The sequence below is a fragment of the Dipteris shenzhenensis genome, chromosome 21, assembly GCF_047967505.1.
Source record: "Dipteris shenzhenensis isolate YYH24624 ecotype China chromosome 21, Dip_SZ_1.0, whole genome shotgun sequence".
In the NCBI taxonomy this organism is placed as follows: Eukaryota; Viridiplantae; Streptophyta; class Polypodiopsida; order Gleicheniales; family Dipteridaceae; genus Dipteris; species Dipteris shenzhenensis.
Genome location: NC_141616.1, coordinates 15,194,639 through 15,266,727, shown reverse-complemented (window position 1 = coordinate 15,266,727; position 72,089 = coordinate 15,194,639). Strand labels below are relative to the sequence as shown.

General features: G+C 41.1%; 1 protein-coding gene, 1 long non-coding RNA gene and 2 pseudogenes across 3 annotated transcripts; 3 read left to right on the top strand and 1 right to left on the bottom strand.

Moving 5' to 3' along the window:
• Positions 1-35,627: 35,627 nt before the first annotated feature.
• LOC147888539 (uncharacterized) lies at positions 35,628-36,484 on the top strand (annotated as a pseudogene).
• A 7,587-nt stretch (positions 36,485-44,071) lies between these two features.
• On the bottom strand, positions 44,072-47,195 carry LOC147888538 (uncharacterized; annotated as a pseudogene).
• Positions 47,196-48,853: 1,658 nt separating this feature from the next.
• LOC147888537 (putative pentatricopeptide repeat-containing protein At5g52630) lies at positions 48,854-50,269 on the top strand. The gene has a single exon (XM_087392310.1). The coding sequence runs from the start codon at positions 48,854-48,856 to the stop codon at positions 50,267-50,269; it is 1,416 nt and encodes a 471-aa protein (XP_087248436.1).
• Positions 50,270-51,093: 824 nt separating this feature from the next.
• Positions 51,094-53,144, top strand: LOC147888536 (uncharacterized). Of its 2 annotated transcripts, none has more exons than XR_015543049.1 (3): positions 51,094-51,560; positions 51,727-51,899; positions 52,007-53,144. It is a non-coding gene; the product is annotated as an uncharacterized LOC147888536 (long non-coding RNA). The 2 variants fall into 2 exon arrangements; XR_015543048.1 differs by having other exon boundaries at positions 51,094-51,619.
• The last annotated feature ends 18,945 nt before the right edge of the window (positions 53,145-72,089 follow it).

Below are 72,089 nucleotides of genomic sequence, written 5' to 3'. Positions count from 1 at the left end.
TGGCGAATACTGTCTTTTAGCCATCTGCTCCATGCGCCCTGCCTCTTCACACTCCTTTGCTCGATTGGACTACCAAACAGCCGACAGTCACTCTTTTCCTATGCTTTGGGACTGCTGAGAGAAGTCACCTCTCTAATCTATAGAGCAATCAAGTGGTAGCAGCACTTGCTATAGACGCTTCAACAAGGTGCTCTAGCTGTGATAGTCGCCTTATTCTCAGGGACTGTTAGCTACAACATTAAGGCCTTAGTCCACTTTTCTTGTTGCACTAGAAGAGCAGGAGTCTCCGGTTATGTATCACCTGGAACTCTTACGGACGAAGGACGTCTCTTGGATTTCTATGGAGGCTGTAAGGATTGGTTGCAGTAATAATACTCCTTTGTATGAAGTTGAGTATGATCTAACTCCATGATGTCCTGATGAGCTAATTACGGACTTGGAGAGTTTTTTGTGGTGGTCTGGTAGTGCATGAATGCATCCATGATTAGAGTTCCTAATGGAAACTTGTGATAGGTATTTCCACCTTGTTCCTTATAGTAACTCTCCCTTGAAACATCTCGGCCCCTTTGCAAATTTACCTCATGCTGGATGAATCAGCAGCAGTGAGAAAGACTCTGACGAGGAGAAGTTGAAATGAAAAGCTTATATTATGAGGTCTTGAATAATCATCCACCATCTTTGATTTAAACCTCAGGTGGACTATATTGTTGGGTAAACCACCACTCTATTGTTGAGATATCGAGCTCCACTTGAGATATGCCAGGGTGACCGTTGGGTACTTATGTCACCGACTTGTTAGCTGGAGATGCGGTTGGTACACCGCCCACGAATAATAGCTGGATGACAGCTATCCTTATCTACACTAGTTCCTGGCTCAGTTAGTATGCCACCTTAGTTAGTTGAGTTTGGTTTGAGACCCACATATAGGGTTCTTCTATTTCTTTGTACTTGAGTTCTTTTGGCTTTCACAACTAAGAAGAGGAAAACTGTTTTCAGCCTCCACCTTTGTGTGTATTCCCCCATTTGTGATTGTGAGAAAGCCGCAAGTGAGACTCCTTCCCTCTCTCCCACTATCTTCACATGGTATCAGAGCCTTGTTCATGGTAAGGAGCTCAAGAAAGCAAGCCAAGTTCGTGGTGTCCTGGTAAGAGGACCATTGTTGCTTTCCTATTTCGAGTTTGGGAGCAAATCTCTGCAGGTAGCACAGCCAGAAGTGCAGGAGTGCACTGTTTCAGATTGAGACGCCCTTCGCGGTGTGGCGAGAGCGCAGTATCGGGGCCGTTTTGAAGGCGGAAGTTCTTCGCAGGCACTCAGAAAAGGGCCTTGTTTTTTGCGGTGCGACGACTGCGCGGCTAGTTGGTGGAAAGGTGCCACACAAATGGCATCGTATGCCTGTGTGCAGAGATATTGGGAGTTGCAGATTCATGCCTGTTGCCTGTTGATGCAAAATCGTCACTAGGAAGTGACTATGTGGTGAAATACCACTTTCGTCAGTTTTGCAGATCTGCCCGTGTGAGGCAAAAAGCTGTGTTTTTTGCAGTGATAGAATATTTTGCAGTGTTCTGTAATGGCATCTGATTCTCTTTCACAGATTGTCACTGAAAAGCTTGACAAGAACAACTTCCAGGCATGGAAGTTTAGAATGACGAATTTCTTGATGGGAAAAGGCTATTGGGAATTCATTACAGGAAATGAAGAAGAACCTGTTCTTCCTAATGTTCCCAGTCAACAGGAGATGTAGGCATTCAAAGGATGGCATGAGAGAGCCAGGAAAGTTATGTACTGGCTGTCTATCAGTATTTCGGACTCCATGATTGTGCATATTCAAGATGCAAATACGCCAAAGGAGGCATGGGATACTTTGGCAAAAATGTATAGCACAAATACGCAAGCCAGGAAAATGCAACTCAAACAGGAGTTGCACAATGTGCAGAGAGAAAATTTGAGCATAAATGACTACCACATGAAAGTGAAGAAAATTGCAGATGCACTTGCTTCCATTGGGTCGCCAATGGATGATGACGATTTGGTTTCTGTGACCTTGAATGGTCTAGGAGAGGATTATGCACAGTTCCGGACATCCATTGCCGTCCGTGAAAACTTTCCTGATTTTGAGGAGTTGATTGCTCTTCTAATTTCTGAAGAGCAGAGAAATGGGAATGCATCTTCTTCAGCAGGAACTTCAAAAGAAACTATCTTCTACTCAAATGCTGGCAGAGGTAGAGGCAGAGGTAGAGGAGGCCGATCTGTAGGCCGTGGTAGAAATCAGAATATGTAGCAAATGCAAGAAAACCAGTCCTATGCAGGAGGACGTGAGAACTCTAGAGGCAGGGGGAGCCAAAGAGGCCGTGGTGGATGGCAGAGAGGCCAAAATGCAAACAGCAATATTGAATGCTACTATTGTGGCAAAATGGGTCATATGGCTAAGGACTGCTATAAAAAGCAGAATGACATTATGAATGGAAAATTGCAGCAAGGCAATTATGCATCCTCTAGTAGACAAGGTGATGACAGAAATGAGCATTTGTTTATGGTGCAGCATATGACAAATTCTGTAACAAGTGTAGAAGAAAGCAATGATGTGTGGTATGTTGACTCGAGTGCGTCAAACCACATGACAGGTCACGCTGAATGGATGCAGGATGCAAGAAAAATGGAAAAACCAGGATTTGTGGAGACTGGTGATGATACTACACATCCTATTGTGCAGATTGGCAAAATTCCTTTGTCTATGCAGGATGGGAAAAAGAAATACTTGTCTGATGTTTTTCATGTCCCAAACATCACCAAGAACCTGGTTTCTGTTGGTCAGATGGTTGAGCAGGGCTTGCAGGTCAGATTTAATCCTCATGGATGCTTTGTTGAGGATATGAAAAATAATGGTCGCCTGATAGCAAAAGGAAAGAAGAAGGGCAGGATGTTTACATTGGATGCAGACATGCCTGAATTGAGTGCAGCAATGTTTGCACATGGGACCGGTGTAGTTGCAGATATTGATATCTGGCACAAACGCATTGGTCATGTTAATATACAGCGACTTAAATCAATGCAAGCCCAAAATATTGTTGCAGGATTGCCAAAATTCAAGGTTGTAGAAATGCACAAGATTTGTGAAGCCTGTCAATTTGGGAAACAGGCAAGGAAACCTTTTCCTAGGCATGTTCAAGAGAGTAAAAAGCCATTGGAATGAATCCACTCTGATGTGTGGACTACAAAAGCTGCATCTATTGGAGGCTGTCACTATTTTATCACATTTATTGATGACTTCAATAGAAAACTGTGGGTGTATTTTATGAAAAAGAAAAGTGAAGTGTTTGGGCACTTCAAAGCTTTCAAAGCTATGGTTGAAAAAGAAACAGGCCTGCAAATAAAATGCCTAAGGTCAGATGGAGGGGGAGAGTACCTCTCAAATGAGTTTGCAAGGTTCTTGCAGGAGCATGGTATAAAGCAGCAATATTCATGCAGTCATACCCCACAGCAAAATGGAATTGCAGAAAGAAAAAACAGGCATATTGGAGAGGTATCTCGGGCTATGCTAAATGAAAAAGATCTACTAGATTGGGCTGAAGGAGTTGCTACAGCAATCTATATAATGAACAGGACTCCCACTGCAGCAATACATGGCATGACCCCAGAGGAGATGTATACTGGTAGGAAACCAGATATTTCTCATTTGAAGATTTTTGGTTGCATTGCTTATGTTCATGTGCCAGATGAGTTGAGGTCCAAGTTGGATCCAAAAGCTGAGAAGTGCATCTTTATTGGTTATTCTCTACAGCAGAAAGGGTATAGATGCTATAACCCTTCTACACGTAAGTTCACAGTGAGCAGAGATGTTGTTTTTGATGAGATGAGCAGCTGGTATAAACCAGTAAATGTGATGATTGATGTAGATGCACAAAATGGTAATGCTGCACAAAATGCACAGCAGCAATCACAAAATATCAGTGGACCTGGAGTGTCCTCTACCAGTGGTTCACATACTTCGCCATGGACAGGCAGATTGAGATCAGGAGAATCCCCTCAAAACAATGTAGATAGTGGTACACAGGTATCACGAAAAGGAAAAGAGAAGGTAGATCAGCCCATGTTTGATGTGAATGCAGGTCACTCTTATGTGGATGCTGAATCCAGTGGCTCAGAGCAGAGCATTGATGATGAGTTGGGTATTCCTTCTGTTGTTACACCTGGAGTAAGGAAGACCAGGGATGTTTTGAGAGCACCTGGAAGTGAGCCTATTTTGCGCAGGTCTACCAGGGTTAGGTATCCTGTGGATAGGCTAAAATATGATGGATTTACAGCCATTCACTATGCCTATATGGTCAAAGTGATACAGGAACCAGAACCCACTTCTTTTGAGCAAGCCATGGGAAATGAAAAATGGGAGAAAGCCATGGATGAAGAAATGGATGCCTTGGATGCTAATGCTATATGGGAATTGGTGCCTTTGCCTAAAGGCAAGAATGCAATTGGCTGTAAGTGGGTTTATAAGATCAAGCACAATGCAGATGGTTCTATGAATAGATACAAGGCAAGATTAGTTGTCAAGGGGTATGCACAGACATATGGCATTGATTATAAAGAAACTTTCAGCCCAGTTGCAAGGATGGCAATCGTAAGAGCAGTCATTGCTATGGCTGCATCAAAGGGATGGTCTTTACATCAGATGGATGTAAAGAATGCCTTCTTGCATGGTGATTTGCAAGAAGAGGTCTTTATGGAGCAGCCAGCAGGTTATGTTCATGCTATTCATCCTGAGTTTGTTTCCAGGTTGAAGAAAGCCTTGTATGGCTTGAAGCAAGCACCTAGAGCATGGTCTGACAAGATAGGACAGTATCTTGTCACTATTGGCTTTCAGATTTCCAAGGCAGATTTCTCACTCTATGTGAGAAAAACAAAGAAAGGGATTATGCTGCTTGTCATTTATGTTGATGATTTGATCATCACAGGTGATAGTGATGAAGATATCCTTCATGTGAAAATGCTATTGAAGCAGAAGTTTGAGATGAAGGATTTGGGAGAGCTGCGTTATTTCTTGGGCATTGAGGTGATTAGATCACCAAGTGGGATACAGCTCTTACAGAGGCAGTATGGATTGGACATGCTGTCCAAATATGGGATGACAGGCTGTAAGCCTATTTCAGTTCCTTTGGAGCAGAATGTGAAGCTGAGCACAGATGCAGGTGAGCTTCTGGAAGACCCTACTATGTACAGACGCATAGTAGGAAGTTTGATTTACATGACTATTACCAGGCCAGATTTGAGCTATGCTGTTGGGTTGGTAAGTCAGTTTATGCAGGCTCCAAGGAAACCAGATTTGGATGCGGCTAGACGCATACTCAGGTATGTGAAGTCCACATTCCCGTATGGACTATTTTATGAGGCTGGGGTTCAGATACAGTTGCATGGATACACTGATGCTGATTGGGCTGGTAGTATTTCTGATAGACGATCCACCAGTGGATATGTGTTCTCTTTTGGGAGTGCTGCAGTCTTTTGGAGCAGCAAGAAACAGCCTACAGTTGCCTTGTCGAGCACAGAGGCTGAGTACAGGGGTGCAGCAATGGCTGCATGTGAGGTAGCTTGGTTGCATAAGCTACTCTATGATATGCATCAGTCTACAGATGGGCCGGTTGTCATTTATTGTGACAACATGAGCAGTATACACTTGGCAAAGAACCCAGTTTTTCATGGTAGAACAAAGCACATTGAGGTGCATTATCACTATGTGCGGGAGAAGGTTTTACTAGGTCTTATTGATCTAGTTTATGTCAGCACAGAGGATCAGGTAGCTGACATATTCACGAAAGCATTGGGCGCAGAGAAGCTGCGCAAGTTTAGAGACCTGCTTGGTGTGCAGGATTTGGGATTGAGCTCGAGGGGGAGTGTTGAGATATCGAGCTCCACTCGAGATATGCCAGGGTGACCGTTGGGTACTTATGTCACTGACTTGTTAGTTGGAGATGCGGTTGGTACACCGCCCACGAATAATAGTTGGATGACAGCTATCCTTATCTACACTAGGTGGCTCAGTTAGTATGCCACCTTAGTTAGTTGAGTTTGGTTTGAGACCCACATATAGGGTTCTTCTATTTCTTTGTACTTGAGTTCTTTTGGCTTTCACAACTAAGAAGAGAAAAACTGTTTTCAGCCTCCACCTTTGTGTGTATTCCCCCATTTGTGATTGTGAGAAAGCCGCAAGTGAGACTCCTTCCCTCTCTCCCACTATCTTCACATCTATAGGGTGGAGAAAGGAGTCGGATCTCTTTTTTTGGAAAGCATGTAATTATCTTTTTGCCACTTAAATTTTAATTACTGCTTTCTCTTTTGCTGTCATAAAATATTTCTCTGTATGTTTGCTACTTTGAGATATTTTTCTAAAAGAATTCTTGTTCTTATTTCTAAGTAATGAAATATTGTCTGGTGCCCTGCAATTATCTTGAGTTTTTACGAAGTCCAGATTCTCAACTATTCAACAAGTCCTTGGTATCGAATATCTTGATTGTGAGTTGTCCAAGTATGTGTCTTCCTAACGACATTTGTGTGCAGATGGGGCTGCGTGGTATGGGACATGTAGTCTTACCTGGGATAGACTATGGCCGAAAGTCTGGTTGGTCTTCAGATACATCACTTAGGTGATTCGATTACTGTTGGAGACTTGGACCTTTACGGGTGGACAGAGTCATGTCTTCCGGGTAATACTTTCATAGGCTATGTTGTTCTAGAGTGTGGACTCACTCGAACAATAGCAGAATTGGAAAGGTAACTTCTCAAACTCATTTCATCCAGAGTATAGGAAGGAATGTGAGTACCAGAGAACTATGAATTCCTGTATCTGTTGCCTGGATTTGGTGACAGGGGATGTGTGCAATCCTTGCTACTCTATGGGTTAAGAATATTACTGTTCTTTCCTATTGAAGAAACAGGAAAAGGATTGGATCCTTGGGATAGGATCATAGGCAACTCTTGAACAGAGTGAGCCTTATGAGGATTCTCAGTGGTATGGGACACTGTAGATACTATTATGGGGACATCAGAACTCCTATAGTGGCATTCAGAACCTATACCGATGGGCCCGTATCTGGTAAGAAAAGATTCACTTTTGGTGATGTGTTTCACCTCAGGGGTTCAAGGATGGAAATTATTTTTTGCTAGATACCATGGAGTATCCTGCATGCAGCTATTGGTGAGTGTGTATGGCCAAACATACCCAATAGGCTATTTTTTTTTATCCCAGGGCAGCTAGGTAATCAGCGACTGGAAGCTTGCTTTTCAGCAAGAGAGTCACTTTTAACTTTCTATTCAGAAAGTTAGGGCTATGGTTAATAAGAGCTTAGCCAGTGGTCTCCTATCCTGACTTATACTAGTATAAGTCTTGTTTTTAGAGAAGGAGAATATTATGTCCAGGATTGGACATAATTAGGCTATGGGGTTCACTAACCAAGCTGATTTGGATCTAGGAATATATCTACAGTCAGTGCCTGGTCCAACCAGGGTTAAGAATAACCTAAGGCTAGGATCTAAGGTAGCAAACGTGGGGTCGAGATCACTAGAGATAAGCTAGCCTGCTGTAAGTGGGGCATCAGCCTGATTTGTCGAGCTGTGTCCTCTAAGCAAGGTCAAGCCTAAACTTGGCAAGTGTAACCTAGAAGCATGCGCTAGGATTAGCATGCTAAGTATAGGACTTGAGCTATAGATGGCCAGGTGCCTAGCCTATGAATATAGGTCAGTGGCTCAGTATAGCCTATAAGTATAGACCAGTGGCTCAGTGACAAACGTCCTAAGGAGTGTGCTCCTCAGTGACCAAGACCTGCTGGCATGAGAAAGGGCTTGTGGTATGAGACGCAAGTCTGGACTATGAGGTTGACTAGTTCTATCCGATAGTTTAGACCTCTAGCTTGGGGGTGGCTCGACGTACTGACTATGGCTAGGAGGTGAGCTGCTAGCTTGAACCCTTATGGGTTGGTTGCGGGCTTGGCCCGTAGTTTGTTTGTTGTTTTTGAGTTCATCTATTTTAGAGCACGATCCTAGATACCTCACCAGGGTCTAGACTTGGTTGAGGGATGTTTCAATCAACAAATTCAAGTGCCTAGCAATCTTTGTCTTCCCTCCTGCCTGAACAATCTCATTCATTTCCTCCTACAAAGAAATATAGAAACATGTCCCCAAGCCGACGTCCCATCTCTGTCTTCTGGAATAAAGTACAAAAGTATGATATACAAATTAATGTATCCAATAACAAAAAAATGCTTGGCTTCATCCATGTGCCTACTGATCCTACACCCCTTCCCTGACTTATGACCGAAAGCAAAGAGCCAATAGCAATCCTTGGGGACACTGTCATGTCTTCCAAAGGAAGTGTGAAAACCTGAGCCACAGCTTTAACATCCAAGGGCATAGTCTTCCCTTGCACCTATGAACCAAAGGAAGTGTGAAAACCTAAGCCACAATTTTAACATCCAAGGGCATAGTCTTCCCTTACACCAAAGGAAAAACCTGAGCCACGGTTTTAACATCCAAGACCATAGTCTTCCCTTACACCTAGGAACCTACTTAGTGTGATACAAATGCAAGAGCTGTTATTTTTCTTTAGGATTCTTCAAAACACGGTTCCATGCGAGAGAAGCAAACTTAAAGAGACGAGTTTGTTTCAACCAGTTGTTGTGTGGCTACTAATGGGCTAGGACTAAAACACTGGGAGAATCAAACTCCGACAGATTGGCATGGTCACGAACTCAATGGAAGAACTCGCTAAGGTAAGAAACTCTAGCCCTATGTGAGACTACAAGAAGACGATCTCAAGGAATAGAATGACTCTCCTCCATAGCTAGCCCTTGCGAGAAAACGCTTGACACGAATCATCACACCAGATTGTGAATGGCCATCTGCTGCAAAGTTGGTGTGTGAGCCCCAAATGTCTCCCACCACTTCACCCCTTGGTGCATCCTCTTATCATCCTTTGCAATTGCTGGAGTAAATGTGCCAGACATGGACTTGTAAGTATCTAACTCATCAATTAAGATGCCATGCCTATCAACTTCAAACTTCCTCTATGACATCCATCCACCCATCATGCACCTCCTTATCACCATCTAGATTTTTCTCTCTCCAAATAGGATGGAGAACAAAAGCTGTTGCATGCAAAGGAGAGTGCATCATATCCCACCTATTCAACACAAGGCTTTCACATCAGTCAACTTTGAGGAGTCTATTCCAGCCATAGTCTAAATCTTCCTCACCATTCGATCTATGAGCTCATATACAAGTCTCATGGTAGCCCCTTCCCTATCAGCCAAACGAAGGATCTTCAGAATAGGTGCACATATCTTCACTATGACTCTTGCTTCCTACCAGAATGATGCACCCGATACAATGGAAGACACCTGTTGTGCTTTCACCGTGTGTGATCCTTTCTTCCTACAGTACTCATCACTCACAACCATACGATGCAATCCATTGTAGACTCTCTCATCTAACAAGTTTGCTAACACGATAAACATGTAAGCAAACCGAGTCTGTGTAGGTTTCACCAATTCCTTCTTGTTGAAAGATCTATACAATGCCAACACAGTGTGCTTCCGAGTAACAAATGTTACAATCATGTTGGCATGTGCTAACACTGGCTTCACCCAAGCAAGCTGCCCAATGTCCTCAAACAAGAGGTCAAGGCAATGACATGTGCATCCAGTGTAAAATATATGGGGCCACTCCTCCTCTATCAAATTTCCTACTCGCACATAGTTAAACGCATTGTCCATGCACACCTGCACCACATTATCTGGCCTAACATCAAGAATGGCATCTTTTAATATCTCAAAAATGTACTCTCCTGATTTGTACTACCCGCTAGTGTCCACAGACTTCAAAAAGAAAGGAAGCTCAACTCAAAGAAAATTAGAATTGGAGGACTACTAGACAATTGGCTTGTAGCTGAAGCTACTGACAGTGAGACTTTTGAAAAAATCAATAAAGCTCTACCAGGAATTGATTGGGGACATGCAGATTTTGGGGTTATTCAGAAGCTCGCGGAATTCTTACTTTTAGCACAAGAGAAGAAAGAACATGGATTCTTCGACAATCCAACAAGTTGAAAGGACTTCTAGTGTGAATTGCAGAGGAGCTCGCAAAGTTCAAGCTAAAGGGTAAAGCCTTAGAGCTTGCAAAGGTGAAGGCGGCTAGAAAAGAAGGCAAATGGGCTGTCTATAGAGATGGCAAGGCATTGATCAAAGACTTCAAAGCTAAACTTAAAGACTCTCAGTCTATAACTAATGTATGATCTTCATTTGCTTTATCTTTTTCATTCTTTTGGTTTCAGTGAACCAGATGTAATCGGAACTTCAAGTTATACCTATGTCATTTATGACATATGACATAATATAAAAACATTCTTTCTTTGCTCCAAAAAAAAAAAAAACAACACTGACTACAAATGCACCTGCAAAGAAAATGAAGCTGAAAGGAAAGTGCCTTTGACTACTCTGTGCACTAACTGCAAGTAGGCATCAACTGATTGCTCAAAGTGAACTGACTGCTCTACAGCATTATCCACTGAAATCAAACTGAAAATGCACTTTGAGTTTGATGTTCCTGTTCCTATAGAAAGCAAATTGACAATCGTCTTAATGTGGCGATGTTCTTCAAATAGAAATGGCAAACAATAAGAGGCTAGTAACACCTCCACAAATGGTGAAGGCCAATTTTCAACTAGAGCAACTGTATACAACAATAAATGCTGTCTTAAATCCCCAACAGAAGCAACAAATGAATGCAGTGAGGCAAACATCCTCCCGAAGGTCGCGGGCTGGTCATGCAGGCCTCCAAAGCCAATATCTGAGTTGTATAGGGATGGCAACCTTGATAAAGATAGGCTTTCCCTGCCTGTGCGTCGATGACCAACTATCAATTTACTTCTCTCAAGGTGGCGGCACAACTGTTATGGCAATTCAGTTGTTGATGTTCCTTGATAAGGATAGGCTTTCCCTGCCTATGCATCGATGACCAGCTATCAGTTTACTTCTCTCAAGGTGGCAGCACAACTGTTATGGCAATTCAGCAAAGAAAGCGGCAGCTTTAAGCTAAATAGTACAAGCTCACACACAAAGGCGTCGCCTTGAAGAAGCCCTCAACAGGGCAAGCTGAAAACTGACGACCAGTAAATGAGCAACATCCTGAATAGGTGGTGGCTTGTTGAAAGGAACAGAACAGATCTGAATCGATGGCCAAAGAGGATTTTCGGAGCAGGGCAGAATCAAGCACACGGGCTCCACATGAAGGAACAAGGTGAATGATATTTAATCATTCATAAGGCCTACCCAAGATAAAAAAAGTAACCAAAAAGGAATCCACTAGAAATGGTATGGAGGAAGACTTGACGAGATAAAGGGGGGAGAGAGAGAGAGAGAGAGAGAACGGAGGGTGTGGGAGAAAAGGTGGAGATCCTATGTAAGAAGACTTGAGGAGATAAAGAAGGGAAGAGAGAGAGAGAGAGAGAGAGAGAGAGAGAGAGAGAGAGAGTCAACCACTTTAAAGTCTGCATTCAAGTCCAATGAAGAAGAGTCAATAGGAAAAATGCACTTCCAAAAAATTCAAGAAATGCCTAATTTCTGCTTTCCCGAAATTGCATCGTTGCTAAGGCTACCCAAAGGGCAAGCCAACAAAAGGAGATGGTTGTGAACACAAGTGAGTAAGAATGTGGTCACACACAAACTCCAATAGAATGTTCAATAGAATGAAAGTACAAGTACTTGGTATTTATCATACCCAAGTACAACACTAGAAAATAGACTAACTATCGTAGACCACCATATCATTGTATGTGTCTACATGGATCCAATAGATTCATGTTTCTTGTCAACCAAATCTTGTGAATTGATGAATCCAATACACCATAACCAATCAATTGGCTTACAAACCCATATCTTCATGACAGATGCCGTAGATCACCTAAGCCACCTTGAACTTGTCTTCATAGCATGATCAATTGCTAAACTTGCTAGAATGTTAGTTCACTTGAGCTTTGCAAGTGATTGAATCGTGGATTGGTTGCTTTGCTCATTCGGGTAAGAATATTGCAGAGAATTTTGTTGGTAGTCTTCACCTTGGCCATTGGCTTGAGGGTAGCACGATGTACACTTTCGATGGGCAACAAGGAACTCAGCCAACAAGATTCTAATGACATTGTTTATAAAGTGTGAGCCTCGATCGCTAACTAATTCGAGTGGGTAAAACATTACTAGTTCGTAAAGGAATTTGGCTATGCACTTGGCATCATCCTTCCTTGTGACCTTGACTTTGGCTCACCTTGTGAAATAATCTATGGCAATGACGATGTATCGGGCTTGCATGTGCTTAGCCACCGGACTTATGGGCCCAATAAAATAGATGCCACATTTTTTAAAAGGTTGGGTAGCAATGACAGGTGTTAGGGGCATTTGGTCTTTCTGCTGAGGGAGAGTTGACCATTAACACTTGTCACATTGCTTTACAAATTGGATAGCATCCCAAATGAGGGTTGGCCACCATAGGCCTAATTGTAGGACTTTTCTTCCAATGGTTTCTTCCATGAAGAGCCCACCACCTAGCAATGCCCAAATGCATTAACAAACTCATCCTCCACGCATCTTCAGATTGACCCACAATCAATTCATATGGAGTTGCATCTCTTATCAATTTTCATGCCCTATCCTTGTTGCTAGGTGATGACTAATTTCCTCTTTCCATTCAGGAAATAAGTCTACGTGGAACACAACGGCATCCGCAAGATCATTATAAACTCCAATGATGGCTCTCCATCGGGCACACATGAGAGATGATCCCTTGTGAACAGCCACTATAAATTTTGATAGGATCAACAACCTTCTAGTTTTTTGGCCGATAGTGCATGGCTTGTCTACAAGATACAACTAGGTCTGGTGCTTCACAAAAATACAAATTTGTTAGCCAATAATAATGGTGAAACTTGCATACTGCATACACTATTGCTAGGCCTTCTCTTTCAGTCATGGTATAATTCATTTCAGCCTCATTTAGCTTGCAACTTGCAAAGGCAAGTGGGTAGTCTAGCCTAAATTCACTTGGCTGCGCCAATACGCACCCAATTGTAAAGTTGGAGACATCAATATGAACATGGAAAATAATGTTATAGTTCAAGGTCTCGAGTATAGGTGCGGTTGCTAGAGACTGTTTTAGCATGTTGTAGGAGGCCTAGCACTCCTCTATCCACTTAAAGTCGACCAAAATGCAATACAATGGATGTGCCAGACCGGCATAATTCATGATGAATCTTTCGTCATAGCCCACATGTCCCATAAAATGCTGGACTCTCTTATAGTTGGTGGGCAAAGGTAGCTCAAGAATGAGCTTGACTTTGTCCTTACCTATTGATAATCCATTTTTGCATAGGATTTTGTCCAAGAATTACCCATGCTTGACCAAAAATTGGCACTTTAGAGGGTTCAAGGAGATACGATAAAGTATACACTCTTCAAAGACCTTTCTCAAACACTCAAGATAAGTCTCCTAGCCAGATAGAGTTTACACAAAGATTTTCTAGAAAGACTTCTAAGAAGTCCCTCAGATACTCTTTAATGGCCATACTCTTGAGTCTTTGGAAAGTGTCTGAGGCATTTATTAACCCAAATTCCATGACCTTATATGCATATATATGCCACTCAGCGGCAAACGATGTCTTGTGCTAGCCCTCTAGGTCAATGAATACCTGGTTGTATCCTGAAAAGCCATCAAGGAAGTTATAGGCTTCCGTAAGTGCCACTCTTTCTAGGATCCATTCTATGTAAGGCAGGGGATAGTGATCTCAACTTGTGGCTATGTTAAGTTTTTGAGATCTACATAGACTCAAATTTTCAGATTCTTCTTGCTCATTATTAGTCTAAGGGACATCCATGGTGTCTATTCATCTTGTATATAAATCCAATGTTAATCAATTTTTGAATTCTTCCTTCACCATTAATACATATTTAGGATTCTCAGTATAAGGTCTCTGACGGATCAGCTTGGCATCTTCTTCTAGGGATGGTGTTCATCACCAGCTGTGGTGACACTCCATTCATGTCAATATATTTTCAAACAAAATAATCTTTAAACTCACAAACGAGGCAAACAAGTTCCCTTTCCTGTTCAAAAGTGAGATCCTTTGTGATGTAAATAGGTTTGAGATCTTCTCTATCATTAACCAGGTTCATTTCCTTCATTTTGGTTGGGCCATCAAAAGAGGTTACACGTTCTTCTCCAGTAGATTGTTTAGCCTTCTCAAAGATTAGTTTCTTATCTTCGACTGTGTAAGGTTTATAATGAGGTGGTACTTGGCTTATATATAACTTTTTCTTGACAAGCAACTTTTTTGACTTCTTTCCGCAACATTATTTTGTTTGCACGCACTTATCAAAATAATCGGAGTCACTAGCTTACCCTAGTTGAGAGTTCCAAACTAGATGGAATTTGTGAGAAACCGGTGAGGCCTCAACTAGGTTTAACCACGGATTTGACATATCAATCCATTGCACTTAGTTCAGACCCTCCTATCACTTGATGGCATGTAATCTGGACATTCCTATCATGTTCAAGGGAGTAACAAAATTATTAGCTCATCAAGATTGATGATCTAATTCTCCTAGTGATGATTGGCAAGGCTAAGGTAGCCAAATCATGCATCCAATATTTCAAGTATTCTCATTCTTGAAGTGGTCCATAAGTGTGATCCTTAAGTGTCTGTGAAGGATCAACCTTGCCAAGAGTTTGTAATACATTGATTGAAGTCGTGTGATCTGTAGTTTTTGACTCTTCTATGAAAATTCCTATGCTAACACGTCTAGCCTTCCAAGTCTCTAGATACACTTTTATGTCTTGGTCCCCTTTTCTTAAGTAAATTTGGTTGGCATGTCAATCATGCACCAATTGTGTTATGCACATAAGGATGTCCCACGATGATTTTGTAAGACTCGGGCTGACAAGTTAACTCCATAACCACAAAAGAGTGGTGAAAGGACAGAATCTGAAGGTTTTTATCTTAATGTCCCTAAGGATTCCCATCGGTCTTCTAGTGGTCCCATATGCCGATTTCACTACTAGAGTGGTGCCCTCCATGCTTGGCTCACCCCACTTCCTTCGACAATGCTTCGTGATTATGTTGACACTAGCAATCCATCCAAGATGGCTCTCACTTTTTGACCTTGGTAGGTAATCGGCAACATCGCGTTGATCTTTCCATTTTTGAAATAATGACCCAACTAATTACGGACATCATAAGGATTTATTCCAGCTCAACTTTGGTGACATTTCTTGGAGAACTCACATTACAAAAACTTTGGAATAAAAAAAGAGCCTTGTAAGAGATCCCTTCAGCTGTGCTGGTGACATCAAAGGATAAGGTGTATAAAATATTGGCTAGTGTAGGGCAATATAATATTGAAAATGGCCTTTTCTATTTCTTTATTCAATGGACCAAAGTTGGATGTAGATCTGCCACTTAGTTGGATGTAGATCTGCCACTCGATGCCTCAACTCTTCCATCACCTTTTTGAGTTGTAACCATATATATATATATATATATAAATAAGCCTATTTTTTAAATGATTTAAAGTTTTAAAAAATAGTTATCCCAAAATTATTACATTTCAAAGATAAAAAAGTTTAAATTAAGAAATGAAAATATAAACTTTAAATAGTTAATTTTAAATTAACTAACCTCTCTCTCTCTCTCTCTCTCTCTCTCTCTCTCTCCCTCTCTCTCCCTCCCTCTCTCTCTCTCTCCCTCTCTCATCCTTTTTGTGTGCACCAGGTCCATGGCCACATGTAGGAGGAGGAGGGGAGGGGGTTATAGTAACCCTCTCCCCTCCTCCTCCCTATGTGCGGCCACAGGGCTTAGGGAGGAGGAAAGGAGGGGAACCCCTTATATGCTACCACAGTCACACATAGGGGGCTAATATAACCCGCCTCCCTTCCTCCTCTCTATTGTGAAGATAGTGGGAGAGAAGGAAGGAGTCTCACTTGTGACTTTCTCACATACACAATGGGGGAATACACACAAAGGTGGAGGCTGAAAACAGTTTTCCTCTTCTTAGTTGTGAAAGCCAAAAGAACTCTAGTACAAAAAAATCGAAGGACCCTATATGTGGGTCTCAAACCAAACTCAACTAACTAAGGTGGCATACTAACTGAGCCATGAACTAGAGTACATAAGGATAGCTGTCATCCAGCTATTATTCATGGGCGGTGTACCAACCGCATCTGCAGCTAACAAGTCGGTGACATAAATGCACAACGGTCACCCTAGCATATCACGAGTGGAGCTCGATATCTCAACACTCCCCCTCAATCCCAATTCCTGCACACCAAGCAGGTCTCTGAACTTGTGTAGCTTCTCTGTGCCCAATGCCTTCGTGAATATGTCAGCTACTTGATCCTCTGTGCTGACATAAACTAGATCAATAAGATCTAGTAAAACCATCTCCCGCACATAGTGATAATGCACCTCAATGTGCTTTGTTCTAGCATGATAGACTGGGTTATTTGCCAAGTGTATACTACTCATGTTGTCACAATAAATGACAACTGGCCCATCTATAGACTGATGCATATCATAAAGTAGCTTATGCAACCAAGCTACCTCACATGCAGCCATTGCTGCACCCCTGTTTTTGGGTGGACAGTGGGGTTAATACAGCTTGGTATGCATGTGTCTCTAGATGGTTTGATAGCTAGGGGATCTAGATGGATTGACTCCCACCCTTCCAGTACAGCTTGGACGTTTTGTCCTCCTTGATCCCATGAGATGAGATCAACCGTATCATATGGTTGGATCTATTGCATCTTTACATGGCACGGACTTGGGGGCGGGACCATGCATTCCCCACTAAGAGCCAGTTCTACCACAACCATTGCCTTAGGGTATCAGAGGATGGATTGATCATCAGAACCTCATACCTGGAGGACAGACGCATCTCACATTCAGTAAGATTGCCATCAGATAGATGAGAGTCTCATCCCATCAACTGGGGATAGAAGCAAGCAGCATCTTGAGAGAGTAGCGGATATGCAAGCTTTGCACATTGGGGGAGGTGGATATAGAGGGGCATTCTCTATGCATATGTCTTGCATACTATGAGATTCGGTGCAGCTCCATAGCCTCTACCTCTACCAGGAGGGAATCACACTCTCTCTCTTGATTCATTTCCAAGACTAGGTATGTGTCGGTCTTTATTTGATGGGGATGCGTCGACATAGAGAGACTCTTTTGAGATAGATTAGACAACCTAACGTTGACAATCCTACCAGAGCCAAAGATAGATTTATATGAACATGTCACAGATTTGTATGCCTTTGAGTAAGCCCCAAGACACAGCAGAGTGGAGGAGGAGAAGTTAGATGATATGAGGGTAGAGTGGACTAGTGGGAGGAGATGGCATGGAGCAATAGAGCAGAGAGTGGCTAGACTACGCACCATGGAGGCTCAACCTATCACATCCTTTATCCGAGGTGAGAGCTAGAGTCAAGGGGTCACTCTCGTCATGGCACGCATGTATAGAAGTCTTGGAAACCATGCCCCCTTGCCATTGTGTGAGATGACATGATAGACGCAGCTCTGAGATATCCTTGTATCTCATAGGAGAGCTACCATGGCACCTAGATGTGCCTTTTGAGTATATGAGTCTCCTATATGTATTCTGAGTTATGGTTTTCTTTGAGTTTTTCTTAGCACTCTATAGGGGTCTTTGTATACCCCTTGCTTTAGTTCATAGTGGCTTGTATGAGTCACCCTATGATTGTGCTTGGTCTCATAGGCCCGAGAGGTCGAGGAGAGGCCTCCCAAAGACATTAATACATCTCTCTCTCTCTCTCTCTACTTTTTTTTTTGTTTTTTTTTGTTCAATATATTTTACTAGCCACATTGATTTATTTAAGTAGAAGCAAACGATAAGCCCCTTTTTAAGGAGAAAGTACCCAAAGAATTCAAATAGTGTCTATAAGATTGTCTTGTTCATGTTCTAGAAGAGATGAATCATCTACTATGTTTATACATTCCTTGTATCATATCAATAATTTATTTGAATTCACCTCTTTTACTAGAACACACACTATATTCACCTGGTTAAGTAAAAACTTCTAATCTACTCAAGCAAAAGCCTAGGAAATCTTGCAATGAATATTGGGCATGGGAGGAAAAAACCTAGAAAAGGAGAACCATGAAAGTAATTCTAGCTCAAGGGCTAGAGGTGGAAGAGGTAGAGGTAAGAAAGAATGGGTAGTATCGTCATGGGATGAGGGGTACTTCAAACTTCAATAAAGGGGGAGGACACATGACATGTAATGGTCACCATGGCCATACATGAAACATTTTACAAATTTAGTAATTGGTGAGCATCTCAAGGGAATGAATTATGACTCTTGCTTTTGACATAATGGCCATACATGAGAGCAATTAGATTCTGTCTTTTGTCTACTTGAGTTGTAGGGGCGATGTTTGCCAAACTTTAAATGAACTTTAGTTCATATCTCATTCTTTTCAATACTTTTGTCTCAAGACTAATCTTGTCTAGTTTGTAAATTTCATCTTTCTTTTGTAGTCTTTTAAGAATGTCATTTTCATCATGCATCAACCCAACATGTAGTTATTAATGATGATGATGACTATATGGGTTTAGACTTATTTTACTTATCTAATCTAAAGTTGACAATATTGAAAATTGGCCTCCAAGATACATTAAGTGATCTACAACTTCTATTGGTATACTTTCAATCTTGAGAGAGACTCATATTTTAGTGATTTAAGAGCTTTTTAAAACCACTTTTTAGCACTTTTTAAGCACTTTTTAGCCTTTTGTGAGTACTTTTGGGTATTTTAGTGCAAATAGAGCTACCAACTATGGAGCTCCACTTTGAAAGGAATATTATATCGCCATGCAAGCCCTTGAAGGAGGTCGAACATCAAATGAGTCACTAGTGGAGCTCCACTTCGAAAGAAATATTGCCTTATCATGCACGCCTTTGAAGGTAAGGCATGAACAAGGCCATCAGGAGAGCTCCACTTGAAAAGGAATATTGCCATACCATGCAAGCCTTTGGAGGATGTCAGACATAAATAGAATAGGTCCACCATGCATAGGTGGAGATGAGGCTAGAGATGAAGACGTTCAATGGGCAAAAGAGGTAAAATGAAAAGTCGCTCAAGAATATGAAGCTTGAATACAACACATGACATTATCATGTTTGAAATGCAATGCGACCACATTGTAGAAAGAAGAAGATAAAACGGGGAAGATGTTCATAAAAGCAAGCATGGAAAACAAGGAGCAATTGAGAAATAGGCGATGAGCAGTGGAGAAATAGCATTTTACATGAGATGAGGCTCTTTTATGCCTACATCTAAGCATTACCAACCCAATACTTCCTAGTCAAACACATGCCATTTGACCGATTGGCATACCCAAATTATCATGAGTTGCCTTCAATCAATCAAAGTCAATATGGCCCTTGAGGGGTCCCCTTTAGGGGCAAGGGCCATATTGTCAAGTCCTGATGGCATGATTCACCTACAAAACTATCATGGCGATAGGTAATTCATTATGGTGGGTGGAATTAGACTTCAATCGATCTTTTATGCATGCATTCAAATAATCACGAGTTCCCTTCAATGAATCAAAATTCTGTATGTGAGAAAGCCGTAAGTGAGACTCCTTCCTTCTCTCCCACTATCTTCACATGGTATCAAAGCTTGGTTCGTGGTAAGGAGCTCAAGAAAGCAAACCAAGTTCACGGTGTCCTAGTAAGAGGACCAGTGTTGCTTTCCTTTTTCGAGTTTGGGAGTAAATCTCTGCAGGTAGCACAGCTGGAAAGTGCAAGAGAGCATTGTCTCAGATTGAGACACCCTTCACGGTATGGCGAGAGGGTAGTATATGCTGTGGGACGAGGCAAAGCCCTTGGTGACTTTATTTTTTTGATTCAAGGCCATTTCAGAGCCCGTTTTGAAGGCAGAAGTTCTCCGCAAGCACTGAGAAAAAGGCTTTATTTTTGCTATGCGACCACTACTCTACAGGTCGGTGAAAAGTTGCCATAGAAATTGCATCGTATGCCTATGCGCAGAGATATTGGGAGTTAAAGAATCATCCTTATTGCCTATTGATGCAAAATCATCACTAGGAAGTGACTGTGTGGTTAAATACCACTTTCATCAGTTTTGCAGATTTGCAGTGACAGAATATTTTGAAGTGTTTTGTAATGGCATCTGATTCTCTTTCACAGATTGTCACTGAAAAGCTTGACAAGAACAACTTCCAAGCATGGAAGTTTAGAATGACAAATTTCCTTATGGGAAAAGGCTATTGAGAGCTCATTACAGGAAATGAAGAAGAACTAGTTCTTCCTAATGTTCCCAATCAACAGGAAATGCAAGCATTTGAAGGATGGCATGAGAGAGCCAGAAAAGTTATGTACTGGCTATCTATTAGTATATCACATTCTATGATTGTGCATATTCAAGATGCAAGTACGCCAAAGGAGGCATGGGATACTTTGGCAAAAATGTACAGCACAAATACGCAAGCCAAGAAAATGCAGCTCAAGCAGGAGTTGCACAATGTGTAGAGAGAAAATATGGGCATCAATGACTACCACATGAAGGTGAAGAAAATTGCAGATGCACTTGCTTCCATTGGGCTGCCAGTGGAAGATGATGATTTAGTTTCTGTGACCTTGAATGGTCTGGGAAATATTATGCACAGTTTTGGACATCCATTGCCATCCGTGAAGAATTTCCTGATTTTGAGGAGTTGTTTGCTCTTCTAATTTCTAAAGAGCAGAGAAATGGTGATGCATCTTCTTCAGGAGGAACTTCAAAAGAAATTGTCTTCTACTCAAATGTTGGAAGAGGTAGAGGCAGAGGTAGAGCAAGCCGATCTGGAGGCCGTGGTAGAAATCAAAATATGCAGCAAACTCAAGAAAACCAGTCCTATGGAGGAGGACATGATAACTCTAGAGGCAGGGGGAGCCAAAGAGGTCGTGGTGGATGGCAGAGAGGCCAAAATGCAAACAGCAATGTTGAATGCTACTACTGTGGTAAAATGGGTCATATGGCTAAAGCCTGCTATAAAAAGCAGAATGACATCATGAATGGAAAATTGCAGCAAGGGAATTATGCATCTTCTAGTAGACAGGGTGATGATAGAAATGTTGAGATATCAAGCTCTATCCCCGACATATCTCCTGGATGACTATCATTTATGTCACCGTCTATGTTAGTTGTACTCGTGGTGTAGTTAGACTACCACGTATGTTTTGGTTTGGGTTCACATATGAACCACGTATTCTAGGTTTTGACATATAGGGTATTTCCCTCTTCTATTGTATTGTTGTTGTGTGCAAAAGTGAAGAAAGGCTTCACCCTCCAACCTTGTGTCCTCTCTCTTTTGTGTGTTGTCAAGAAAGCTGAACTTGAGTCTCCTATCTCTCTCCCTCTTTCTTTACATGGTATCAGAGCCTTGTTCGTGGTAAGGAGCTCAAGAAAGCTAGCCAAGTTTCTGGTGTCCTGGTAAGAGGACCAGTGTAGCTTTCCTATTTTGAGTTTGGGAGCAAATCTCTGCAGGTAGCACAGCCAAAAGTGCAGGAGTGCACTGCTTCAGATTGAGAGGCCCTTCGCGGTGCGGCGAGAGCGCAGTATATGCTGCGGGATAGGGCAAAGCCCTTGGTGACTTTATTTTTCTGATTTGAGGCCGTTTCGGGGCCCGTTTTGAAGGCGGAAGTTCTTCGCAGGCACTCAGAAAAAGGCCCTGTTTTTGCTGTGCGACCACCGGCGCGGCTAGTCGGTGGAAAGGTGCCACAGAAATTGCATCGTATGCCTATGTGCAGAGATATTGGGAGTTGCAGATTCATGCCTGTTGCCTGTTGATGCAAAATCGTCACGAGGAAGTGAGTGTGTGGTGAAATACCGCTTTCGTCAGTGTTGCAGATCTGCCCCTGTGAGGCTTTTCGCAGAAGTTTTGCTATTTGCCCTTGTGAGGCATTTGCTGTGTTTACAGGTTGCTGTTGCAATTCGTGATTTGTAAAATGTCTGAGAATCTGTCTACCATTGTCAGTGAGAAGCTTGACAAGAACAACTTCCAAGCATGGAAGTTCAGGATGACAAACTTCCTTATGGGAAAGGGAGTTTGGGATTACATCAGTGGTGAAACTGCAGAACCAGTTTTGGGTACTGCTCCCACTCCTGCTGAATTGAAGGCCTTTAAGGAATGGCATGAAAAAGCCAGAAAATGCTTGTATTGGCTATCTGTTAGCATTTCAGATTCTATGATTGTGCATATACAGGATCTAGAGACGCCTAAGGAAGCATGGGATACATTGGTGAAGCTGTATAGCACAAATACCAAAGCACGAAAGATGCAGCTAAAGCAGGAGTTGCACAATGTGCAAAGGAAAAATCTGAATATAAATGAGTATTCCTTGAAGGTGAAAGGCCTTGCAGATTCTCTTGCCTCCATTGGAGCACCTGTTGATGATGAGGACTTAGTGTCCGTGACCTTGAATGGTCTTGGGAAAGATTATGCACAATTTCGGACATCCATTGGAGTCCGTGAAACATTTCCTGATTTTCAGGAACTTATTGCTCTCTTGCTGAGTGAAGAGCAAAGGAATGGTGGTTCAGCCACCTCAACTTCTCAAGAGACTGCTTTCTACTCGAATACAGGTAGAGGCAGGGGTAGAGGAAGAGGCCGTTCTGGTGGCCGTGCAGGAAATCAGAACCAACAGCAACAACAGGAAAACCAGTCCTATGGAGGAGGACGTGGTAGTTCTAGAGGCAGGGGGAGCCAAAGAGGCCGTGGTTCATGGCAAAGGAACCAGCAAGTAAATAGTAGCACAGAATGCTATTATTGTGGAAAGCCTGGACACAAGGAGAATACATGCTATAAAAAGCAGAATGACATCAAAAGTGGAAAGTTGCAGCAAAGCAACTATGCATCATCAAGTGGGCATGGTGACGACAGAAATGAGAACCTTTTTGTGATGCAGCATATGGTTAACTCCATGTCAGGAGATGCTGCAGCTTGCAATGATGTTTGGTATGTTGATTCAGGTGCCTCTAACCACATGACCAGTCATGGTGAGTGGTTTCATGATGTCAGAAATTTGGATAAGCCAGGTTATGTTGAAACAGGTGATGATACTGCGCACCCAATTACGCAGGTTGGTAAAGTGCCATTGGCTATGCAGGATGGCAAAACAAAGTACTTGGCAGATGTACTTCATGTTCCAAAAATCACTAAGAACCTGGTTTCAGTTGGCCAGATGGTTGAGCAAGGTCTGCAGGTTAGATTTAACCCTGATGGATGCTTCGTTGAGGACTTGAAAAATAAGTGCCGCTTGGTTGCGAAAGGCAACAAAAATGGCAGAATGTTCACCTTGGATGTTGATATGCCTGAGGTGAAAGCTGCTATGTTTGCGCATGGAAGAGGTGTCATTGCAGATATTGAGATATGGCACAAGCGCATTGGGCACGTGAATATACAAAGGCTGAAATCTATGCAAACGAAAAACATTGTTGCAGGTTTGCCTAAATTCAGAGTTGAGGGAATGCAAAAGGTATGTGAAGCATGCCAAATGGGTAAGCAGGCCAGACATGCATTTCCCAAAAATGCTAAGGTGAGCAGAAGACCTTTGGAAGTGATCCATTCAGATGTTTGGACAACCAAAGCTGCTTCTATTGGTGGATGCCATTATTATGTGACGTTTATTGATGACTACACTAGGAAGGTGTGGATTTATTTTATGAAGCACAAAAGTGAAGTGTTCAGCCATTTCAAGGCTTTTAAGGCCATGGTTGAAAAAGAGAAAGGTGTGCATATTAAAGTGCTAAGATCTGATGGAGGGGGAGAGTACTTTTCAGAAGAATTTTGTGAATATCTGAAAGAACAGGGAATTCAAAGGAAGTACTCATGCAGGTCTACCCCTCAGCAGAATGGGGTTGCAGAAAGGAAGAACAGGCATATTGCAGAAGTAGGACGGGCGATCCTAAATGAGAAAAACATGCCTGATTATTTTTGGGCTGAAGCAGTAGCAACTGCTGTTTATATTATGAACAGAACCCCCACTGCAGCTGTCCATGGCATGACGCCTGAAGAAATGTATACAGGCCAAAAACCAGATATTTCTCACTTGAAGGTATTTGGTTGCATAGCTTATGTTCATGTTCCTGATGAGAAGAGAACAAAGCTGGATCCAAAGGCAGAAAAATGCATCTTTATTGGATATGCTCAGCACCAGAAAGGGTATCGCTGTTATAACCCTTCCACCCGCAAAATGCAAGTGAGCAGAGATGTTGTTTTTGATGAAATGAGCAGCTGGTATGCACCAACTGTTATGGTAGGAGATGCAGATGCAGGAAATGGGAATGCTGCAATAAATGCAGAGCAGCAATCTCAAGCCTTGAGTGGACCCAGAGAGTCCTCTACTAGTGGATCTAATGCATGGACAGGGAGATTGAGATCTAGTGAATCGTCACATGGCAGTCCTAATAGTGTTGTGCAGGTATCACATAAGGGAAAAGAAAAAGTGGACCATGCTCCAGTATTTGATGTGTCTGCTGGTAGCTCTCATGTTGATGGAGAGTCAAGCGGCTCTGAAATGAGCCTTGATGAGGAACTTGGGATTCCTTCTGTTGTTACACCTGGTGCAAGGAAAAGCAGGCATGATTTAAAGACTCCTGCAACTGATCCAGTTGTACGGAGGTCCACTCGTATTAAGTATCCAGTTGACAGGCTGAGATATGATGGGTATACAGCACATCACTATGCTTATATGGTCAAGGTTCTAGAGGAGCCAGAGCCCACATGTTTTGAGGATGCAGCAGGGCATAAAAATTGGGAAGCAGCTATGGATGAAGAGATGGCTGCCTTGGATGCAAACCACACTTGGGATTTGATGCCTTTGCCTCATGATAAGAAGGCTATTGGCTGCAAGTGGGTTTACAAAGTAAAGCACAATGCTGACGGGTCTGTTAGCAGGTACAAGGCAAGATTGGTTGCCAAAGGTTTTGCACAGACATATGGAATTGACTATGAGGAAACTTTCAGCCCAGTTGCAAGGATGGCAACCGTGAGAGCAGTAATTGCTATGGCTGCTGCAAAGGGATGGTCTTTGCATCAGATGGATGTGAAAAATGCCTTCTTGCATGGTGACTTGCAGGAAGAGGTTTATATGATGCAGCCAGAAGGTTATGAGGATAAAGCACACCCCGATTTTGTATGCAGGTTGCGCAAAGCCTTGTATGGCTTAAAACAGGCGCCGAGGGCATGGTCAGACAAGATAGGGCAATATCTTGTCACTATTGGATTTCAGATTTCCAATTCAGATTTTTCACTTTATGTGAAAAGGACAAACAGAGGGATTGTGCTTATAGTCATCTATGTTGATGACTTGATTATTACAGGTGATAGTGATGCAGACATTAATGAAGTGAAGCTGCTGTTGAAGCAGAAATTTGAGATGAAGGATTTGGGAGAGCTGCGTTACTTCTTGGGCATTGAGGTTATTAGATCCCCGAGTGGGATATGGCTGTTGCAAAGGCAATACGGTTTGGACATGCTGTCCAAATATGGGATGACAGGCTGTAAGCCTATCTCTGTTCCATTGGAGCAGAATGTGAAGCTCAATGCAGAGTCAGGTGAGCTTCTTGAAGATATTACTATGTACAGGCGCATAGTAGGTAGCTTGATTTACATGACTATAACCCGACCAGATTTGAGCTATGCTGTGGGGCTGGTGAGTCAGTTTATGCAGGCACCGAGGAAGCCACATTTGGATGCGGCTAGGCGCATACTACGGTATGTGAAGTCCACATTGCATTATGGACTGTTTTATGAAGCTGGGTGTGCATTACAGGTACATGGATACACAGATGCTGACTGGGCTGGTAGTGTCTCAGACAGGAGATCTACTAGTGGTTTTATGTTTTCCCTTGGGAGTGGTGCCATCAGTTGGAGCAGCAAGAAGCAGCCAACAGTTGCCTTGTCGAGTACAGAGGCAGAGTACAGGGGTGCAGCAATGGCTGCATGTGAGGTAGCTTGGCTACGGAAGCTACTTGCAGATATGGGACAGTCAGTTCATGCAGCAGTTGTCATTCATTGTGACAACATTAGCAGCATCATGCTTGCTAATAACCCAGTTTATCATGCTAGAACGAAGCACATTGAGGTGCATTATCACTTTGTGAGAGAGAAGGTTCTAGCTGGTGAGATTGATCTTGTCTATGTCAGCACTGAGGAGCAGGTGGCTGATATCTTTACGAAGGCATTGGGTACCGAGAAGCTTCGCAGATTTAGGAGCTTGCTTGGTGTACGTGAGATGGATTTGAGCTTGAGGGGGAGTGTTGAGATATCAAGCTCTATCCCCGACATATCTCCTGGATGACTATCATTTATGTCACCGTCTATGTTAGTTGTACTCGTGGTGTAGTTAGACTACCACGTATGTTTTGGTTTGGGTTCACATATGAACCACGTATTCTAGGTTTTGACATATAGGGTATTTCCCTCTTCTATTGTATTGTTGTTGTGTGCAAAAGTGAAAAAGGCTTCACCCTCCAACCTTGTGTCCTCTCTCTTTTGTGTGTTGTGAAGAAAGCTGAACTTGAGTCTCCTATCTCTCTCCCTCTTTCTTTACAAGAAATGAGAATCTGTTTATGGTGCAGCACATGACCAATTCTATGACAAGTGCAGAAGAAAGCAATGATGTGTGGTATGTTGACTCAGGTGCATCAAACCACATGACAGGTCATGCAAAATGAATGCAAGATGTAAGGAAAATGGAAAGACCAGGATTTGTGGAGACTGGTGATGATACTGCACATCCAATTGTGCAAATTGGTAAAATTCCTTTGTCTATGTAGGATGGGAAAAAGAAATACCTGTCTGATGTATTTCATGTCCCGAATATCACCAAGAACCTTATTTCTGTTGGTCGAATGGTTGAGCAGGGCTTGCAGGTCAGATTTAATCCTCATGGATGCTTTGTCGAGGATATGAAAAATAACAGTCACTTTATAGCAAAAGGAAAGAAGAAGGGCAGGATGTTTACGTTGGATGTGGACATGCCTGAATTGAGTGCAGCAATGTTTGCACATGGGATCGGTGTAGTTGTAGATATTGATATTTGGCATAAACGCATTGGTCATGTTAATGTACAGTGACTTAAATCAATGCAGGCCCAAAATATTGTTGCATGATTGCCTAAATTCAAGGTTGCAGAAATGCATAAGGTATGTGAAGCCTGTCAATTTGGAAAATAGGCAAGGAAACCATTTCCTAGACATCTTCAAGAGAGTAAGAAGCCATTGGAATTAATCCACTCTGATGTGTGGACTATTAAAGCTACATCTATTGGAGGCTATCATTATTTTGTCACTTTTATTGATGACTGCAGCAAAAAATTTTCGGTGTGTTTTATGAAAAAGAAAAGTCAACTGTTTGGGCATTTCAAAGCTTTTAAAGCTATGGTTGAAAAAGAAACAGGCTTGCAAATATAATGCCTAAGGTTAGATGGAGGGGGAGAGTACCTCTCAAATGAGTTTGCAAGTTCCTGTAGGAGCATGGCATAAAGCAACAATATTCATGCAGTCATACCCCACAGCAAAATGGACTTGCAGAAAGGAAAAACAGGCATATTGGAGAGGTATCTCGGGCCATGCTAAATGAAAAAGACCTACTAGATTATTATTGTGCTGAAGCAGTTGCTACAGTAGTTTACATAATGAACAAGACTCCCAATGCAGCAATACATGGCATGATGCTAGAGGAGACGTATACTGGTAGGAAACCAGATATTTCTCATTTGAAAATTTTTGGTTGCATTGCCTATGTTCATGTGCCAAATGAAATGAGGTCCAAGTTGGATCCAAAAGCTGAGAAGTGCATCTTTACTGTTATGCTCTGCAGCAAAAAGGGTATAGATGCTATAATCCTTATACTCATAAGTTTACAGTGAGCAGAGATGTTGTTTTTGATGAGATGAGTAGCTGCTATAGACCAGTAAATGTGATTGATGATGTAGATGCACAAAATGGTAATGATGCACAGAATTCACAGCAGTAATCACAAAATATTAGTGGACCTACAATGTCCTCTAGCAGTGAGCAGTGGTTCACATACTTCGCCATGGACAGGCAGGTTGAGATTATGAGAATCTCCTCAAAGCAATGCAGATAGTGGTATGCAGGTATCACGAAAAGGAAAAGAGAAGGTAGATCTACCCATGTTTGATGTAAATACAGGTCATCCTTATGTGGATGGTGAATCCAGTGGCTCAAAACTGAGCATTGATGATGAGTTGGGTATTCCTTCTATTTTTACACATGGAGTAAGGAAGACCAGGGATGTTTTGAGAGCACCTAGAAGTGAGCCTATTTTGCATAGGTCTACTAGAGCTAGGTATCCTGTGGATAGGCTGAAATATGATGGATTTACAGCCATTCACTATGCCTATATGGTCAAAGTGATACAAGAACCAGAACCCACTTCTTTTGAGCAAGCCACGGGAAAAGAAAAATGGGAGAAAGCCATGGATGAAGAAATGGATGCCTTATGCTACATGGGAATTGGTGCCTTTGCCTAAAGACAAAAATGCGATTGGCTGTAAGTGGGTTTATAAGGTAAAGCACAATGCAGATGGTTCTGTGAACAGATACAAGGCAAGATTAGTTGTCAAGGGTATGCACAAACATATGGCATTGATTATGAAGAAACATTCAGCCCGATTGCAAGGATGGCAACCGTAAGAGCAGTGCTATGGCTGCATCAAAGGGATGGTCTTTACATCAAATGGATGTAAAGAATGCCTTCTTGCATGGTGATTTGCAAGAAGAGGTCTTTATGGAGCAGCCACCAGGTTATGTTCATGCTGTTCATCCTGAGTTTGTTTGCAGGTTGAAGAAAGCCTTGTATGGCTTAAAGCAAGCACCTAGAGCATGGTCTGACAAGATAGGATAGTATCTTGTCAACATTGGCTTTCAGATTTCCAAGGCAGATTTCTCACTTTATGTGAGAAAAACAGAGAAAGGTATTATGCTGCTTGTCATTTATGTTGATGATTTGATCATCACAAGTGATAGTGATGAAGATATCCTTCATGTGAAAATGCTATTGAAGCAGAAGTTTGAGATGAAGGATTTGGGAGAGCTGTGTTATTTCCTGGGCATGGAGGTGATTAGATCACCAAGTGGGATACGGCTCTTCTAGAGGCAGTATGGATTGGACATGCTGTCCAAATATGGGATGACAGGCTGTAAGCCTATTTTAGTTCCTTTGGAGCAGAATGTGAAGCTGAGCGCAGATGCAGGTGAGCTTCTGGAAGACCCTACTATGTACAGATGCATAGTAGGAAGTTTGATTTATATGACTATTACCAGGCCAGATTTGAGCTATGCTGTTGGATTGGTAAGTTAATTTATGCAGGCTCCAAGGAAATCGCATTTGGATGCGGCTAGACGCATACTCAGGTATGTGAAGTCCACATTGTAGTATGGACTATTTGATGAGGCTGGGGTTCAGATACAGTTGCATAGATACACTGATGCTGATTGGGCTGGTAGTATTTTTGATAGTTGATCTACTAGTGGATATGTGTTCTCTTTTGGGAGTGCTGCAGTCACTTGGAGCAGCAAGAAATAGCCTACAGTTGCCTTGTCAAGCACAGAGGCAGAGTACAAGGGTGTAGCAATGGCTGCATGTGAGGTAGCTTGGTTGCATAAGCTACTTTATGATATGCATCAGTCTACAGATGGGCCAGTTTTCATTTATTGTGACAACATGAGCAATATACACTTGGCAAATAACCCAGTCTATCATGCTAGAACAAAGCACATTGAGGTGCATTATCACTATGTGCAGGAGAAGGTTTTACTAGGTCTTATTGATCTAGTTTATGTCAGCACAGAGGATCAGGTAGCTGACATATTTATGAAGGCATTGGGTGCTAGGAAGCTGCGCAAGTTCAGAGACCTACTTGGTGTGTAGGAATTGGGATTGAGCTCGAGGGGGAGTACTAAGAAATCGAGCTCCACTCATGATATGCCAGGGTGACCGTTGTGCATTTATGTCATCGACTTGTTAGCTGCAGATGCGGTTGGTACACTGCCCATGAATAATAGTTGGATGATAGCTATCCTTATGTACTCTAGTTCGTGGCTCAGTTAGTATGCCACCTTAGCTAGCTGAGTTTGGTTTGAGACCCACATATAGGGTTCTTCTATTTCTTTGTACTAGAGTTCTTTTGGCTTTCACAACTAAGAAGAGGAAAACTGTTTTCAGCCTCCACCTTTGTGTGTATTCCCCCATTGTGTGTGTGAGAAAGTTGCAAGTGAGATTCCTTCCTTCTCTCCCACTATCTTCACAGGAGATGAGGAAGCTACAGAAGGAAGCCACCCATGCAACATCGAGAGTGCTATAGGAGAAGATTCTTAGGGAGGGTGCAGAGGAGAAGTTAGAGCAAGCAAAAGCCATGGTAGAGTAGAGAGAAGCGAAGGCCGTGCAGGCATGACAACAAGCTGAGGCCGGAGGTCCAAGCAAGAGAAGTTTAAAAAATAGCTAATAATAAAAGATAGAGAGGAGAAGAAGTAGAGAGACAAGTCAAGTATCTACAATAGCTTCACGACACTAGACCAAATGAGAACCAAGAAAAGCAAAATGAAAGAACAACTTGATGTTCAGAGACTAGAAAAGAAAGTTCAGGACCAATGGCTCTGCAAGATGCTAAACACAATAAAAATTGAGAAAGATGATCTTATAGATCAATTGAGAAGGGAAATTGCAGAAATCAGAGTAGTGATGTAGGAGCTATAAAAGTGCTTTAAATTAATGAAGGATGTAGATCAGGAAGAGAGTAGCAAAATTGCAAATCAGACAAAGATCAAGGAGCCCACAACAAGAATGAGAATGTGCAATATTGGAAAGAGAAGGTGCAATATTGGGAAGATAAGAACAATGCCCTATAGTTTAGTTACAGGAGCAACATACTGTGGCTCTTGAAAATTTAAAGAGGAAGTCCTCCATCCTTTTTGAAACCCAAACTACTCTAGCGGTCTTGCAAGAGGTCCACGATAAAGTTGCTAAAGAATTTAAAGAGATTCAACTGTGTAGGTAAAAGAATTAGAGCTATTGTTGTTAGCGAGAAGCAAGTGGAGTAGTGAATGAGAACATCTACGCTCTCATGATGAGGCAGAAGGGAATCAAGAAAGAGCTTGCTCATGTACTAGGTGAGACTATGATATTGACCGCCGTTGTAATAGTTAAATCAGAAGAACTTCTCCTCTGATGTAGGGTTGTAAGTGCACAATCTGCCATGGGTACATCATAGATGAGTGCTATATCCGATGGTCCCAGTGTGGCCACTCTATGCATGGGTTTAACTTTGGGGTGTTTGTGCATGTAAACTTTATATGCAAAGCTAACCATAAGCTAATTCTCAAGTCATGGAGAGACTAATTGTGTCTACCTATTGCAAATATCAACCCAAAAGGAGTAGCAACTGCTAAAAGTTCTCTGTTTTGCATATACATGATCCTCGACTCTTCTGATTCATTATTACTTCATGTTCTATTTGTATTGTCTCTACAATGTATAATCTCTGCTTCCTATTATTCGTAAGATATTGTCGACGAATCTAATGATACATTGTCTATTCATTGCAACGTGAGTGAAGAAAGTTATGACTGTCGTAACGCAATGAGAGGAAAGCATATTGTTTATGCATACCCGAATTATTTTCAGGGTTCTGGATGAACCCCAAAACACTGGCGATCATGTTGAATGAATACCCTGTCAACTCCAAGACCGATGTTCGTATTGACGATGAAGTGGACTAGAATTGATGGATAAATGTAGATGCTCCATTACAGGCTTCTGCAGTCGACAATCTTGATGAATCGTATCCGTCACGCCATCTTGCAAGCGAAGGTTGACATTCTTTGCAAACCGATATGAACGAATATTGTCATGAAGTTACTGATGATTGTGTTCTGAGTACCTAGGAATTTGCCTCCGCTTAGACATGAGTGTACATTAGGTGATGCATAAAGTGTACATTGTATCAGTTGGGGTACGGTCGTGAAGTTTTGCATCTGAACTATTTGATGTGAGTTATGATGACACAGGTGGAATGGAAGGAGCCAAGCAAAGTGTCTACATGTCAGACTCAAAAGATGAACCAGGCTCTAGTGCTCTTTGAACATGATCTCATCACCCAACTTCGTCAAAAGAAAAATGAACATCTAGCAACCATGTTACCAGTAGAAAATGTCCGATGAACCCCCACGGGTGGATGGAAGATGCATCCAATTTTGTCTTTTTCCGCATTCAAACCAATGTTTTCGCTCCACCTCCCTACCTGTCTGGCCACCTCTGCCTGGAGAAATATTTTGGCCTCGCCCTAGGGTAGCGGGGTGAACCCACTACACATCTTACTAGACAACACTTCAGCATATGATGGCTCATGAACCTCGTCTTCATGACCTTCCTCCTCATGATTCGCTCTAGCCTCCAAACTATCTTGTCTGTTGCCATCCTCCATTGAACCTGGTGTGTGCAGGTCCTTCTCAGGGGGAGGCACTCATTTCTTGCATGTAGAGCTCACACTGTAGTCGTTGCCACTCGTGGGCATTTCAGCGTGTGTCCCACACCCTTTACATAGGGCCGATGTGCATCATTCGTGCACCGGTCCACACCTCGAGTCAAGGCACATGGAATAGCTCTCGGTTGATTTACTTTTAAAAGTTTCTCCTCACTCTAACTAGCATCACTATAAGCTTTTAACATGAAAGACATTGAATCCCCTCTATACATGATGCCATATTCTTTAGAGCTATATTGGCTCAAGGAAAAAGTGCATAACCTATATCTGGACTACAAGAAAACATTATATACAAGAGCCTCCAAATTTAGCTCCTATAAATAAATATATTTGCCCCAGCCTACTCTGCCCCCTCTTGTACCCACCCTCCGTCTCCTTCTCTGCCCTCTGCCCTCTCTCCCTCCAAGCTACACCGCCTTGTGTTGGAGATCTATTCTTATTGTTGAGACCTCTATTCCTCCTCCTAATATGATATCTTCAAGGATGGTGAGGAGTAGGGCTACAAGACCATGCAATACTATGACCTCTTGAGAACACCAAAAATGCATTGGGTTTGTGGGTGCCTTGCACCTATAGCTTGCATGACTGGATAGTCTTTGGTTTGCAATTTTTGATTACCTTCCCCAAAGACATCATCTGAAGGTAGATATTGTGATGACTTGGGATCTTTTGGCTTCTCATGGGGACCAAGAATGGTGATTGTTTTTGCCTCCTCTTCATCTTTCTCGATCATGGTCAATGCACCCTCATCATCTAATCTACATTGCACAAGCTCATGTGAAGGACAAAACTCTGGCATGAAATCTAACCACCAAGGATAGTACTTCATCTCCCAATCCAATAGGTCCCCCTTTGATCCAAAATTTCCATGCCAAAGTAGATGGCAAGCTCCTTCAAAGTGGTGACTTGATTCCACATGTCACACTTGACTGTCATCATAGCAAACAAATGAAACAAAAGCCTACAACCAAAAGTTAAGTAAATGTAAGAAATACAAAAACAATAGAAAAACAACTTGACAAGTAAAGATAGCAACTACCCCTATAGAAGCCTCTTTGAAGCCAAGCAAATCTCTCCAAGCATTTTACCACCCAGAATAGGCTTTGCTTCTAGGCTTTGCTTCACGTAATAATACTTGAAAAGTTATTGATGATAGCAAACCTACAAGGGATAGGTGCTACATGAAATCTTTGGTGTCATTGGCAAGTCAAAACTTTTTGTAAAAGTGGAGTCGATATAAATTAGTTATGTAATCTCAACTACTTATTTTGCACTAGAGAGCAAAGACATGCCTAAGAGATTGTATATTGTCACCTTCATCTCAATAATGAGCTATTTCTTCAAGTTGTTGGTCCTCTCCATCAGCGTGTCATAAAAAACTTCTTTCCCAACCCAAACACATAATTCCTTGTCTCCTAGTTATCCAAGTGTTACCTCAAGCCATTGTAAATTAAAGGTCATGTACTAGCATGAAACTCCATTAAAAAGTTTCAATTAATACTATGACATGAAGTTGGGGGTAGTGAAACTTCACGCACCTCTTTGCTTTTTGTTTCTTTGACAAAGATCCTTTATCATTTGAAAAGAGGGATAAAACATACATTTTATGCAAAGAAAACAACTGCACATCTTCCTTCCTTACTCTTGTGATAAAAGGATAAAGATGCTAATATCCTAAGTTACATTATAGTCTAGAAGAGGGAAAAGAAAAGGATCAAGGAAGTCCATGATCTTACCAAGTTGATCTGCACCAAAGAGAAGGGCAATGCATTGTTGAAAGAAGATCTTATGGCTCAATATGCATGCATATATTAAGTGCTAAAACTAAATGCATAGAATGATGCACCTAAAAGAGTTCTTGGAAATGATATAAATTTCATAAATAACTAAGAATTGAGAAAAAAATTTAAAGAGATGGGCAATGCATTGTTGAAAGAAGATCTTATGGCTCAACATGCATGTATATATCAAGTGCTAAAACTAAATGCATAGAATGATGCACCTAAAAGAGATCTTGGAAATGATATAAATTTCATAAATAACAAAGAATTGAGAAAAATGTCATGGGCCACAATGGGGTTGAATAGTCATATAAATTGCCCTCTATTCATACTAATTTTTCTTGAGTAGAATTCTCCCTCAAGGCCCCACCTTCATCAATGATCCAAGGCCCATGAAATTTGAAGAGAAGAAAAAGATATATATACACAATATCTTTAGAAATGATTGACCCACGTGGTTGCAATGAGCATCCAAAGGAAGATGGCTCATAGGCAAGAAATGGAGCATGGAGAGAGAAGAAAGGAAGACTCAAGAGAAATGCCATATTTTTAGAAGAAATGAAATTGCAACTCACAGAGCTCATATCATAAGAGAAGTAGAGTTTTCATGAGGAAGAGGAAAAGTTTGCTCATGCCAACGATTGGTATTGAACGTTGAATAGCAAGCTACGATCAACAAGTTGTGTTCAGCTATGGCGAAGGCTTCATCCATTATTTGGAGCTAGGAATCGTGTATTTTTCTCTGATCGATGATGTCGCTTGCTCGGTTATTGATGGCACAGTCAGATGCTTTAATAGATGTTTAAATCACCATGGCGAAGGACAAATTTGAAGGTAGGACTGTGGAGGCAGATTAAAAATGAAGTATGGAGCATCTATTATGTCTGGTAGGAAATTAGGTGTTGGTAAGAAATTGAAATAGGTATGTCCATTCTTAACAACCATCCATTGCATTGCACATAAAACTAACCTTTGTGCATCATCAAGAAGTTACCATCTACTAAGGTTATTGATGCCACCTTGAATCAAGTTGCTACTCTTTTTAAAAAGAGTGTTGTACATCAAGAAACGTTTAAGGCATTACAAGAAGAATTGTCTTGTCATAATTTGAAGATCCATAAGATTCATGCTATTAGGTGGTTGAGTCAACATAAGGTTTTGACAAGAATTTGTGAGATGTATGAGCCTTTGCTTTAGTTTTTGAAGGAATAAAATTCTCCCTTATTTGATAAAATGTCATCCTTTGAATTTATTTATGCCATTCACTTTTTGCGGACTTGTTTCAACACCTAACATCACTAAGCAAGATATTTCCAAAAGAGTTTGTGGATGTCACTCTATAGTCCTAGGTATTGTTGATGCGGAGATTTGTAAAATTGAATTGGAGTTTATTGCTGAACCTTCCTTGGATATCAATGCGAGTAAGGTACATAGTAGAGGATTTCCAATTATTCGTGAGTATGGACCTCAAAAAGATTTATTGCATGAATTAAGGGCCTCTATTAAAGGAGATGAGTATAGAAGCATCAAAATATCACGTGATTTTGATGGTTCTGATATCGATCGCATCATAACCTTTCAAATTACATTCTCTTTGACCATAATTAACAATCTCAAAAAATGATTTGTAAATAAATCAGCTTTGGGTGCCCTATGCATACTTTGTCCTTCATGTCACCCTCCCACAAAACTTGCAAAGAACTTTGGGACCGAAGAGATAGAAAAGTTGATAGAATTTTATGGTCGAAGCAAGGTTTTGGGAGGAGTGTCCCATGACAATCTTGTAGATCCAATGACACTTCAAAGAGAGTTTCAAACATTTAAAATCCAAGCCACGATAGATTGGAAGGGGTGGAATTTGAGAGCTACTTGGGCTTACATTAGTAATAATGAGACTCTGGTTGAAAAATATGGAACCTTACTAAGGTTAGCCCAAGTAGCATTGGTGCAATGTTGTAGTACAACAACTTGCAAGAGAGCGTTTAGTGTGCAAAACATCATCTCATGACTTCAGCGAGTCGATTACTTTATGGTGGACTGACGTGAAGACAACAAGACATGCTTACAACTCTCATGGTTGAAAGGTGATATTAACATTTTCTTTGTTGAATTTTACTACATTATTATCTCTATTTGACATATGTGAAGGCTTACTTTAGTGATATTTTCACTATTTACAACTATCACATTATATTGGATGGGAGCAAGTCGACATATACACCATTGGCCAATGATGATTCTTTGTAGCTATGATGCCCCTTATAGAGGATAGACACATTTATTAACACCTTGGATTCTATCCTCTCAATGGCTCTTTAAAAAGTGTATTGAAACCTGCTCTATCTACGCCACGAGAAACTTTATTAGCCTTTTGAAGGCTTTATGCAATTGAAAAAGTTTTTATAACCTTTGCCCTTTTAAAACTTGCTAATATTTTAGGAAAGAGTTATTGTACTCCTCGAATTCGAGAAATGGATTTCGGTAGAAGGTTTGTCAAGTGAAATAAAAATTATTTTTTTCGCACATTGGAGGGCATTCCCCGGAGGAAAGTGCCCCCAACCTAGTGAGTTGTTGGCTTTCATGTCTAGGGGAATGGCCCATGGGAGGACTCTCTTGGGAGGAAAGTCCAACCATGGCTCATTCCCACCCCCTTGTGAAAGGCCTTCGAGAGGATAACTCAAGGTAAAATTGTTCTCTAAATGAACTAAGAGGCTAATCTTTTTAGAGGCATTGTATTTCTTGTAAGACTACGGGGTCAACTATAATGTTTTGTTATTGTAGTTCCTGTGGGAAATACATATTAGTTGGGCTATGTACTTGTGATAAAGTTGTGTAAACAAGCCCATGTGTTTTTACGTTCAAGGGGTCAAAAACAAGTGAGTCCATGGTCAAGCCTTGGGCGTATGGTTCTTGTCGATGCAGGTTGTATCTGGAAGTTCTACAAGTGCTATTTAGGTGGTTATTACCAATTTGGAACTCTTACATGATCTACATTATTGGTGTCCAACAGTCTAATGTTGTTGTTGTATCTGTGCTTGTTCTCAGCACGTGCTTTAGTGCCAGCTGTATTGTTAGTAAGCTCAATCTAGATTATGGGACGGTTGTTGCCAATATTTGACCCTCTGAAGATCCCATCTACATCACTTACAATACCATCACTGATATCTAGATTGCTTAAGCAAATGTCAATCATCATGCCTATCTTCAGTCTCAGCTCTCCATGCAAGCCAGCGGTTTTTTTTGGGTCCATTGGGATGCTCATTTTTTTGATGCATGTCTTGTGCTTGTGGTTGATTGTGTGGGTTTCCTTTTACTATTTCAAACTCATACTCATTGTATTTGTCTTTAGCAGCTGTGTTTATGTAGAACAGATGTGGGATTTTATGTTTGCTTGAATTGTTCTTATGTATAAATAGTTAAATGTGGAAATATCATCATGTGTTTGCAAGAGCCAATGTGAATTTTATCCAACAAGTCAAGGAATGGTCCATTCTCTTGTCACATTGATTTTTTTAGTTCAACAAGTCAATGAATGGCCATCCTCTTGTCGCATTGGTGTTTTTAATTCATACTAATGTACGTATGGTTCTCCAACATGAACCAAGTATCGATGTTTGTTTGGATTGTTGAGAGAATATCCAAGAATCTTTTATGGGGCTTGCTTGGCAAAAATCACCGGGAAGAAGGATGCCAACCCCACCAAATGGTGTGTCATCGTTGTGCTTTATTTCACACATGTGCATGTCAATAGCGATGACCAATGTGTTTATCCCCACCATCGAAACTTTGTCGATGACCACTAGTTCAACATTCTTATACAAAGCATAAAGATTTTGTAGCTTCTCTATTGAAGGAGCTGTGTAATGGTAATGTGAGAGCTGCATGTATCGTGCTTCCAATTCCTCTTGTTGCTTTTCCAATGTAAGCTAATACGAGGGCTCATGGCAACTCAATCTTTGTAGTTTTTTTGTGTGAGGGTAAGTGGAGAGTTGTGTAATGGTAAGTGGAGAGCTGCATGTATCGTGCTTCCAATTCCTCTTGTCGCTTTTCTAGGGTAAGCCAATACGAGGGCTCAGTCTTTGTAGTTTTTTTGTGTGAGTGCAACCATTGCAGAGCTTGTACAATGAGCATCACAATGAATGTTTTTTCAGACCCTACTTTACTAGGATATGAACAAGCGAAACTTCTCTTCTTGTCTAATTCTTTTTTTCAAGAGGATATCGTCAATTATGGCACGTTGGTCAAAGTTTGTTTGTTGGAACATTTTGTAGTAAAAGTTGTTGGACAGTATATAAGCTATTCAGTGTTGTTTGTACTGTATTTAATTTGTGTTGTTCTTCAACTGCATTTCTCTATCGAGGTCAAACTTGTCAATGTCTGTATTTACTATTGTTGTTTTTGTTGATGCAAACCTTGTAGTGGTGGTGTTGCTTGAGGAAAAATTTGTGTGTGAAGACATCTTGTTAAAAAATGCTTCATTGGCAGTAATTATTTCTACATTCGCAATGTATATGTCATGCCAAGTTGGGTATAGGTGTTCAAGTGAGTGTTCAGATGATTCAAATGGCAAATAGAGTAAGCACAAATCTCTATAATGTTCTTCTGGTTTTGTGTTTTTGTTTGTAATTGTTGAAGCCGATTATTTTGCAATGTTTTCTTTATTGTGCCATGCCATTTTTTTATAGTGAATTTGCTAGCAAAGGTTTCCAAAAATGTGTGTTTCAAGTTTTGTCCACACTTGAGATATTTTGAAATAATGGCATCAAAGAAGATGTTTGTGCTTGTTGGGTCTAGCTTTTGACGTTCTGCTTGTCTTTTCAGTAGAAGTGTTCATTCTTTGGCATTGCTTGTTTTTATATAGATAAACTCCCTTTTAGCACTAGTGTGAGGTAATAATAGAGAAAGGTACACAGCTTGTTGTGCACTGATATGTTGAGTGTTGAGTCTTGAATTTCCCACTTTTTGGATCCAGTCATTTGCAAGGATGTTGTTCTGGATACTGCACGTGATTGTTGCTTCTATTGCATCGTTTGTCTCTTTGTCAATTTTTGTCATGACAAACTAGATGTCTCTGTTTGCTTCCCATAATTCTAAAATCATAGCATTGAAGTTGTTTGCGTATATGTCTTTTGGTTGCCTTCTTAAGAATATCATAGGTTCATAGATACTACTTCACAAGGAAAAGATGTATCATCTTCAACTATTTGCAATTTTTCTAGGAATGCATCATAATCAATCAGTGTTGTTTGTTTGTCTAAGAAATGGAAGGAGTTGAAAATGTGCAATTTGTGCATGTGTAAAGATCTTTTAATAAATCCAACACTATTTACAATTTTGAATTGTTTCTTTTTCCATGCACTTGCTTGCTATATGACTCATAAGCATGCCAAAGGTCATTGCATTTCATAATACACAACATCAAACCCGATAGCATGCCCAAAGGGCTATTTGTGTTTTGAAGCATTTGAGGCCACATTGCACGTGTTTGGGATATCCAATTTTGCTGACGTGTACCGCTAGAGGGGGAAAAACCGACAACTCAAAATCTTGCTACTCCCACGAATTTTAAATTTTCACACGTCCTGCTTGTCAAATCATAGAAGATTAAGTACTTGCAACTTGCCCCCGCCCCTACCCTTGCAACTTGTATGCACCTCGACATGACCTTGTGCCGTCTTTGGTTTGGCATTGTCGTCTTTCAGGTAAGTTGTCTTCTATTCTTCGCTTGCCTCACAAGCTAGCTTCTCTTTGTTTTGGTTTGGCATTGTTGTCTTTCACTAATCGTCGCCATGGCAACATGCAGCTTGCCATGGTTTGCAAGAGAAGCAAACAGAGGCTGCGAGATAGAAAAGTTGAAGAGCTTGGTCATGGCACAAGGAACAGAAGACTCCTTGTTGCAAAGCAACAGGAAGCAGTTGTTGTAGATGCACACATTCCATCATTGCCATCAGAGCAAAGAACACGAGCTGTGATGTCACGATTGGTGGTAGCATTCGAGGAAGAAACATCAGGCCATTCAGGTAAATACTAGTCTTGGGTCTTCACAAGCTTTAGCTTGCACCCTAAAGTTCATAGAGTGACAACCCTACCAACACCTCACATTTTCATGCCAAAACGTCACCACTATTGCAATGACTTTTTCACTTAGGCTGTCTCTCCTTTTCTTGCGTTCTGTTGAAGCCCATAGACTACTGATCGGGCATTGCTTCCACTCTGCGTCCATCTCTCTCTAGTTTTCTCTAAATAACAAGGACATCTGTAGAAAGCAGACAGGATGCAAGATGTTTGACGAGCACATCATACTCATGCTTGATACAACACAGGTCAGTGGTTGCCTAAACCATCCTGGTGGTTGTTTGTGATTGAGCTTTGGGATAGTTTACTTGTTTCATTGGATCTCATAGTCTACTCATGTCCCTCATCTCATCTCTATAAGCAGTACCTGCTAACCATTGGTAGTGGAGCTCTGGACTCTGATGTGTCTTTGCGATGTGTAGAAGACTATGTTGTGACTTGTGTAAGAGTCCAATAAATTCCTTGGTTCTGACCATAAGGTCCCATCATAGTTCCAAATGGTGTAGGATAGGGTCTCGGTCTTGGAGTCTTGAGTCCCACAGACCCCACCCCCCTAGGTGGGAGGGGGAGTGGAGGGTCTCGGTCTTGGAGTCTTGAGTCCCACAGACCCCACCCCCCTAGGTGGGAGGGGGAGTGGGTGCTCAGCGAGGACCTGTAAGAAGTCACCCATATCATACCATCGCCAATTTTTCCTCCTTATGGGCCAAAATCACTATTGCATTAGGACCAATCTATCCTCAACATGTAAAGGTGTCCTCATCCATGAAGATCGATGGGTGATCCAGTAGAACCGATCGACAATCATAAGACTGCCAGTTGAACCGATCGACGTCATAATACTCGATCGACGTCATAATACTGCCAATTGAGCCTGAGCATCATGGAATTGTATGATGAGGGGATGATCTCGGTTGGGGTCTCTCCTCACATGCCAAGACCTCTCAATTGCGTGCTGTGCAACACCCAGGGTGGTAGCCACAAAGATTGTTGCATCCTCCATCAGTGTAGCTACAATATGCTTGATCTTGTGAACTTTGATATTGAGAGCCTTGCTGCTCTTTTGATAGTGCTCCATAAGAGTGGATGAGACATTGTTGTCGCAAGTTCCCGCTTGGCCACTTCCACCCATCGAGATGTCTCTGCGATCACAAATTGCATGCTTGCAATCTGCACCTCTACCACTGGTGTACTCCTTTGGGCTGCAAGTATGGTGGTGACCTCCTCTCCGATCTGAGCATGGAGATGTCCTGCCTGAGCTCCTGGATGAGCCTAGCCTACTCTTGTATAACACGGTCCTGCTTTTATATAACACAAGTCTTCTGCTAGGCGACGAAGTAGACTTGCTCTTGTGCAAAGCAAGGCAGGGGGCACTTAAGTTGGAGAGCACCCCAAGCTGCAAAAATAGCTCCCTCCTAGAAGACTCATGATGAGGAGCAACACAAAGAGTGATGGCAGTAGGGGCTGTACAAAGAGCACCAACTCGACAGAGGGGAGGCTGTAGGCAGCGAGGGGGAAGATGTGGTCGGTGGAAGCGGTCGTGTAGAGAGGTGAAGTCGACGGAGGGGGAGGCTATAATTGGTGGGAGGGGAAGCTGATATCAATGGAGAGGCTGAGGCTACCAGAAGGGAGATGGGCGGCCTACTAGGAGGTGGGGGGCTATAGATGGTAGACAGCACAGGCAAAGGGGCTGCCGAGGGGGGGGGAGTAGCTGGAGGTAGCGGGAGTAGCCAAAGGGGGTTGCAAGGCAAAGGCATCAGGGTGCTGCATGAGAACAACGGCCCAACGTTGGCAAGGCACTCAGAGAGAGAGAGAGAGAGAGAGAGAGAGAGAGAGATGTGCAAGAAGATTCAAGCTACGCATCCTCATGTCTTACAAAGAATGTATTTTATATAACATACCCTCACGGTTTACTTACACACATTCACTTTACACACATAACCTTACCTTAACCACTTTCACACTAAGCATTCTATCCTAGCACTTTATAGTGTGCATATATCCTAAGTGCAATTTACATACTTTTCTACATACTAAATGAAAAGGTACAAGCATTCACATAGATGATCCCTCGAAATCTACAACCATACATAGGTGATCTACAAGATCCTTGATCACACTATGAATGCTTGATGCTAGACAACGCCATGATAAACTTCAATTTTGTGCTATAGGTGCTTGGTAATAATTGCTATCCTTGATATGCACTTGCAGAACCATCTACCATGGGTGCTTAACAATTTAGTGGTAGTGCCTTGTAGCTTTGGTAGAGAGAAAAATATATTTCTTGTCTTTTACTTGATTTTCAGATCCATATTATCATATATGAACCCATACAAGCTCAATGATATAAGATAACTAAGTGAATAATTACTTCATGGCAACATAAATAGGTCATAGCTAACATTGCATGGCATGCTCTTTAAGAAACAAAAGGGAACAAACTAAAGGGAGGATTCATAAAACCTATGGATGGATGAGACGTATGCATATAGAGAGCCTCGAGAAGTCCAAATCTTCATGTACAAATAACATGTTCATAATTAGGTACAAAGGGATTTGAAAGAATGACACAACAGTTTATGGCAAAACCGAGAGATGATATTGAAAACAACAAACTCAAATGGACACATGAGAGTTAATATATATTTTGGAGTCTTTAGATATCTATTATATGAAAGGGAACAACCAAAACACCACTTTGTATAATTAGGGCCTATTCTCATTACTAGTTAAGGAGGACTTAACTCGAAGTAAGAATGCTACTTTCCTTAAGATTTTGGTTGAATATTTTTTAGGGTCAAGGCTAAAATCGAAATGAAACTATACAATTGGATACTCATTTTGAAAGTGCTTAAAAAGAAGAAGCTATAGTATAAAGAATACCATTCTGTGCTAAAATAGATCCGAATTTCCTTGTTGGGACCCCTTCATACATAATTTATAATGTCATGAGGTAAGCTTTCACCCTCTAGCATTTTTTTTGAAGAAGCGATGCTATAAAGATATACCATTTTGTGCTAAAATAGACGAGACAGTTCTTGTTGGGATGACTTCATAATATAATATCATGAGCATTCAAATTGTTTTTTCAAAGGTTAGAATGGGTGCCTACCCCTACGAGAGAGAGAAGAGGCCTAAGTTGATGTGGCCTCAACGTGTGAAAATTATTGGATCCATGCAAAGGGTAGGCGTCCATGAGTGTCGACATCCAAGACCCTCTACCCAAGCCTCGCCCATTGCTAACAAAGGGTCTACATGCCAATAAGAAAGCATGTGTTCCCTGTGAACTAGTTAGTTTAAAGTTTTGTTTCATCGAGCGTTTGCAGGGTATATCTGGATACACACACTACCCACTCGTTTTCTCACATGGATGGGCATCAGGTGGTGTGTACCCTGCTTGAGGAGTTGTGACTTTCACAACATAAAGGTCTGGGTTGGCACATATTAAATCTCAATTGGCCACATTGACAGACGAAATATAGTTGCCTAAAACTTGACCTTCAATAGCCTGACCTCACCAAAGGAAACTAACCAACTCACATAATCCTCACATGTGCGAGCAACTATTGATAGCACACGCGCCCAATAAAACGTCAAGAACGTGCAAACCAAAAGCTTACACTACTTAAGCCGCTACCACATGTCACGCTATGGAACCCCTCAATCCGGTCCTCCACGAGAGAGAATAAGTCAAAGTCGAGCATTTCGAGAAAGAAAGTGTTTGGAATCTGGCTCGCAACCATCGGTTGTTCGTCGGACTCCAAGTAGTCTCCTATTTGCAATGCCCTCCCCCTGCCCATTACCCAACACATAAAAGTCCTCAGTCGGCCTAGATCTCACAATAGCTAATGTCAGATGTTGGCATATTAGGAATCGGAATCTTGCCTCCCAATGACTAACCAGTCTGCAATTAATTTAACAATTAGCCTCTTAGTTCATTTAGAGAACAATTTTACCTTGAGTTATCCTCTCGAAGGCCTTTCACGTGGGGGTGGGAATCAGACTTTCCTCCCAAGAGAGTCCTCCCATTGGCCATTCCCCTAGACATGAAAGCCGACAAATCACCAGGTTGGGGGCACTTTCCTTCAGGGAAATCCCTCCAATGTGCGAAAAAAATAATTTTTATTTCACTTGACAAACCTTCTACCGAAATCCATTTCTCAAATTCAAGGAGTACAATAACTCTTTCCTAAAATATTAGCAAGTTTTAAAAGGGCAAAAGTTATAAAACCTTTTTCAATTGCATAAAACCTTCAAAAGGCTAATAAAGTTTCTCGTGGCTTAGATAGAGGAGGTTTTAATACACTTTTTAAAGAGCCATTGAGAGGATAGAATCCAAGGTGTTAATAAATGTGTCTATCCTCTATAAGGGGCATCATAGCTACAAAGAATCATCATTGGCCAATGGTGTATGCTGATTGTTATGTCGACTTGCTCCCATCCAATATAATGTGATAGTTGTAAATAGTGAAAATATCACTAAAGTAAGCCTTCACATATGTCAAATAGAGATAATAATGCAGTAAAATTCACCAAAGAAAATGTTAAAATCACCTTGCAACCATGAGAGTGGTAAGCATGTTTTGTTGTCTTCACGTCAGTCCGCCATAAAGTCATCGACTCGCTGAAGTCATGAGACAAAGGAGGACCTTCTATAGATATCCGCATCAGGTTTCCCGCACTTTCTGTGCCTAATTGATTTCTAAGTTTTGTTTTGATGATGTTTTGCACACTAAACACTCTCTCGCAAGTTGTTGTACTACAACACTGCACCAATGCTACTTGGGCTAACCTTAGTAAGGTTCCATATTTTTCAACCAAAGTCTCATTATTACTAATGTAAGCCCAAGTTGCTCTCAAATTTCACCCCTTACAATCTATAGTGGCTTGGACTTTAAATGTTTGAAACTCTCTTCGAAGTGTCATTGGATCTACAAGATTGTCATAGGACACTCGTCCCAAAACCTTGATTCGACCATAAAATTCTATCAACTTTTCTATCTCTTCACTCCCAAAGTTCTTTGCAAGTTTTGTGGGAGGGTGACATGAAGGACAAAGTATGCATAGGGCACCCAAAACTGAGTTATTTACAAATCATTTTTTGAGATTGTTAATTATGGTCAAAGAGAATGCAGTTTGAAAGGTTATGATGCGATCGATATCGAAACCATCAAAATCACGTGATATTTTGATGCTTCTATACTCATCTCCTTTAATAGAGGCCCTTAATTCATGCAATAAACCTGTTTGAGATCCAGAATTAGGAATAATTGGAAATCCTCTACTATATACCTTACTCGCATTGATATCCAAGGAAGGTTCAGCAATAAACTCCAATTCAATTTTACAAATCTCTGCATCAACAATACCTAGGACTTTAGAGTGACATCCACAAACTCTTTTGGAAATATCTTGCTTAGTAATGTTAGGTGCTGAAACAAGTCCACCAAAAAGTGAATGGCATAAATAAATTCAAAGGATGCCATTTTATCAAATAAGGGAGAATTTTCTTCCTTCAAAAACTAAAGCAAAGGCTCATACATCTCACAAATTCTTGTCAAAACCTTATGTTGACTCAACCACCTAATAGCATGAATCTTATGGATCTTCAAATTATGACAAGACAATTCTTCTTGTAATGCCTTAAACGTTTCTTGATGTACAACACTCTTTTTAAAAAGAGTAGCAACTTGATTCAAGGTGGCATCAATAACCTTAGCAGATGGTAACTTTTCAATGCTTGATGATACACAAAGGTTAGTTCTATGTGCAATGCAATGGATGGTTGTTAAGAATTGACATACCTATTTCAATTTCTTACCAACACCTGATTTCCTACCAGACATAACAGATGCTCCATCTAACCCAAAACCAACCATATTTCTTTCATCCGAATCATGGTTTTTAAGCAATTCCCTCACAGACTTGTATATACCTTCTCTTGTGCGGTCCTTAACATCAACAAGCTCCCAATAGCATACCTTGGGACCATGGTTATTGATAAAGGACACATATACAATCATATGCTCTTCAACAGCTATATCGGTGGACTCATCGATCATGATCCCAAAACAAGGTGAAGCTTTGACTTCTCTCATATAAGAAGAAACCAATGACTTACCAATATAATGCACAAATTTGGCACAAGATTTATTGTTATTACATTTGAGTTGGAACATTTGGAGTTTTGCATTCTCTCACAAACTCCAATGCATTTGGATACATATGATAAGAAATATTATTTTTTGCTATGAAATATGCAGCACGAAATAGATTGGTAATCTCATCCTCTACTGTGTCTCTTTGTTTCCAAAATCCCAATTCAAGAGAGTTCTTTCCACTAGACGTAATCATTGATCGTCGTTTATGAATTTCAGATTTGGCATGTGTAACAAGTGCACTATGTTGAATGTTCTTAGCCCCATCTTCCCGTGCAAAATCACTCTTACCTTTCTTATCTTCTTTCCTACACACATTGCAAAACATCTTTCCTTTTTCCCTATCAAACTCAATCCAGTGGAATTCTAATTTCCATTTCTCATTCCAAAACATTCTGGCTTGCCTTCTATGCTCAGCCTCGTCAATGTCTATTTCTTCCACATCCAAACTCTCACACTCCTCGTTGGTCTCTCTTGATTTTCTGCGTTTTGTTTTTTCTACATCTTCTTGTTTACTAAAACCACCCAATCCGAGCAAAGTAGTCTCCTTAAAAGCCATTAAAATTCAAAAAGAAACAAAGGCATAAAACAAGAGATGAAAAATTATAAGTACCTGGATTAATTGAGGACAAACAGAAGCGTATGTATATGATGCGCTCACCTCTGTTGCTGCACTGCAGCCAACCATAAGCACACAAGAAGAGCAACTTAACATCATAAAATTTATAGTTAAGGACACCACTCTCGATTCTCACAGTCTCTCTCTCTCTCTCTCTCTCACTCTCACACACACACACACACACATGACACAATTGCCCTATTAATTAAGGGCGTTCAATCATGATTTCACACCCCCATCATCTCCAATTATAGGAGGGAGGACTAAGAAGACAATAGCAAGTGCTTGAAACTTTCCCATGACACGCCAGAGACCAAACGAATTTTGTTGCAATATCCAACATAAGTTTGGAGTTTTCCCCAAAGAATCAACTGAGATTTGGGGAGGATTATCTAGGGACGATGCTTGAATTGCGAGTCGATGAGATTCCTGTATACGGTCTCACAATTCAAGCTACCCGCCCCATCAATTTCTATGATCAAATTCGTTTTTAATCTGGCTCCACAGTCCTACCTTCAAATTTGTCCTTCGCCATGGTGATTTAAACATGATCGATCAGAGCAAAATACACGATTCCCAGCTCCAGATAATGGATGAAGCCTTCGCCATAGCTGAACACAACTTGTTGATCGTAGCTTGCTATTCAACGTTCAATACCAATCGTTGGCATGAGCAAACTTATGAGCTTCTCATTTTTTATTGCTTTGATAATAATTCTCTAGCTTTTGCTTTGAAAAAAGCATAGCTTCAGGCGAGAAAGCGAGACAAGTTGGGGGACGGGAGTCGCAAGCTTTTGTTGACTCCTTGCTCCATATGACGAAAATCTCTCCGGCTCAATAGTCTCCTCTTTCTTCTCACAGTCACATTGAAAAGCAATCGAACATCTTTTCACGCCTTGAATTGAATCACGAGATTTTACGATGCAGGTCTCATAGGATTGTCGATCACCTATGCGCTTGCCTTGAATAACGGTTAGATTTACCTGTCGTTCCGCCAATGCATGCTTGCAATCTTCATCATATCTGTTGAACGATTGAAGTAGTACATGTCTTTGCCCAAGGAAGCGCCTGTAATAATCGAATCAAATCGGCCTCCCTCTCATTGGCCCTCCAAAGGAAACATCGTCTTAGAGAACTTGCAGGTAACTCGAGAAATAGCACAGGGAATCCATTATCCCATGTTGTCCCCCCCAGTGTCCACGGATTTCTTGAGCCCAAGCTGGGGGAGGGAGCCGAGCCTACTCTATGGGATGAGAGGGCTGCTGGGTGAAGTGTGAGACCAGGAAGCTTCAAAGGCATAAGAGTGATCACTGAGGCGGGAGAAGTAGAAGCAGCTCATCGAGAGACGCCATGAAGAAGTCCCAACAAACACCCACCGACTGAGTTTCCTCAGCGAGCCACCGTACAAATCAATGGAACTTGGAAGAAACACAAAGCATTCTCGACTCACCAGTGTGCACTGGAGAATACAGAAATGCAAACTTACAAAGAGCTAGATGACGAGTCACGACTCACGAGACTTGCTCTTGGTACCCTGGTCCCTGACAGGATGTGGGCGCCTCTTGCATACACCTCCTCCTCTTCCCACTCTCATTCGACATGCCTCATCTTGCTATTAAGCCTCTACCCTCGGAGTTACCGCAATTATACAGAACAGTATGTTGCCCCACGCCTACAGGATCGCCTCTGGGAGGACCAGCACACCGAGTAGTATGTTGCACGTTGACAAGATGTGATAGAATGGCCACCGAGCTGCACGGTGCTTTGAAGCCCAATACCAAAGAGTTGCCAAGCAAGGTAAACACCAGCAAGGGTTTTCATCCACATACTTTAGATGGGCATCATCAGAGTAGCCTTTCGAGCTGTCCTGAAAGTTTGCATGAGGAGATCCTCGGTCAGCTGGGTCCAGAGACAGATATCACTACCTATGCCTCACTTTTGACGCGCTGCACCAGTGCAAATGCTTTCTTTGAAGGTGAATCTGTGCATCAACACTTGACCAGGCGTGGATATGGAGGTAACATATTTCTGAGTAACCTTCTTGTCCAGATGTATAGCAAGTGTGGGAGCCTGGACGATGCACGAGGTGGGATGCCATCACGGAATGTGGTCTCTTGGAGTGCCATGATGGCAGCTTGGACCCAGAATGGGTTTGGAAAGGAGGGTCTACGACTGCTTGGTCAGATGCAGGTTGAAGACATCAAGCCAGACAAGGTCACGCTCATCTGTTTTTTGTATGCGTGTGCCAGTGTGGCAGACCTAGAAGAGGGTCAGATGATCCATACTACTATCGTCGGCAATGGATGGGAGTTTGATGTTGGTGTGGGGAATGCCCTTGTCAGTATGTATGGCAGGTGTGGAAGCTTGGATGATTCCAGGGCTGTGTTTGCAGAGATGCCGCTCCGGAATGGGGTCTCCTGGAGTTCCATGATTGCAGCATGTGCCCAGAATGGGCAAGACGAGGAGGCACTCCAACTGTTTGGTCAAATGCAGGCTAAAGGCATGAAGCCAAGCAGCATCACCTTCCTTTGTGTTCTTAACGCATGCAACCATGCAGGTCTGGTTACTGATGGAAGGCAATACTTTGCCTCTATGGAAGACCATGGCATAACCCCATCAGTAGAGCACTATGTGTGCATGATTGATCTTCTTGGGCAACGAGGACTTCTGGAAGAGGCAGAGGACCTTATCATCAGCATGCCATTTGAACATGCCACTCCAGCATGGTTGAGTTTGCTTTCATCATGCAGATTGCACGAGGATATGGAAAGGGCTGTTCGTGCTGCAAATGTTGTTTTTGAGATAGATCCGAGGAATGCTTTACCTTATATGTTGCTAGCAAACATTTATGCCAAAGACAGTAGATCAGATGATGCATTGAAAGTGAGAAAGGCAATGATTGATGATGGTAGGAAAAAATTGCTAGACTGCAGACATAGTGAGGTGAACAATGTGGTGCATGAGTATGCATTATCTAGACGAGGACATACATGTGGAGTTATAGAGGTTAGGTAGCTGCATCAGGTAGGAAGGATATGTGATTCAAATATGACGATTCGCGATGTGAAGAAGAAGACATGCTTTGCTGACACAACGAGAAGCTGGCTGTTGCCTCCCCCTTTGCTCTCCTCTTGTAGGAGCACACACTTGTACTGCCAATAACATTTCTTGGACTTTCTTGCTGCCACAAAAATCATATCTATTGCTGTCAAATAATGAGGAATGCGAATTGTTTTCAGGACATCAAGGATGGTGTTTGTACATAATGATTGTTGGTGAGCTAGAGGTACTTAACTCAAAGTTTCATCAATTTGAGATGCTATGGGTGAGGATATTGCTACAAGCTTTTCAAAGGCCTTATGGAGGAATTTCGTTTATGTGGACAAAATATCAAGCAATTAAGGAAGGAAATGCCTTGCTGTACATCTAATATCAAAGGCTATATCTGGATATGATATAATGCATTTTGTGTGCGTTCATATGTTGCACTGGTACCATGTTCATGATCTCACCTTCAACATAAAAAATGGATGATTAAAGATTCAATCAAGGAAATAATTAGAAAGACCTACCCTAATTGTAAAAACATGGAAAGAGTCATGTGTTGCCCTTGAAGTAGGGAAGAGTGGTTTAGGTTAGGGCATTAAGGCCGACTTTGGCCTTCAACCCATGGTTTTTTCGGGAGATTTATAGGTCAAAAGACTCAAGTTTAGTAGTAGTAGGCTATGCTGGTATCAGAAGATATTAGTAAATTGCCTTATGGACATTTTCTATGGAGTGATGGTATAAAGGATTTCTTCTCAATGGATTGTTTTAGCAAATTGAGACCTATAGGCTGCTCTTGCATGCTTGTTTTAGAACTCCAGAACCTTCGATGCCTTATTTTGGAAAGTAATAGGCATAAAATCAAAGCCGTCAACCCTCTTTACATGACCTAGGCAGCCTAGTCCATGAAAAGAAAAGGAGGTCTCTTCTTAAGCCACCTGGGCAACTTGGATTTCTGAAGATCCAAGGGCGCTAAGCTTTCTGAACGGAATAGGAATCGTTGTCGGTTTTGCTGAGAGGTGGATAGCGGGTGAAGGCGATGGTGGAGTTAAGTCGATCTATCGGATCCAAGCTTCACTCTCCAAAAGAAAAGATAAGAGCTACACAACTTCAGGGATTCGCTCTATCGAAACGATTCGTCATGTGTCATTTCTGAATCGAAAGAACTTGGATAAATTTCCAGCAGGTCGACAGGCATCCACTCCACAAGAGCTCTATAAGAGTGATCTGAGCAAGGTCAACAGATGCGTTCTGTGTGAAGGTTAGGAAAGCACTTGCTCGTTTGAACGTACAGGTTGTTCATAGGGAGACTTCTCGGAGGTACAGGATCTCAGGACTGTCTACAAGATTTGACGTTCCCATTGGAAGCGGGGGTGGAGATGTGGGTTGTGAATTACTTTATGCTTACAGAGCTGCCCTGATTGCAGGTTAAAGCCAGCAAGGCTAGTTATCTCTCCATAGAAGTTAGCATAATTTGTGATGGTCTGGTAAACTTAACGACTGAGAAACAACCAACCTGTGGGGGACTGGCTGGCATTAGAGCAGTCGTGCGAAAATCTGAAGTCAAGAGCATTAGGACGATGGAAGATTGTCCTAGCAGGTAATGTGGATGCATCTAATTCATGGTAACTATACCTGAGTGCATGGGCTTTGAATGGTTTACTTAGTGCTGAACAGGCTAACAAGTTTTCTTTTTAATTCGTGCAGAGGGGAGTTTGTTGAAGTTTTGGTTTGTAAGTGGACTGTAATTCTTCCTCGTCTCTTACCTCCCCAAAGCTCGAGTATGGCGACCAAGGTGAAATGACAGAAATCCAACCCAAATACGGACAGTTGAGTTTATTGAATTCATGCGTTGTTGGGGGACGGAAGGTCGCCTATTGGGTTTTGATAAGCTTTGACAATGCCACAATGGGCAGAGTGGCCACTGACTTCATCTCTAGTTTGAGCAGGAGATGTAATGAATTAGGTGTGAGCATGGCTGAAAGAACGATTGTAGATCCATTTTTCTCTTGCGATTGATATATGAACAGGCCTCTCAAGAAATTCATAGAGTACAAGGGCGGGGAGATGGCTGAGAAACATCGAGCTTATGGGGAGTTGAAAAGAATCTTTGAGACTCAAATAAGCATCGTGACAACATTGTTGTCTATCAAAACATCTGGAACCCAATAGATCTGAATCTCAGTATCTAGCAAATCTGGCTTTGAAAGTGAATGCCAAGGTTGGTGGCAGCAACGTGACGCTAGCTATCAAGCTCCCTCGAATGTGTCCTGTGTTTAATCGACCAACCATCATATTTGGGGCAGATGTCACTCATCCGAATCCAGGTGATGATGCAGGTCCATCTATTGCTGCTGTGGTTGCAAATACAGACTGGCCTTCTGCCAATAGATATATAGCCAGGGTTCGAGCCCAAGCTCACAGGAAGGAGATAATTCAAGACTTCAGGGAGATAGTACAGGAGCTGTGGCATGAATTCTGTGACAAGACAAGCAGTAGGCCAGATAGGTATTCCAAAAGGAATGAATGGTTATGGATCTGTCGGATTTGCCTGATTTCTGATTACACCTGAGATGCAGAGGCACTGAGATCCTTAGCTACTTAAGATTTGGCTCTTTAAATGTCTTCTTATCCATGTAGAGTTATGTAGCAGATGCCCACTTGACAAAGCATTGACAATGCGAAAATTGGATCTTGTTTTGTAGTCTCATATGAGATGCCCACTTGACAAAGCATTGACAATGCGAAAATTGAATCTTGTTTTGTAGTCTCATATGGGTGACCCTTGAAGCTGCAGCCACAGTTAGTTTGTGGTATCCTTTTGCTACACATGAATGTTGCTAGTTCCCTGCCATACAGCATGACTTGGTCTCCATGTGGGGGGTTGGTTAAAAAGTTAACCTTTGTGCAAGTCATGGCAAAGATGTGTTCTATTATGGACCAGGTGGACAATTGCTACTGCTTCTACGTACAGTGCAAGTAAAGTCCAGTGTTGCCATGAGTTATGAACTGTTGGATGTTATTATTCATTGTTACTCCTCCTGCCTATGATGCAAGGAGAGGCCAACATCCATCCCACCTCCAAACTGAACCCACATTTTGACCCTTTCGATCTAGAAATGTTCGACGGTCCTTTTGGAGGTGGAATCATGCATGGTAGATGAAGCAATGATGACTGTGATTTCTTTCTATAGGACAACCATCTCATGGGTTAGATTATCCAAGTTTCCTTCACTTGGGTTCAAGTGATAGAGAAAACTAGACACAAAATGAATGAACTTGTTTAGTACCATCTGATTTTCACAACTCTTAGGCAATGATCTCGCAAAAAGTCATGGAAGGACTTCCAGCGCTTATAATTAACGTCCAAGGACAAGACAATCGTTGGGTATTAATCTATCAAAGTTGAACTGGAAAGCATAAATGACTCACAATTCCAAATCCATCATAGTGAAACAATGCGATCCAGGAATGTACACGTATCCATGCAATGATGTTCAAATAACCTCAAAACATACACGAAAGGCTTCTAGAAAGAACCCATTGGAAAGTGCTAATGAAAGCTGAGAATTGTTTTGTTGTTGTAATTTGAATTTGAATTCCATGGATTAGTGATAGTTATCCTTAGACTCATAGGACTTACAAACTCTTAAACACTCAATCTAATTAAGTATGGACACTATCCTAAAATTGAGAAAATAGCTCGAAATTTTCGTGTTAGGTTGACCTTCAAACTTTAGGTAGAACTCAAAGTAATAGCTGCTAGCTGCAAGTTCCAATCCATAATAGTTTTTTTCAGCATATAAGCTATTATGGAAAATAATCAAAACCCAAAAAACCTTATCAATGCCTTTGAATGATTCTAGGAAGTTAGCAGGACATAAAAGTGTCCTAGGACATTTTTATGTCCTACCCAACTAGTCTTAACCACCACTTTTAGCAATTTTCAAGCAATGATTAGTAGTTTTTAGCACCCATTAGCACTTTGTTACCATCAACTAGAACAACAATAGAGAGTGTCTCTAGAAACATTAACAAATGTAAGGATGTGAATGGATGAGAAGAATAAGAGCACTTCCTAAAGGAAGTTTTAGGCTACAATAGAGGCTCTGCCAAAAAACAATAGCAAATTGGGGAATAGTTTGTCCATTGATATTGTAAAGAAAGAAAACTAAATAAGAGCATAGCTACAAATGAGCTATTAATTGATGGTTCCCTCAAAGCCCTGAAAGCCATTTTGAAGTTCGTGACTTGGCAACTAAAGTAGTTTGGCAACTAAAGTTTGGACTCGGAGACTTAAGCGTGCCTGACATGGAACAACAAAATTGTTTGCTTTACTACTACATGGAGATTTTGTGTGGCCATGGGAGCTTCTTGTGTTTTTACTATCCCTACTTACTTTTAGAAGAGACTTTTAGAACAACCCTTTTAGCTAAAACAACACTTAGAATTTAGCTATTCAATGCATTCTCAATTTCTCATATTTCAAACCAAATGTCCATGCCACCCATGATGTTAGGGCACAATAATTAAAGCTCAAAATATTAAAAACTAGCTAGCCTGAAAACCTATGTAAAACAAACAATTTATTCATGGAAGCATCAGTAGAGAAGAGAGAAAACCAATCTACTTCTAAAATAAAATGTAGAAGACGAACAAATAGTGCCTTGCCTAGAAATAAAGAGTGTGAATCTCATCCCTATTTTTTGGCTTTAAAATCAAGGTTTTTGCAATTGTGGTGGGTGCATTGAGTAACACAAACTTACTCCAAACCTTTTATTTTATGGAAATGCACTCGTTAATAGATGCCCAACTCAAATAACAATTAGTATATAATTTGCACATGGAAATTCACCAAGCCTAGCAGGAAAGAAGATTTGTATTAAAATAGTGGAGTATAAAGTTCTTGACTACCTAAGGACTTGCGGCACCATAGAATTTACAAAAGTATATAGATCAATAAAAAATTGGTTATAATGATTGAGCGGCTTCAATATCAGTAGCTTTTCTTCTAATCAAAATCACTCATGAGCCTTGGACAAGCTCGACACATCACCAACTTCATCAATGTTTTGAACCAATGGAGAGGGAGCGAAAACTCCTCTAGAAAAACATCACCTCTTTGAGCTAGAGGGCAGGGTGAGAAAAATACTTTGAAAAGACTCTCATGGCCTAGTCAATGAGGTTTGACTACCTCTAAAGAGCATGGACCTATATCCCCTCTGAGATGGATTTAAAAATAACTCAGCTCCATTTCCAAGGAATCTCATCCACCCAAATCAAGTTTCTTATGACATCAATCATAAGTTGTTAGTGGCAAAACAAGGCCACTGCTTTGTATTTGGCACTAGACCGAATGAGAATCACTTCATTGGTGAGTTGATGAAGCATATATGATGGGGGGGGAGACATATCATAACAAGGGTCGCTCAAAGGAATATCTTGATGAGGGTGGGGAGCCATATTTTGATGAGGGTGGAGATCAGGAGGGTGGAGGTGACAGTGATTTCTTCCTAGCATATGGTGAAGATGAGGGGTGGAGCTTGAGAGTGAGGAGGGTCGAGTTGAGAATGAGAACTTGTTGGCTAAGGAGGTTGGAGACGAGGATAAGAATAGGGTGGAGATGAGGGGTGGTGCTTCTTAAATATCTAGCCAATGCCCACCTCTCTACTAGCCTAGCCTAGTCTAGCCCATCATATACTTCATTGTTTGGCCATGGGGGATTTTTTGGGGCTCTAGAGCCCATGACATGCAAATGAGATGGTTGCCATGGGAGAATTTCTTAGTCACGGGAGCCAAGGTCATTGTTCGGGAAGCCTAGTTTTATGTTCTGAGTTCAATGGCAATCAAACTAGCAAATTGAAAATTGTGTCTGGATTTTGAATGGCACACTAATTACAAATTTTAAAATTTTAATACTCTGATTTCCTATTGTTCTAGTAGTCTAGGATTTTGAATGACATAATAATTTTTTTAAATAAAATTATAATAATCGGATCTCCTAATGTTCTAGTATGATTTCCTGTTGGCCCACAATAGTCGATTGAATACCAATTTGGGCTTGCAAATTAGAAGGTCCAAAAATTTGGTCACTAGGGCCTAGATCATTGTTTGGGAAAATTAAATCCTACCCCAGTTTCATGCTCAATGGAAATAAAACTAGCAAATTCAAAATTGTAAATGGCATTATAACTAAATATTCTAAAATTTTACCAATTTGACTTCTATTGTTCCTGATTTTCTATTATTCTAATAGTCTAATTTTTTCTTATTAGCCCGTAATAGAAGCTCAATGGCAATTTGATTTTCTATTGGATTGCAATAGCCTACTTTCTTATTTAATGAATTTTGAATGGAACTATGACTAAAAATTCTAAAAGTCCAACAACCTGATTTCCTATTAGCTAGCAAAATGCTAATTGGAGCTTGTGAATTAGATGGTTTTGACCACACAGTCATGCAAGCCCCATGGCCATCATGAAAAATGGTGGATTTAATATCCATATTCTTTGAAAGTAAGCTAAGAGAACTTTGATAGTATACATTCTTAGGAATTTCAAAGAATAGACATCAGCCCAATCCCCCTAGTTGTGGAAGAATATTCAAAGATGGCTATTTAGGGCACATATATCATTCAAAATGAAATAGATACATGAAATTCTCAGAGACAAAGGCTAGCTTAATGACAACCAATATTATTTATGGAGCCTAGTTTGTGCAAGGTCTATACAACATATTTGGAGGATTCAAAATAACATTTTCATCACGATAGGATTTCAATAAACTTTATCAAGAACTTAGGTGGAGATCCTAGCTATTGTATGACACATAAGTATGCAATATGAGGGGTTGAAAATTGCTCAGAGCAAACAAACAAAGTTTGTAGATTCAATTGTATTCTTTCATCCTTTTTTAAAATATATATCTATTTTCTTTCATGCAAAAGAAAAAGAATAGACATCTTTCATAACAACAACTAGCATGATGACCCATAACCTCCACCATGGTGGGTAAGCTAAGCTTATGAATTGCAAGGCGAATGTTAGGGGTACTAAAGTCATGCATGCCAAACCGAAGGGCATCTTGCAAGCCTATGGCTTTAATTGTCCATATTCTTTGAAATTAAGCCAATTGAACTTTGACTGTGCACATTCTTAGAGATTCCCAAGAATAGACATCAATCACAAATTCTGGCTAGCATGGTGGCGGATGACCTCAATCACAATCAATAATTTGAGCCTATAAATTGCAAGCTTAGTGTTAGAGGTAATAAAGTCACGTACACAAGCATGGTCGCCATCCTCTGCAAGCCCATGGCATTAATTCTCCTTAAGCAAATTCAACTTCAACATGCTATATTTTTAGAGTTGTGTAAGAATAGACATCAGTCTCAAGTTCGAACTAGCATGATGGCCAATAAACTTTATAGTAGGGTAGGACAAGGATAACCTACCATAGTTTTTGCTCCAACTTGGCCATCTTCCCTATAAGCCATCCGTCTCCCTACAAGCCTTGCACATAGTTTTGAGCTTACTCTTATAATCATTCTTTGTCTTAGAAATCCTTCTTTACTTTTATTTCTCATATCATGGATGTCTCTTCACACTCTGAGGTACAAAATCCTCTAGCTAGCACCTCTACAGACTACTAGCATTGAAATATTGATATCCAATGAGTCCACTACTCTCTCCCTTAGTAACTTTAGGAACGCTATGAAAGAAGTGAAGTTGAATGAGGATACATTGTCTATGGCATTAGTAAGATTAACATGACCAAACCATGATTGGGAACATGCTACACATCCTTGGAGGTAGTTTGTAGGCTACTTTCTTAGAGCATCCATGGAAGAAATAGGACCTCTTTAGGGAAATTTCCCATTGAAAGGTTAGCAATGATGGTGGAGTCAAGCCTTCAAGCTTGCCAATAGAGTTTCAAGAGGTTTTAAAGAAAACAAAGCATACTTTCCATATACGCGAGGAACTATGAAGTTTTAGTGAGGTTAGGTAGCAGTACAAAAGTCACTTTCTTGCTCCAAAACCATGCTAAACAACATTAGGGATCCTTGGGAGAGAAAAGTTTCAATTATCGCCTCAATGAATGAATATTGCAATGCTACTAGTGGATTCTAGATTTTTAAATAAGTTATACCAAATGGATGTGGATATGAGTTAGGCAAAAAGGAAAGTTGATTAAGCAAAATTGGCTGTAGTATTTGACTGACATCTTAGGGAGGATGCTAAAACCAAGGCAGGTAGAGTAGTTGAGTAGAGTGGGAAAAATCAGAGGTAACAGACAAAGCACACACAAGGGAATTGCAACAAGCACAATTGCAAACCATTGAAGACAAGCACAAGGAAAAGAAAGATGAAAGTTGGCTATGTAGAAAAGGCAAAGAAGACACAAAGTAGAGGAGCATATCAAGTGCCTGAAGCAACAACCAAAGTCCACTAAAATGTGAAGAGTGTAGGGTGTGTGAGTTCAAGTCCATGCCAACAACTCTTAAGACTTAGAGGATGGAAAAGGAACATAGTTTCAAATGCTTTGCAATATAAAAAACTCATTGAACATTGCAAAGCCTACTTAGAGCAACTCAAAGAATTTGAAATGGATAAAAAACATTTGCAGGAATAGGATGGAGCTATTGACAAAAGAAAGACGAGAGTGGAGAAGTTAAAGGTAGTATCTTCGTCCTCAAGTAGAGGGAGAAGATACGGAGAAAACAATATAAAAATAGCTTTCTAATGAGGAAATAAAGACATTTATCCTTACCTAATATATGTAAGATTTGAAAGTTATTCTCTTCAAATCAACAAGGTGAACTTTGCACAATATGTGGTGGCCACATCATAGATAGTTGTTGCTAGATCTGACGGCCCAAGTGCTCTCACCATGTGCACTTATATTTCTTTGTGGTGTTCATGAAAGAAACATCAAGATGTAAATTGCGTAAGATTCTCATGTCTAATGCCTCGATAGATCAATTCTACCTGCCTCATGAAACTATCAGAAAGTGGAATGTGCCCGAGCAATCTCTGGAGAGTCAAATTATGAACCTCCACCTAACAAGAAGGTAAAGTAGGGGGGGCAAGTTTTCGATCTCCACCTAATAAAAAGGAAAAAAGAAGCAACAAGGAACTCTGTAGAAAAGAGCCTTGAATATAGAATGGATGAAAAAAATGTGCAACCAATTCAATAGCTACAATGTTTTGGATGCATGGTAAGGAGAGAGGTAGTCAATAGAGCGAGCGAGAAAAAGCGAGCGGGCCTAATGAAGCGAGCGAGTTTTTTTACAATTCCTCCGATGAGAACAAATTTAAAACCAAACTTACTATAGCAAGATGTTGTCATAATAAGCATACCAATAATCATACTTACAATCCACCTTATCTTTCACTTGAAGAACATAAACTAATTACCAAACTCATAACATAGATGACTATTGAAATACCACTTCACCTGCAAAATGCACTCGACCAAAACTTTCCAAATGTGTCCATGGTTCACCACAACAATTATCAGTCTATGAACAAAATGGTGTTTTAAACCATATTCTAATCCCCCTAACATTCATCATCAAGAAAGTAGTTGCGCGCATGTGGTTTATCTAATTGGCACTCATCATATCTCTTGTCGGCTGTCATGAATCTTGCCATTTTTTTTGCATAGCATGGTAACAAACTACAACAAAACATACATTTCAAAGGAAAGTAAGTCAAAGTGGAACAATGAAAATAATTTCCAATAAGAAGAACTTGCCATCCTTATGTGTTATACAAAAGACAATTCGCTACCAACAAAAAGCAGAAAAAATCAATTGCTAGATCAAGGCCTTACAAACACTATCCAAAGCATCAAAATTTGTACTTTCTTGATTCAAAGGCACCCGTAAATCTTCACTATCTACCATATTATAAAGATGCTAAATAACACTTTCAAAGTCCTCAATTTTAGCATTCAAAATATATAACAAAAAAACTCAGGGCCAGTAGCACACTACTCATCAAAGGGGTTTGTGACAGGTTCCACTCTCTCTTCTTCCCCCTCTCCATCATGCTCTGACCTGATCCGTTTTCTAGAATGATCTGCCACAAGTGGCTCAACAATGCTAGCCACAATACCGTTGTCTGAATCAAATGAAAAACAAGGCCTGCCAATGGCCTGACAAGCACACATAAGAGGGGCTGTACCACAACCCATCTCTAGAACCAGCCCTCCAGGAACACAGAGAAGAGACATAATGCAACCTACAAAAAAACTACTCCTCTCTAGTCCACCTCGTGCTAGCTGAGAAGACATCGGCACGATTGTCCTTGAAGAGGGAGGTATGTGATGAGTCCAGACATCTTCATGTGGATCAATCAAAAGCTGTTGGAAAAGTGGAAAGCTCTCCTCCCAAAAAACTGTTGGATTCTTCTTTGCTCTACGTATTAGAGCTAATACTGAAGATTGCATCTGGAAACCACATGGAGAAAAACATGTATAGTATATTGACTTCAACTAGCAAGCATTATAGCATGAAAGATGGCAAACATAGCATGCATAGGACTTATCCTTCCAAACATATCATGCATAGGACTAACGAGGAGACATTTGTCAAAGACACTTTTATCATGGAATGCAAATATAGAATGCATGGAATGGTAGCTTACCTTAACACTTTTATCATGTTCTCTACAAAATCCATATGGAAACTTGTCATGAATGATCACATGTCTGACAACCTCCAAGCCCTGGACATATGCAAACCGTTCCATCCAACCAATACATTGTCCTGCAAGCAATTAATTTTATTTAAAACTAGTAGAATGGAAACACAAAATGTGAAATGTCAATTGTGGTATTGTGCCTTACCTGCCAAAGGACATATGCATGCCAACCAACCACTATCAGACAAAGAAGCTGATGCAATTGCAAGCCCATGCCGCACATGGTCATCGAGCAAGACATTCCAAGTAGGAGTGGATCCTCTCTCATCAAGTGGATAGCCAGATGGAAAATCGAGCAATATAAAATCTGAAGCCCACTTCACCTTCTTACCCATCCTCTTGTAGTCCCGATCTCGACTAGCCCACTGTAATAAAAAACTCATGCAAAATAGCATACTTATCATTTCTTTTAGGGTCAGCAAAGTCTTTGCCCATTGCAATGTAATCTCCAACTGTACAAGCAAACAAAGGTGTGATGCCACGGGCCAAGGAAATGTCAGGTGACTGTGATCGATGGAACACGTTTTGCTTCACAAGTCCCGAGATTGATTCTCCACCTATATGCAAAAGCAAATCAATTACAAGTAAAACTAGTGTTGAAGGAACAACTACATATGTAGAACACAACAACACCCTTACCTGCACTCTCTATGTGATCCATTTCATGCCACATAGGACTAGATGGTCCCTCATCTAGAAAGAGAACAATCATAAACTTATTAATGCAATGTCAAAACGAATTGAAGACAACATCAACAAACAATAATATTGTATCTTCCTTACCTTTTTCTGTAGGATGTTCTTGTTTCTCTTTCTCTTTCTTATCTCTCCTTGAGCTTCCCTCCACTTTGTCCTTACTTGCTTCATTGGCTTTTTGTGAAGCATAAGTATTGTACAAGTCTCTTTCTCGCACCAGTACTTGTCCTTTAGGGAAATCTATCCACCAAGGACAATGTGCTAATTCCTATCGAGAGAGACGGTGCATGCCCGGTGGATACATGCATGCAACATGACCAATCTCAGACCCAACTCTTACACAAATTTGGAATGTCAGAGATCCTTTTCTCTATTGGCAAGTGGGAGAGATATCTATCAACCAATAAACAAAAAAAAATTGGATGTCCCAAACCATCAAAAGGTCAAGAAATCAAGTGGAACAACCATCAATGATTGTGTAATTACATGAATCAACAGCACAAACATAGACAAATGAAAAATGAACCTTCAAATGAATTGACAACATACCTGTAAACCACCCTATGGGCAGCCATGTCCAACTCAGATAGTCCATCTCCTTTTTTTCCACCCTTGCTCTCCATCTTTGTTTCCTTTGATCTTAGCACCACAAACATATGTTTTCTCCCCTCCAGTTTTATATCCTCCATGTATTGCTGCAATGTGTAATCATTAGGGGTATCCAAAGGCATGCCCATTGTTGTGATCACCCTCAAATCTTCAAGCACTTTCAATGATTGTCTCTCCACCTTCTCCAAAAATATCTCTCTACTAATCCACCTAAACAGTAAAAGTTGACGCAATTTTATAATAAAAAAATAAGAGTCATGCCATTGGCAAGAAACAAACAAACACCATGAAAGATGATTTGAATTGCTAGAAGAAACACACCCTCTGTACTCAAGGTCGCCCACAGGCATGAAGTACATGTCTCGCATAGGTTTAGTGGCTTCTAACAAAGAAAGGAAAATATTTTTTTTTTCTAATCTCAAATCAGACTTTGCAATGAGTTGGAGCTTCTCCAATGTCACGCAAGAATCCGTACCATCAAAGCACAAGGCAAACAACTTTTCCAACCAAGCCTCTCCAAAACCAGGATCTATACAATTCAACACCTATCCAAAGATGACATGTCAGTCACTTAACTTCAAAATAAATGCAACAAAGTATAGAAAATTCAATTCACACCTTTCCCATCCTATCAGCAATTCTCTTTTGAATTATGGTACACTGCTTTCCTTCTGCCTCTCCCCTTTGATCTAAAGGTAGCTTTGTAGATATTTGTCCATTGCTTTTTTAAGCTCTGTATTGTACTCAACCTACATACATAAATTCCAATTAGAGAAAGCAAAGGAGTGATAAAGATCTAAGCATCAATACAAATGCAACATTCTACCTGGAACACAAGCCTTGCCAGATAACCTCTTGTTAATGGAAACCATGGCTTCTTCCCTTTACCATGGATGTTTTTATCGAAGCTATACTTTTATATTAATATAAAATCTTGGCGAAAGTTTATTAGTCTAATTTTTATAGTTTCACAATATTGACAAATTTTAGTACAATTCTATATATTTCTGTTTGAATTTCTAAGTAAAATATGTAAATCTTGGCGAAACTTTTAAAAATTTTACATAAAACTTTCAAAACTTGGCGAATATTTCAAACTTTATTTTTATTAGGGCATATAAACTTTCGATGCTAATATAAAATTTTCACTTCTTAACGAAACTAACTTGAAAAAATCATCCATGCCCTTTACTCTCTTGAGCCCTCCGATTCTCTATTGATTTGATCTCACTCGAAGACAATGTTCTCATAAACACCATAGAGTCACACTCACAAATGTTGTGTGCATTTATGAGTATGTCCCTTAGACTAGGTTTGATAATGGCATGTTCATTCATGCTAGAAAACAAATAGCAAAGTACACAACCCAATCAATAAATGCAAAGTAGCATAAAACACAAATGTGGAGAAGATTCAAAGTCCATGTACTTACGAATTCATTCGTTGTAGCCCTGCCAAGAGAGAAATCTCACTAATTTTCCTTGGGTCAATTATTGTGCATATCACTCATACATGTCTTTTCTTGTTTGTAGGAAAGATTTCCTTGATAACACTCATCCATGCAGTGGTCCTATGATTGCCTTCCCAGACAAATAACATCTTTTGCGACATAAAATGAAAGTCAGTGTTAGACATCACATCTTTCTCAAACTCCCCATCCACCTCTCTCCAGGTGGGAGACCAACTCTTCCTCATATCATCTATCATAACTATCTCCTCTCCATCACTCTTGCAGACAGATACAATGAAAGACCCTTTCTTTGGGAGATAGCCCTCCACTTGAAATGTACTTTTGAGTGAAGATACATCATCACGAAGTCCTCTCACTCTTGCATAAGGTAACCTTTGACAGTCCAAGTTCCCCTCCCTTGCATCTGATTCGTACAACAACTCACTCCTCAATCGAGTTGTTGTGCAAATCAGAAACTCACAAGAAAGAAAAACAATCTTTTTAAAATCACACACACATACCTGTGCTTTGAGGTTGGATTATATTCACCCATTTAGATCTAAGGGCTCTAATTCATTCCATGGTCCTACCATTTAGATCTAAGGACTCTGATTCATTCCATGGTCCTAACCGATTAGCCTCGTTAATATAGAAACAATGTATTAAGTTTCTCCATAGAAACAAAGAAATGCTACTGCGAAGCTTCACAAGTTTTTCTTTAAATGCCATGACTTGCATCATGGATCTTGCCCATCTCGATTCTCAAGGCTTGATTGCTGGTGTTTTTGGAGCCACATATATCTTGGTCCTACGTTGCTTCTTGAACTGGGTGCAGTGCCTTTAGATTAAGCAAAAGATCTGCCATTCACGTTATGGGACAAAGAGGAACAGACCATATCTGTGTTTGGACTGCATTTATATGAAGCGTTTTGTCAATGACCTGGCTATGGATGTTATTAGCTTCTCGCCCATAAGCCTTTTCTACGCAGCATCTATCTACGCGATGATAAAGACAAAGCCAGATCTGGGCGCTCTCTGATGAGATGCCAGTGCCTGGTCCTCTTGACCATCACGTTTCCTTAGCTTGAAACACAAGAAGCCAAATCTTTGCGTGTTGGATGGGGTGGAATCCAGCTCTTGCTGCACCATACCTTTCGCGGATTCTCACGACGACAGGATCCACCACTGATGATCATTCTATTGGCTGCTCTGTAATATGTATGATAAAAGTTTCGAAACATCTACTTCGAAGAAGCTGTAGGGACGCGTGCTGTTTAAACTTTGAACGTTGCCGGATTGTTAGCGCTGGAGGCTCGTAAGAGTGCGGGATCAATCACAAACACTCAAATGTGCCAGAACAAAGGGATGTGTGATGTTGGACAAACATTTAACATCACACCTTACTAAAATGGGACGTCCATCCCTCTCAAACAAAAACATGCACGACGAGTCTACTCCCATCTTCTCATCAGGATAATAGCTTTTAGAGTGACTCCCACGTTTAGCTAGGCTAGCAAAAATGCTGAGAGGTCTCGCAAATCCAAGCATAGCACAGAAACTGTTCCCACGGATTGTTGGTAGCATGTCACACATAAATTTCATAAAGCAACCATAAATGTTTCAGACTCACGAAGCTTCAATTGACCTTTGCCAGTGTTTTGTGTCTGTTGTGGTGGCTTTTTGTGCATGGCTTGAGGTTTTAGAAACTAGGCGGATGACGTAGTACGACCTATTCGTTTCGTGCTACTCTAAAATCTACCAGTTTTGCAAGAGACCAGCAAGGCCGATGACGTTGATTCACTGGCCCGACTCCACACTGGCCCAACTCCACAAGGAGTTTTCACAACAAGAGATGTCTTCCTTTTGATGCTTTGTTGGTAATAGATGCATGCATGTTTAGTAGAGCGTGGCGGGAATCCTGGAAGGAAGTCCAACTTCCTTCTTGGACTGCCTGGGGCAGCAAAAGTTGGATAACCTTGCTCGCTGTGGTGGAACTTCCTTCTTGGACTGCCTGGGGCAGCAAAAGAGGCCCCAGGCAGTCCAGGAAGGAAGTTGGACTGCCTTCCTGAGCAAGGTTTTTTACCAGATTTTTACCACCTCTTCTGTCATTTCAGACTTTTTCGGTGCTACGCTGCAGCTTCCATGAATCTATCTGTCTTCTAGTTCTTCTGCCAAGGTTCCCAAGCTGTGCCGAGCATCACCACATGATGAAAATCATGAGATCATGAGGACTTGTAGTTGAAGGCAGCTTTTTATTAGCCACGCAGTAAAGTATGAAAGCTGACACTAAAGTCGTGGCTTCGGAAGACTCGTGACTGAGGGGATGGTAGGTATTGGGAGTGGCCCTCAAGGATGAAGAAGAAGCAGCAGCAGCATCTTACGATGATGAAGCTTCACATGAAGCACCACCCAAAACAGCTCCTCCTCTTGCTTCTTTGCAAAAAAAAAAAGCTCCTCCTCTTGCCTTCCTCTCCAGAACCTACAATTTGCTTTACACCACCACAAAGATCCAGATCCATTCCACCAAGACACGAGTGATCTCTCTTCTCTTATGCTCATCCGTGAGTAAGTGCTAAATGAGAAGGATTCCTGCCACGCTCTACTAAACATGCATGTTTAGTAGATGCGAGCGATCTCTCTTCTCATGTTTAGTAGAGCATCAAAAATTATTCGACATTTCACTCCTCCATTCCATTTCACGCTTCTGAGCCTCGAGCAAAAGAGGACTGCCTTCCTTCCTTCTTGGACTGCCTGGGGCAGCAAAAGAGGCAGCGCGTTAATGCGCTGCCTCTTTTGCTGCCCCAAGCAGACCAACTGCCACCACATTGACTCACCTTTGGACTGCCTGTGATTGATCGTCTTCCTCATCGTTCTCTTCTAAGAATCTATACGAACATGCTTACCCTGCCCCAGGTAGTCCAGGAAGGAAGTTGGATAACCTTGGTCGCTGTGGTGGAACTTCCTTCTTGGACTGCCTGGGGCAGCAAAAGAGGCAACGCGTTAAGATAACCTTGCTCGCTGTGGTGGAACTTCCTTCCTGGACTGCCTGGGGTAGCAAAAGAGGCAGTGCGTTAATGCACTGCCTCTTTTGCTGCCCCAGGCAGTCCAACTGCCACCACAGTGAGCCACCTTGCTTCATATCTCTTTCGGCTCACTTTGCTTCATATCTCTTTCTTGCTTCCACTCTTACCATTATGCTTGCCTCCCTAGGCTATGGTCGTTGAATTTCTGAAGAGAAAAGAGGAGTACTTACCTCAAAAGATCTTTGCTTAACGCGCTGCCTCTTTTGCTGCCCCAGGTAGTCCAACCGCCACCACAGTGAGCCACCTTGCTTCATATCTCTTTCGGCTCACTTTGCTTCATATCTCTTTCTTGCTTTCACTCTTACCGTTACGCTTGCCTCCCTAGGCTATGGTCGTTGAATTTCTAAAGAGAAAAGAGGAGTACTTACCTCAAAAGCTCTTTGCTCGTTGATGTTTGTTGAAGGCCGCAAGGGGGTTGATGTCGTTGAAGTTTGTTGAAAGCCATAAGCAGCTCGATGTCATGGCAGGCATCTCAGAAAGGAAGGATTCGACATCGCTAAACTTTTGAACTATGGGAAGATGAGAGGGCAAGAATGGAAGGGGGTGGGGAGTGTTGGAGGAGTGTGAGGAGCATTTGGGGGAAGCTTCAAGGCTGGAGAGAAAGAGAGATAAAATCGCTTCAAGGCTGGAGAGAAAGAGAGAGAGAATCTGACCCAGCCCACCACACCCTTATAATATCTCCAGATTTTGCAGGTGATTTTGTAGTAATGATTTTGAAGGCGATGGTCATTATTAGACAGATTTTGCAGGCGTAGCCTTTAGAGAAACGATTTTTGAGGGATTTTGCAGGCCTGGTCATTATTAGACGGTAGGAGAAGACCGCATAACTAACACCTTGTAATAGTGAGGAGAACACCATATAATGACTCATGATGGAAATAGTAATATTGCTCGTTCATGCAAATGTGAAGTAAACTAACACATTTCGATAGTTTTCATTTTAGATATGGATTTGAAGATACTACTCATTCTAACTATTGCTAGTAAAATATAGTAATTATAAATCTTTAATTTTTTTCTTTCAATACCAATATATAAATTTGAAAGTTACTTCTCTTTTTATTCATTTATATTAAATGTACACCCTTACTGAATGAAATGCATGGAGGCGTCATTCAAGTTACTATATGCATTAAGGCATCTTGTTCAAAGATTACCATTATTCTAAACAAATAAACACATAGTGTTCAATAAAGACCTGCAGTTAAACGACCACCTTGGATGCTAATAGTGACATCCATTTGCATTTGACACTTACAACAGAGACGAACTTGCTTCTCTCCCATAATCCAATGCAGTGGCTCTTTCAACACTTCTCTTTGCTCCATTCTCTTCGGTCTCCAACACATCTATGCCATTTCTTCTTTTGCCTCCTTGCTTTCGGACCCTTTGTGTAGCTAGCTTTTCACTTGTTCTTTGGTTGGTGTCGTCTAGTGCTACATCTTGGCTCTAGCATTTGAATCATGCCTTTCTTAGTTTTCATTCGCTTTGGAGAACACGAATCATTGACCATTCGTTTTGACACTCCTTTCCTGGAGGTTTCATTGGTGGAGCTTAAGGAACACTTTCACATTGAGAACGAGGACATTGAGCTGCATCAAGAAATCGGAATAGATGAGCTTGCCATTGTACTTCCAGTGGTGAACTTAGAGGATGGTTAGAAAGGGTTCAAGATTAGTGGTGGCCAACAATCAACCTTAAGAGTTCACATGTCCTATAAGAGAGGTACTCATGGTGACTTTATGAATCATGAACTGAATAGTGTCGTTTCACTTATAGAGAGGATGCCTTTGAATAGTTCTCTTCATGTTGCGCTCAAATCTGCAGTTTGGGTGGAGAAGGTTATTGAGCTTCCTCTAACTTACGATGGATATATTGTCTTCGAACTTCCACCTATGCCTAAGGGTTCACCAATGTCTAGAATGGAACAGAATGCTAATGGTCATGTTTGGACAAAATATTCCACATGTTCGCAAGACTGCTTCAATGGTGTTGTGAGAATGAGTAGATGTTCAGGTTATTTGAGATGTTGTAATTTGGATTGTCCTTTCCTTGAACGAATGGGAATTTTAAATGATACACAATGGAAAGGAAAGCTTAGGAGACCTCCTCTACCTGGTCCCATTGATCCAGCCTTGGGGTCACTTGTGTGCAAGCATTGTGATGCAATACCAGAGTGTGTTTACCTATGCAGTGCTATTATATATTATTTCTTTCCCCATGAATGAGTGAAGGCAACGAGATGCGCAGTGCATGTGGCTTTCCATGACCATCCAGTTGAAAAAGGTAGAAGTCAAGCAAAGGAAATGCAAGTAGAGGATCTCATTTCAATGCATGCTAGGTTGAATGGGAATTCCTCTTGCAAAAATATCGAGGTGTCTGTGGCACAAGACCTTGTGATGGAGATGATGCTAGCAAAGGATGGGGTTGTTGTGGAGCCGCTAGATGATCAAAAGTTCGAAGAAGTGCTTGAAACCATTACACCAATGACCCAGAGAAGGAGGCTTCAGAGAGTGTTGCAGAGCACAAGAAGTGAGGCTAGAGGAGGGGATGGTGGAATGGATTCAATACTTGATTTAAAGAGGAGATGCAAATATCCATACCTACAAAGTATCCTATTTCCTGAACAATTGCAAGATGAACAACAACCACATATCTTCAAAATGTCGACCATTGGTCTAGGATCAAGAGTTGATCTAGTGAATCGCATGCAGCCTGGTGGAAGCTTGGGATCACAATGGGTTCATTTTGATCATGTGCATCGAGTGAGGGGATGGTCAACAATGGGTGCTCATGTGTATGACCCATTCATAAGGGAACTATTAACTATAGCAATATGTGAATTCAAGGTGGAGGATAGCCATGCTCAAGTTCGATTCTGGGAGCTATTGAATAATACAATGGAGAAGAATGGTTTTAAAAAACTTGAATTCCATGGATTCATGGCAGATGGAGCAGGAGAAAATTGGCTGGCTGTCCGCACTATTTACAGTGGTGGACCTGAAAATGTGATGGATGGTAGAGAAAGAACTTGTGTTTTCCATTGGGAGATGAGCATGGTTGGGCACACCAGACGATGCATTAAGCCACAATTTCAAGAGGAGAATAAAGTTCTATGTCAGAAGTGGAGAGAGGCAACAACTTCAACTTCTGCAGACCAATGCAAACAAACATTGAATTTGTATTGGTCCCCGATTCATGTGAAGGAGGGTGAGCTACCAACATTGCATACGTGGCTTGCTTGGTGGGATGTTAGAGTCAACCAGTGGGGGGGAATGTTCTTGCAGCAAGAAGAGCACTCTGGATTTGTTCCTACAGTGAACCTTTTAGAGACAAAACATTCTAGCATGAGAGCATCACATGGATATGCAAAACACATAACATTGTATGAAGCTTATGCAGCAGATCTTGCAATGAGTGTCCTTCAGAGTGCCCACCACAATGCCTTTATGAATGGAAGACACTTGGGTATAGGACCAAATTTGGATGCTCTCTGGCGAAGAATACTTGATGGTAGTGGGTCTGGTAAAGGGGACAGAAATAGGCTTGTGGATTTATCACACACAGTGATTGAAGAGGCTGGGATACAATCTCCTGAGATGAATAGGCCAATAATAGAACCGGTGAGCATAAGAAGAAAGAGGGGTTCAAAATGTTCAACATCGGTCCATGGAAATGATAGTCATCAACCAGAATACATGACAGTGACAACAAGGAGAGTGATAGGAAAAAGAAGACAAATTGATTTTAAAAGTCCATCACAGGATGTGGTTTGTAGAGAGATAGATATTCATGAAGCCAATTGGGCGATCAGGAGAACCGAACCACATAGTGTTGTCACATGCTTTGGCTACTTGGTAGAGAGTCAGAGATGATGTGGGGCACTAATCAATTCACTTGGTAGAAGTGCAAGTTATGGTGTGCCAGCCCCTTGTTTTAAGGGAAGAAGGCAACATTCTCATGGAGTGATAGAGCAGTTTGTATGGTTTTGTAATACTTCTGTCACCCATACATGGAATGTGGATAAATCCATTCAAGGTGTTCCTGGGGTCTCTCCAGGTGTATGGAAGGTTGCAAGTGGGACATCAATGACTGTATATGAGAGGGGTGCCCTTGTAAGGGCAGGGTTCGTATTTAATAGTGATGATTCTATTGGTGTGATGGGACCTCCTTATGCACAGCAGATCCATACACCTAGCCATGTGCTCCCTTCTCATCATGATGGAAAGCTTGTTTCATGGAGAAGTCAGTTGAATAAAGATTTCAAGGAAAGGATACACAAGGTGGTTACAGAAAATGGGGAGGTGGTGAGAGAGAACATCATTATTCCACATGAGGTGCATGTATTCCATGTTCGTACAATAGGATCAATGTCCAAGGGGCTAACATATAGTGTCTTGATTTCAGAGTTTCCACATTGCACATGCCTTGATTTCATAGAAAGGGAAGTAAGAAAAAGTCCCTACATGCCTTGCAAGCACATATACTTCGTGTTTATTGTTGTCTTGGGCTTAACTAAAATGGTGCATCAGTTTATGCATCAGGCTGCATTGACAAAAGTTGAATTGTTTCAAGCTCTGGGTGGTAGAAGAAACCCATCAAGTATGTAGTGTATGGCTTGGATGCCCTTTTTTGGCATTTCCCTCAGAATCAGATAATATATGTAGGTGTGCTTCCTTGCATGAAGCTGCACTAAGTTGTATTTTTTGAAAATGGAATGAACCCATCAAGCATTTAGTAGGCAGTCTAGATGTCCCTTTTTTATATTTCCTTTAGAAGCAGATGATATACATAGGTGTGCTTCCATGTTTTGGCAATGCACGAAAAAACATTTTGTACAATCATTCCAAGGGTTGGAAGATATTTTGAAGCATCAAATTTTTATATTAATTTTTTTTTGTATGACATATGCTTTTTGTGCTATGGAGTTAATAACTTTTAGAAAAAAGGTGTCTTCTGACAAATTGAAGAGCAGTTCATGTAATATGTTACTATTCTCATTATTGAAAGCATTCACTGTTTTATTTTATCATTACTTTTTCACAGCAAAGGAAACATGATTTGAACATGTACTTCTGGAAACATGCTAGCCAAGATGTAGGCGAGTGGGTAAGCTTTCTTGGAGCATAAATTGTGGTAATTGGCTGTCCTGATGAATATGATGTGGTTGTTATTAAACAGATAACACCTTGCATTGTTGTTTGTCCACGCTCACTTATTTGGCCTCGCTCGCTTTTCTTCGCTCG

Coding starts and splice junctions, on each gene's coding strand:
- LOC147888537 (XM_087392310.1), top strand. CDS start 48,854: ATGCCTCATCTTGCTATTAAGCCTCTACCCTCGGAGTTACCGCAATTA.